This window comes from Protopterus annectens, chromosome 4.part0, assembly GCF_019279795.1.
Source record: "Protopterus annectens isolate FY-2018-M chromosome 4.part0, PAN1.0, whole genome shotgun sequence".
Classification (NCBI taxonomy): Eukaryota; Metazoa; Chordata; order Ceratodontiformes; family Protopteridae; genus Protopterus; species Protopterus annectens.
In genome coordinates, this window is record NC_056733.1 from 827,236,607 (window position 1) to 827,308,695 (window position 72,089).

Consider the following 72,089-nt stretch of genomic DNA (forward strand, 5'->3'; position numbering starts at 1 on the left):
AGTTAGTGTTTCTGCTATAAAATTTGAAATACAAGTTTTAAATTAAATCCAAACATTTGTAATCATTGTAGAAGTAAAGAAGAAAATAGTCTGCACACTGACAGGTTTGAACAGTGTTTAAGGTTATGGAAATTGGGGAGGGATACCAAGTAATGGGACGCTGGAATGGCTGAGGGGGGGGCACTCCAGTGAGTCCCCGATCCATTCTTCTGCCGAGGGCCCCATTTGACCATGATCTGGCTCTGTATCAGGGGCAAACAAAGAGAGATACAGGGTTTAAGAATAGTACAAGAACAAAGAAGGAGTGTGGGAAAGTTCTTATACATTTAACCTCTGTTACTGAAAGGCCTGGAACTGCTTTAAACCAATCACAATTTCTGAACTAGTCTAATTTACATTCCACACACGAGAGAGAAACCAGGGTTTAATACCAATGGCTAGACCACTTAAATGGCAAAATGTGATGCAGCTATTTACTAGAATTACTAATGTAGGCTAAAGGAGCTTAGCTAAACAGCTACAGACTGTTAAATGAGCTTAAAAACAGATAACTAAGAAATGAAAAATATTCACTTATCTCTGTTATTGAATGGCTTGAAACCATCCAGATTTAGATTTATCTGGACAACAATTAATGATAAAACGTTGAACCTTGCACATTACTTGCACAGGCATGTGGGGATATCAAAATTAGGCATTGTCATTTTCAGACAGCCAAGACAAAAGAGAATGTGGTCACATTAGAATGAAGAGACCTCATCAGAATTTTTTGTTGGAAAAAAACAATGGATACAGAAGTTGCAGTTTAATGTTTTCATGTCCTATTTCAAATATTTTTGGGAGGAAGTGTTGAAGTGCTAAAAGCAGGAAAGAAGGTAACTTGACTAAGGTATGAGCAGCAAAAAACACTTTACTTATCAGCTGCATTTTCTGTATCTGTACATATTACTGCCAGGGGAATGTCAACCTTAGCCTTAATGTATACAGATTTGTTTCTCTGAGTATATCTTACAGGCAGAAATCTACTGGCTATCATTGACCAGTACTGGCGGAAGTGAATATATCATTGTGATGAACAGGCAATTAATCCCACACATTGCCATCAAATTACTATGTAATAGTCAAGTAATTTGTAGTGCTGACCACCAAATAATATGCAGAAGGTCATTGGCATTAAGATCATCTGGTAAATTTTGAATTGCTGCCTAGGGTAATAAGCAACTCCTACCACATCCAGATAATCTTTACACTAACCAGCTGTCGAGCAGAAGAATTATCACCAGCTCTATACAATCTCACTAGCCTTACTCCCACCTCTGTGCTTTCAGTGGTATCTTATGTGTAGTAACTGTGAACTTATCAAAGATTATTTCTGAATGTAAGCACAAAAAGACATAATGTTTTCAGTGCCTACACACTTTTCCTTTTTTGTGGTAACAATGCCACCAGCCAGAACACTCCAACACACCACAGGCAGCTTAGGGTAAACAGTATCGGAACAATAACTTGAGATCAGCTGTTTAAAGGGTGGATGCCGTCAGCTAAGTTCACTCCAGTTCAATACACATGCATTTAAGCTAGTTCACAAGCCACCCCACATAAACTTTTGAAATGGAATAATAAAACTGTTTACTTGAAATAAATAACATTGAGTAATATCCTTTGTAAAATTAAATATAAAACACTTATAAATGTGCACAAAGGAAACACAAAATGCATGTTAAGACAAATTACATGTAAAAAAATCAACTATAAGTGCATCTATACATTTGCACAAAGGGCATGCATTTATAGAGGGTTTAATATCAAAATCTGGAAATCCACAATCTTGACACCCATAATCCCGAGACCATAATATCTAAAGACGAAAATACTGAAATCCACAGTATCGAAAACCTGCAGGACCCATGTTAGCATTTGTTCCATGGTCCACACCCTTTCAGCACCCATATTAGCACTCATTCCTGGGTTCACAGTGGTAAGGGGATTTGGTATTTGAGGTTTTTAGACATTGTGGTCTTCAGCATTTTTGTCTTTTGGATATTATGGTCTCAGCATTGTGAGTTTCAAGACTGCGCTAGTAAAGAGTGTATGGTAAATGTACATTGCTGCCTCAGGTAATAGCCAAAATCTTCTATGCTTCTAAATAAATTTTACAGTGACCAGCTGAAAACTAGAGTTATAATCACTGGCTCCTCAGAATTTCCCCCACCTTGCTGAAAGCTCATTGCCTTCCAGTGCTATCTTACCAACAGTAATTGGAGAATTGCCCAAAATTATATCTATGCATGCTAGCACAAACACACACACACACACACACACACACACACACACACACACACACACACACACACACACACACACATACATATATATGTTCAAAAGTTTACTACGCTCATGACGACAAGGGCCTTTTTAAGCTTAGCCATGTATTCCAAATCTGACAAGTTCTCGTACCCTTGATAAGTGTAAGCCTTACAAGCAGGGGACTGAGAGATGAACCATTTACAGGCTGCCAGTGTCCATTAGAAATATAGGTGCCAAACCAGGGATGAATTACATGTTCCCCAGCCAATTGTCCAAGTTACACTTGAACTGGATTAGGGAGGAACTCTTCTTCACATGGATGGGGAGCCTTTTCCAGAGAAGGGGTAGTCTCTGGGATGCATGCCTGTCTCTCCAGCAGGTCCTATTTATATCACAGGCAAGAATTAAGTCTTTAGAACAGGTAATTCTGGTGCTGATTGTTTTGTGGATATGCAGGAGATCCATCAGGGTAGGGTCTGACAGTGCCTTGTATTGCAGGCATAGATCTCCCCTCAAGAGTCTGTAGGAGACAGAATACAGGGATATCGCCTTGAGACAGTCTGCATAAGACATGTTACTTATGCCCTGTATTCTTTTAGTGATGAACCTCTGTGGACATTCCAATTGTTGGATATGCCTGGTTAAGTACATACCAAAGGGTAGGGTGCATTCTACTTAATAATAGGTCTGATGAATTCTGAATACAGTGGAACAATGACCTCCTTGCACCTAGGTGTCATATCTTTCTTTATAAGTTGCACCACATAGAATGATTTCCTCACTACTGTGAAACACGTGATGGTCAAAGGCCAGAATACTGTCTATGTGTGTGCCCGGGTCCCTGACTGTTGAGTCAACTGTTAGGTGTATGCTGTCAATATAATAGTTACCAGGGATGAATGACTTCCCAAAGAGTACTGTTATGCATTTCTTGGCATTTAGTTTTAGTTCATGACTCTGGCACCAGTTGTTTGTGTCAGCCCTTCCTGGAGAACATTTGTGTCAGTGTTAATTCAATGATTCCTGGAGAACTCCTACTTTGTAATCATCTGCAAATTTAGTCAGCCAGAGGCCATTGACATTGGCCTTGACCTAAGAAAAGTAAATGCCAAAAAGGAGCAGTTTAGGACCAATCCCTGAGGAACTTCAATTTTGACTGGCCTCTTTGTAGTGGTGGACTCCCCATTTCTAACTTCCTGGTTCCTGTCTGTGAGCTGGCTATCCACTGGATGACATAACTGTTTGTACCTAACCTCCTAAGTTTGTCAACAGTGCCCGCGTAGGGGATTGTGTCAAATGCCTTGGCCAGGTCAAGGTATGCAGTGTGAACCATTTTATCCTCATCCATTGCTTTGGTGACTTTCTCAAAGAAGTCCACCGGGTTGAGTAGGCATGACCTGCCCTTGATGAAACCAAACTGGGTTGGGTCCAGAGTCTGGAGGTTTCCTATGTCATTACTGATCATATCCATCAATATTCTTTCCATGGCTTTACATATGAGACTAGTGAAACTTATGGGTCTCTAGTTTCCATGGTCTGTAGATGGTCCACCTTTGTGCAGAGGGATGACTGTTGCTGTTCTCCAGTCATGAGATATGAAACCTGTTTGGAGGCTACAGTTAAATAGAAATTTCAGAAGGCCTGATAGGTCATATTTCATGCTATTTAGAAGGCACCCTGGGATATTTTCTTGGCCCATTGATGCAATGTTCATGGCCTTAGAGAGAGCATTGAGGGACTTGTTCCCTAGGGGTGGCAGAAGGAGTTATATTTGATGGTATTTCCTGAGGGAAGGGGGATGGGGAAAGAAGGATAAAGTTGGAGTTGAATTTGTCAGTCAGTAGGTTTGCTTTATCTTCTGGCTCAGTATAGGTGACTCAATTTACTATGAGCTCTGCACACAATTGTGTATTGTATTTGAGGTTACAGACATAGTTAAAGACTGCCTTGTGGTTGTCCTTGGCCTTTGAGGCCAAATTTACCTCATATTTGGTTTTGGTAGACTTTATATGTCGTCTGAGTTATTTGTTTAGTTTGACAGTGCTTTATCCTTTTGGGTGCTGCAGCTCCTAATTTTTGCCATGATGTTCTTCCTTCTGTTGTACAGCATATTGATGCTGTGATTTCACCAGGGTGGCTTTTTTTTCCAGTTAGTTCTATACTTCTTTCTGGTGGGTAAAGCTGCCTCTATGCAGCTACTAACATGCTTTATGGTGTTTCTGTGAACAGTTCTGTGTAGAATGCGGTATTCTCAGAGTTTATGGGGGCCTGAAATTTTGCCAGGTTATCATTTAATAATACAAAGTTAGACTTTAAGTAGTTCCTGAATATTCCAGGGTTAACTGGGGTTCCAGAATTTATTTTACTTCAAATACATTACACTATGGGATGTGCAGCACTCAACCATATTAACGAGGACCAGATCCCGTATGGTTGCACCACTTGTTAGTGTATTGACAATCTGGTCCAGGGAGCTTGTGTTACAAAATCCAAGAATTTCTGTGGCTGTACATTTGGTTTCACACATGATTCCCAGTTAATAGTGGGCAATTAAAGTCACCCATGAATATGGTATTGGGTTGGAGGGTGAGTGCTTCTAATAAGTTTGTATACATAGTACGCATTTCCTGGGTCATAGAGGAGAACCTATAACTTACAAGGAAGTGATACTGCATTTTGCCTATGGTAATGTGAATGTGGAGAAGCTCAAGTGCATTGTCCTGTTTGACCAACTTTGAAGAATAATTATTTTGATGTAAATTGAGCCCACCTTTTGTCCCTGTCCGTGTAGTAGCTGGTTTAACTGTGTGGAAGGCATTATAACCGTGCACTGCTGGTGTGCTGTCCTTGGCTTTAAACCATGTCTCAATGACCGCACAGACATCAGCATTCTGTGGGTGAAGAAAGCTTCTTGGGAGTGGAGTTCCTTGTTTAGACTCCTAGCATTGAGCAGTAACACATTTAGATTTTCTTGGTTTGGATTTGCTATGTTGGAAGCACTTTCAGTTTGGCATTGCCTAAAAAAGCCACTACAGGGGAGGGCAATGTTTTAGCTAATATTTGAAAACCTAGAATGGAGAGATGCAGACCATCCCTGGCAAAGCAGTGTAGTCTGCTGACCATCTCCTTCCAGGATGACAAATATTGCACTCCCTTATAATGATCCCAGAAACTCAGCCAATTATTAAAGTCAGTCATCTTTTGTTCATATTGTGGCATCATCCTTGGAGAAGGTAAAATGCTGCTCAGTGCTAGGCTCATACCAGCCTGGGACACATATTCTGAGAGCTCCACAATGTATGTCTGTCTTATAATCTAGGGAGGTACATCTCAGGTCATTTACACCCACATGGAGTCATACTGGTACTTGTGGTCCAATGACCTGAGTACATGCATAATGTGGCGGATCCTGGTTCCTGATAAGCAACTGACCGTGACTTTCCCCTTACTCAGCCTAGTGAGTGGGGCATCAGTGTGCCTCACAGTGGAGTCTCCAATGATGAGAATGTTCAATTCTGTGCTGGCTTGCCTTATGGGCTTAGAAGTAGAGGCTCCATGAGATGTGGCTATATGTGTTGATGTGGGTGTTGTTTTGAAACAGTCTGTTCGGGAATGCTGGGGGTATTTGTTATGTGTACTTCATCTAGGAGATCTTTGGGGTTTAGGTAGGTTACATTTAAGTGCCTCAGCATATGTCTGTCTGCGTCTGCTTTGAATTGTGGGTAATGGGTGCAGCGTGTGTACTACTGACAACCTTATTGACATTAGGAGCGCTTTTATTTAAGAGCTTTGCCTCCAGTGACGTTGTGCAAATACATTTCTCAACATACCATATCAGTTTGCTTAATAATTAACTGGTTGACAGTAAACATGAGGCAATTTCTACATTGCCTCAGGATGCCCATGTCCATCAAGCTGGTAACAGAGATGGTGGGAAAGTTCATATCCATGGCAACAGACCCTTTTTATCGATTAGACAGTTGGAGTAGGGATATAAAGTAACATCAGGAGTATCAGGTTTGCAACTATGGGGGCAGTGTTTGTCACTGCAAACTAGTTGTCCTGTGTGCAACTAGATACTGGTAAAATTTAAATGGTGCTTTTACAGGAAAAATGTCAACTCAGGGTGTCTGTGGCTATACAGGGCACTGCCAAACACATGAGGGGAAAGTAATAACTAGAACCTGATGATTTATGGATAAAGTATTTAGGACGATATTCTGAAGTTAGAAGCAAAGCAATCATACTTAACTGAAAAGAAAGAATTAGCTTGTCAAGAAAGATGAAAAGAGGGGAGTCACCTGAATGGCTACAGCCTGACTACTACTAGTGCTGGTGTGTTGGTCTCACTACAGCTTCTGCTGGGATGTCATGCTCCTTTTGTTTCCTATCTCACCAGAAGCAAGATGGCAACACTAATCCCAAGATGAGAAACCCGTCACAGCCTGTTTGGTGATCCACAGTCTTGTCCCAAATGATGCAAGGGTCTTTAGACTTGTAGCCTTTTCCTGAAAGATGCCTTGAATATCAACCAGACCAGTCAGGAAGGTCATGCAAATACATTCACTTTCCAACCAGAAAGAGTCAGGAATATATGCACTCTGCTCCTTCTCTCACCAGGAGCAAAATATAAACATAAATTCCAAACTGGCATGTATGAAACAGTTATTAGGCTTTCTGGTGATCAGCGGTCCCCAGGAAATATTGTTCCCATGCTCCTTGTCTCACCAGGAACAAAACAGAAGCACTAATCCAAGATGACTACTGAGTGGCAGAATGTGAAATTTCCAGTAATTGGTGGTCTTGGATTAGATGTTTCAGATTTTAAAGGTAAGATGGAAAATGGTTTAATCTCCTAAGAGGTGCAGTGTGCACTAAACAGTTCGATATGAAAGAGGGGGTAACTTAAACTTTAGCTATCTAAGTGGGGAGACACTCATTTTAAAAAAGAGAAAATAGATTTGAAGGGGGGCACTTTGTATTTTGGTTCTATGAAATACAGTGGGATGGCCAATAAATTTAAACAGTTGAAGGGGAGTGCTTAATCACAACAGCCAATGAAAGAGGAGAGGGAAGGAGATATGTGGTCAAATTAACATAAGGGGCAGGCAACTAGAAAAAAAAAACAGTTGAGTTTAAAAATGGAAGAGCACCAAGGTGGGGAAAAACTTAAATGCTGTGCTACTCACAAGAGATATAGCTGCGGTCTCTTTCCTAGTTTAAATATGCAACTAAAACAGAATACAAATAAAACACAGTGTAAAGAAAATGAATCACAATATACAAAATAGAAGAAGGCAATAAAGCAACACAAAATACAAGAAAACAAAAACAAACTAACCTTTTCTTCATAGCAAGTTGTGGCAGAGTCTGAGTGAGCTTTTCTAGTAAAGTCTTAGAATGTTTTATGTTGCCCCTTAAATAAAAGGTTTAGTTCCTAGCTGCACCCTCAGTTTGCAAGTAATTAACCTTAACTGACCTGTTCTAATTTCTGTGCGACTCACAAGAGACACAGCTGTGGTCTCTTTTCTAGTTCAAATATGCAACTAAAACATAGTGTAAAGAAAATGAATCGCAATATACAGAATAAAAGAAGGCAAGAAAGCTACACAATGTACAAGAAAGCAAAAACAAACTAACCTGTGGCAGAGCCTGGGTGAGCTTTTCTAGTGCACACAAATGCAGAGTTTTCCAGAGGGTGTTAATATCATTCCAGTACCAGCACCCCCCCCCCCTTCCCTGCTGGTAAGGCTGCTGCTAGCCAGATGATTCTAGCACATCAAAAAATACAATTGCAATGTAATAACTAGATTATTTTAAAGATAAATACCACTATGGTAGTAGTAGCTTGAGCAGTAACTCTTTGAAAGGTGGAGGCCAAAGGTTGAATTATTAAGCAGTTCAATGAACATTTCCTTAACCCAGTTCATAGATCTTCAGCCACAAGTTTTGAAACATCATGAATTATAAAAGAAATTATAAACTTGCATTTATTTTGAATATCATTTAAGTATTTTAACAGACAGACGGCATATACAAGAAATCTAGCTAACATCTTACCAGGATGCATAATTGTCCATAGCTGCAGATTTACTTAATTTATATCACTGACTTGGAAGCCCAAAGAAAAGTTATACAGTTTTATAGGCAATGGAACTTCTAGTAAGAGATTTGCCAGGAATATAGTTCACTATGCATAGCAGAGACTAAAATGATTAACAGGCTATCTCTCTCATTCTCTCACTCGCTGCTTAAAATAATCCCATGCAGTATTTCATGATTTTCCTGAATCTGAATGTAAGATTTCCTGATTCCACTGTTGTATATTTCTGGGAGGATTAAGATATGGTAATGCAGTCTCTTGACCTGAAATACCATTTCAAAGAAAACTAAGCTTTAAGAGCTATGAAGCCAGATTCACTTTCTTTTATTTTACTAACCCTCTTTCTTATTCAATGAAAACAGTTGCATATTCTATTTAGTGTACATTCTATGTTCAGCAAGATTTACTGGAACTTTTTAGCATAGCCTATTACGAAAAAAAAAATCACATTTAACTTGTGATTTCAACAAATTTCTCCTGTTTTCCTGAAAGACATTTACAAACTTCTCTCAGCCTGTCACATTTCTTCTGTGAAATCAATTATGTCTACTTTAGGTTAATACCACTTCTGTGTAATTCTGTATGTTAAAATGGAAATAAAGGAATCATTGTCTGTCTTCAGGACTGACACAAGCCTATACAGTGAAACCAGAGCCCCATTTATACTTGGCTTTAGTATAACCAAAATTAGTGCCATCTTCTCTGAAGCCAGAGGCACGTTCCAACCAAGACTGGGTTCATGACAAATAGATGGAACAAAAGGGAATACAATAGGACTTCATACTCCTCGACTGGGAAACTTAACTCTTGCTATCTCTGTAGATCTCCATGGAAAAGTCATATAGGCATAGTGCCTCAACTGTACCTGCCTTTAGCTGAGATTGCAGCCCCTCCACTGTGACTGGATGCATAACTGATTCCAAATGTCATGCTGCAAGCACCAGGAGCATCAGACCACCAAGGGAGTGGGCTGTTTGAGCTGTACAGCTCTAAAAGTTTTGGAAAGTGTAAATAGTCCATCAGTATTGCAAAGAATATACAGAATCTCTGATCAGCCAAGCAGTTGTAACTCTTTGACTGGGTTCACCATACATATATACATATGTACATACATACTGGGAGTGAGTAAAAGAACTGATTCTTCAGGAATATAGCCAATTACCTGTTAGCACAAGAGCATATATTGAGTATATAATTCACAAAACCTAAAGGGCAAGCCTGGCTTTTTGTTCCACAGTTTGATTAATTGTGGTTCTAGTTTGCTCCACTGATGGCCGTAAATCAGTCATTCTAGTCTGTTCTCTGCTTGCAACACATAAATATACTAGTCCTGTACTAACTTCAGCTCCATGCAGAGCATCCTTTGTTTTTAGATGCATGCAAATTATGCATCTTGAGTAACCAGTATGAGAGTGTTGTTTACTGTACACATATACTCATATATGTGTACGTATATTTAATGCATTTAGCTGGATCAACAATACCCAATTTGCAAATGTTTTGCTATACATGTTTCAGAAACAATCCACCAGACCACTCATACTATATAATTAATAATGCATAATTAGATTCAAGCGGTACAATGTGGGAGTTAACTGTACAGTGTCTGCAAAGTATAATGCTTTTGCAGTGACTCTAGAACAGAGTGCTGGGTAACAACAAGGAGTAATGACAGTTGTAATGTTTAATGAACTGCTCAGAGAGAGAGGGGCTGAGACCGGACTACTTTAATGTCAATATCTCAGAGACTGGGGGTGGGGTATGCTGTGACTAAGGTATTAACATTCCTGAAGGATTTTTCCAAGCCAGGTTAGGCTCACTGACTCCTATGAATGAGGGATCTTAAATAAAGATGGTTCACTGGGTGTCCAGTATTTAGATTTTATTGATGTTTTCATATCAAACATATATGAGGTCTTAGTGAAGATCCTGGAAGTTGTGCGTGCAAGTTCAAAGATAGTAGAGGAGATTATCTGTTTAAATTGGAGAGTAGAGGGCAATAATGAAGGGACCACTTCAGCACTAAGGAAGTGATGAGTACGGCTTCTCAACATTCATTGCTGGTTTTAAAATTTGGTGGTTGTATTGCTCCCAGCTTTTGCCTCACGTGGAATAGGAAATAAAAATGACTGATGAAGAGTTCTCAATTCCTTTACTCAACAAAGAACAAAAGTAATTGCAACCTTCAAAATGGTAAGACTGTTACAGCAAATATGGGAGAATGTATGCAACAAATGAGGCAGTGATATCTCAAGGTTATTCCCCTTACATCAAGAAACAGCAACCACAGGGTCAATACGTTTAGTTAGCTGGGGTATGGGAGAATTTTTAAATGATACTCCTAATTCTTGTACATAATTCATAACATGTCAGGTTTCCATCAACATGCATTTTCTAAACAATAAGAAGCATGAAACTTCAATGTCTGGCATTACTGACTGACTGTAACTAAAAAATATCAAGCAAAATCCGGAACGTTCTGCAAAATCAGGGACAGTTGAAATGTATGGCTGGCTTGTTAATTTTAGCCTGTTGTCCTGCTCACTGCACTAGCTAAGCTTCCAGATTTTGTTTACTCTGTTATGTTGTGTTATGATTCTATTCCTATTTCCCTTGTCCAGACGTCACAAGTTCATGGACTAGCCTGCCATCTTATTTGGGCTCACTAGTACTGCACCAGCTTACTCAGCAGTTTTAACTTACGATCTAAAATGGATCTACCACTTGTTTGTTTTCTTCAGCTTCTAAACACCGCAGTCTCTGTCCTGATTCTGCTTCAATCTCCAAAACCCACAGTCTCTCCGCTGATTCTATTTCAAAATGTTTGGCCAACAGTTCAAGTCTCTTTAACTCCAGATGGATTTTTAAGTCCTCTGAGGCAAAGTTGAACTGTCCATTTTCTGAGAGTTGTACATCCCCAAGGCCAATCTCATTGTCCTCCTTGTTACTGGTCTGAGATGCAGCTGTAGTTAAGGCTGCAATAATTTCTCCTTTAGTCAGGTTGGCATGCCCCAGTCCTTTTGCTTGGCACATCTCAGCCAGCTGGTTCCGTGTCAGCTTGCCATAATCCTCTGCTGACATCCTTACCTGCTCTCCCTGACTAACTAAACTAACAAAAAATAAATAAAACTATTGTGAGATGAAACTCTAAATGTTCACTGTGTGGCTGCTTGAGAGTACAAACCCCTTCTTTAGTGACCAGTGTTTACAGGCTACAGGAGTTCAATATCTACACCACTGAATCCCAGTAATTGATGTGGTGATCCCACCACTGTCAGCCAATATGTGACACTCCACCACTGGACCAGTAATCAAGGAGCATCAATCCTCACCACTGGCACCAGTAGGGGACATTCACTGTGAGGATAAGTACACACACAGTATTTTCCAATGTAGCTCTCTGCATCAAATGCAATTTCCCTTAAGAGCACACAGAGACCACAGTCAGTCTGGGGCTGGTTTCTCTCTCTTTCTCCAGATCCCTGATAAGAGTCCCCACTGGCACAGCTATAGAGTTTAAATCGCAGCTGAGTGGCCAAGCTAAGACACCAGCACCCTCTCTGTCCAACCAGTGCTTTGTGTCCCTGTCCAAGTAGCTGACACACTCTTTTGGGTTTGATTTACACACACACATGCACACACACACACACACACACACACACACACACACACACACACACACACACATGGGAAAGGCTGGCACAGGTTTACTAGCTATGCCCCCTTTTGCCCACACTATAAGGTAGTTATCACTGCCACTAGCCAACTCCTTATCAGCTACTTTAATGCCCTTAACAAAGAGTGTCCAATCTTACTGTGTAATATTAAAATTAATACAAATGGTAGTTTGACCAACAGCCAGGCTATTAGGAGGGGCCCACACAGTGTCATCAAATAAATATGTAAGTACTCTCAAAACTTAAATATCTCTACACAGAGCAGCCACAGTGAAAGGTTTAAATATATTTAATAATAAATAAAAGCACAAGAAAATACTCAGTATATAATCACAGTGACATCACAGTTCAAAAGTACAGGAACTATTTAAAATAACATTGCAGGACAGTCTCAAATAAATAAAGAAAAATATCTAAACTAAGCTTCACTATATTCCTGATTTATATCTAAGAGAATTATACTATTCCCTAGTAACTTACTTCATCAGAGCAAGGCAGATGTGTGGTGATTGGTTCTTGTTGTCAGGTCCAAGATAAAATGCAGAATGCACTGTTTCTCTCAGAGAGTTCTCAAATTAATATCTCAAATATTACTGCTGGGATAGCTTGCAGAATGACATCATTATTGTCGTCTGACTGTATCACAGGTGAAACCCCCACTGCTGGAAGCTGGCAATATTTAGTATCTACCTGTGAAAATACATAGATCTCAGATCTTTGGCAGATGCTGGAAGTCCTAAAACAATTGCATTCCTTCATATCTTCAAAGGTAGTAATTAGTTCACTCCAAAGACCATACAGAAAGCTTCTCAGCACAGACTCTGTCTGTAGCTGCAATGAAAACTGAAAGATACCATATTTTATTGTGTAGCTGTAAAGTAAGTTAATTTCAGCTATTTTTATAAAGTTAACCTCCTGTATTCTAGTTTCCACTGTTAAAATATATACATTTAAACAGTTGCAATAGTACATGTACATTTCTGTTCTATTCCATTAGGGCATATTGTGGTTACATTTCAAACAGCACTTTTTAAAAACCTTTTCAACACACACTTCTGTACCAGCAGTTTGATATACACATAACATACAGTTCTAATACATTTGTAACACAAGCATCTTGCATAAATCATGTTGATATTCACAAATGACATATAATTATTTACAAAATTCCACACAGCTGTGCTGGCAGTATCCTCCTTTGTCACAGGCTCATTCATCTCAAGCACTGTTTCTTAAGGGTCATTTGAAAACTAGCTTGAGTCTTCGAGGGGGAAAGAAGTATGACAAAGGGGATAATGCCAGCACAGCTTTCTGGAACTTTGTAAATAATTATATGTCATTTGTGAATATCAACATGATTTATATAAGATGCTTTTGTTACAAATGTATTAGACCTGCATGTCATGTATATATCAAACTGGTCTATACAGACATGTGTTAAAAATGTATTTTATAAAGTGCATGTGCTTAAAATGTAACCACAGTGTGCCCTGCTGGAAGAGAACAGAAATGTACATGAACTATTGTAACTGTTTAAATTTATATATTTTAACACTGGAAACTAGAATACAGGAGGGTAACTTCAGAAAAATAGCTGACATTAAATTACTTTATAGGCTAGGCTGGATACATAATGTCTGCACTAGGGAGCTTCTCTATTGTCTTTAGGGTGGACTAATTACTAGTCTTGAAATGTGGAGGAATGTAATTGTTTTTTTGACTTCTAGCATCTGCCAAAGATCTGAGCAGAAGCCTCTGTCTATGTATTTTCACAGGTAGATGCTAAATACTGCCAGCTCCCAGCAGTGGGAGTTTCATCTGGGGACTAGAGTCAGATGACAAGAACTGATGTCATTCTGCAAACTATTCCAACAGTAATATATGCAATAGTAATTTGACAACTCTCTAAGAGAGACAGGGCATTCTGTATTCTGTCATGGACCTGACAAGAACCAATCACCACAACACATGCCTTGCTCTGATGAAGTAAGTTACTAGGGAATAGTATAAGTCTGTTAGATACAGTCAGGAATATAGCAAACCTTAGTTTAGATATTTTTCTTTCTTTATTTGAGACTGTCCTGCAATGTTGTTTTAAATATTTCCTATAATTTTGAACTCTGATGTCACTATGAATATATACTGTGTATGTTCAAGTTCTTTTATTATTAAATATATTTAAACCTTTAATTGTGGATGATCTCTGTAGAGATATTTAAGTTCTGAGAGTACTTGCATACTTATTTGGTGACATTGTGTGGGCCACTCCTAATAGCCTTACTGTTGGTCAAACTACCATTTGTATTAATATTAATATTATACAGTAAGATTGGACACCCACTGTTAAGGGCCTTAAGGAGTTGGCTGGTGCCAGTGATAACTACCTTATAGTCTGGCGAAAAAGGGGGCTAGGTAGTAAATCTGTGTCAGCCTTTCCCAGGTGTCTGTGTGTGTGTGTGTGTGTGTGTGTACACATATATATATATATATATATATATATATATATATACACACACACACACATACAATATATATATATATATATATATATATATATATATATATATATATATATATATATATACGTGTGTGTATATGTGTGTATGTATATATATATATATATATATATATATATATATATATATATATATATATATATATATATATATATATCTATATATCTATATATATATTGTATGTATATGTATGTTATGTGTGTATGTATGTATGTGTATATATATATATATATATATATATATATATATATATATATATATATATATATATATAAATCAATCCTCAAATAGTGTGTGTATGTCAGCTACTTGGGCAAAGACACAAAGCACTTTTTGGACAGAGAGGATGCTGGAGGACTTGGCTTGGCCACTCAGCTGAGATCTGACCTCTACAGCTGTGCCAGTGGGGAGTCTTGTTGGGTGGTCTCTGTGTGGTCTTAAGGGAAATTGCACTTGATGCAGAAAGCTGCAGCTGGAAATACTGCATGTCTACTTGTCATTCTCCCAGTGTACGTCCCCCACTGTTGCCAGTGTTGAGGATTGAGGCTCCCTGATTACTGGTTGGCAGTGGAGGGTCGTCACAGTCCTATAAATTAAATATCAGTCTTCATGGCTGAGTGGACACATTCCAGTCTGGCCACAGGCTTAAGCTAATTGGTCCAGACTGAAAACATTGTAACCATGGCTGGTAAAACTGGAGTATATAACCAGAAGAATAGATTCAAGGATGCTGAGGTAATCCGCCACTATAAAGTACAGGTTGACAGTATTTGACATACTCTGCCCATTACTAGAGATAATAGTGTAAGAGGACATTAGACATATGCAGGAGTTCAGAAGAATGCTGCAGTGGGATCTGGACTTGAATTGCAAGAGATGGTGGGGGGGGGTCTTAGATGTAAATACTGAAGGAGAAAAAGAAATGCTCAAAAGTTACATGAGCACACAAAATTCCTGGAATTAAGTGGAAAATATTTAGACAGCAGGGGATATGGGCAGGAGGTGGTAGGTGGACACTACAGGGAACATGAGCAGCAGGTGGCGAGAGGGCATTTCAAAACAGATGTGAGTTTTTCTTTTTCAGAAATGGATTTTTGGGAACATGGAATGATATTCCTATGATGGCTGTCAGCAAATGGATTAAAAAGGGCATGAGACACATGAACAAGAGCGGAAGGGTAAAGGTGTGGGTGCATAATGGGTTAGCTGTAGCAGAGCAAGGTCTTCTCCATTTTCTTTCACGTTATGTGCTTACATGGTCTACTTATAAAAGGCACTTCATTCAGTGCAGTAAAATAGCTGATTAGGTGGTTACTGAACAAATACAATGAAGTCTCACAGTGCTGTACAGCTCAGTTTAATCCTACAAAACCTGTAACACTGCTGGTTCTCCAGTGCTGTCCAAACATGAAATGTTTGTGTATAATACAAGTATGGCAAGATACAATGAACTGTGAAGCAAATCTACCTTTCCTTTATTTGTGGGGAAGTGACACTTGCAATCTGTTGGTCTTGTTTGCTACGCTTTGTAAAAAATGCATATTTCTTTCTGAAACTGCTTTTGTGTTCTGAAATAAAACATGAGGAGTCAGGCCTGCTGCTCATAGTATGCAATGGTAACCATTATTTGTAAATTCCACTCCACCATCCACTCTTGGCCCTAATTATTATATGCATTCTCACTTGTAAAGCTGCCAAGTGAGTTATTTAAAACTGTGGCTGAGGAGGGGTCAGGCAGGCAAAAATTATAAAGTAAAGAGCTGAGGATGAAAACATATGCTTTGGAATCAGTGCTAGCTAGGTCTGGCTCTATTCTGGAAACATTTCCCTTAAACAGACTGAATTCATGTTGAAATTAATTATGAAAGAAACTAACTAGGTTTGGAATAAAAGATTGTTGCGGCATGGTTTAAAAACTGTGAAAATATGTTGCTTGCTTGAAGATTTCTATGTATTTTATGAAATTGGAGACTGGAAAGCATTTTAGCAAATGTCTGTGTTCATTTTTCCATGTTCAGCACATAATATTAGAATCTTTCTTTAATTTGTGTTCCATATTTGGTGTGTGATAAATGAACTAATTTCCTGTCAGAAGAACTAACCTAACCGGCTGTAGATATTCCTTGATAGAAGAACCATTTCTTTATATGCTGAGCCGTAGAGGACAAATGTTGACATATTGTGGCCTTCTGATGCCTCCCTGTGGCAAAACATCATTATAACTGTTAAGTAATTTTCAGCAATAAAGTTGTGCACTTTACCCTACTCTCATGCATTGTAGAGTTATAAAGCTCTGGCTGCAGGAAGTAAGACATATGCCACAGCCATGTGGCCTGCTTGACACACAAAACTTACCCAAACTGCTAACCCCACTAGTAAGTCCCATGATGCATTCTTCTAACATAGTTTCAATTCTTTCATGCAGTGAATGTTTCAAATGCACTAGATGGCCTCAGGCTGCTGCACAGTGAATCCAGTGAATTTTGACACTTTGTTGAAATCATTCACCTTTCCTGTCTGTTTTGTTCCTCCTATGTCCTGTCTTAACTTCTGAAGATGATTTGTTTCCTGTTTTTCTTCCAGTCTTACCTGTGTTTTGCATGAGCTTTGAACTGTCAGCAGTTACATTTTCATTAAAAAAGTCACCCTCAATGAGCATTCTAAGTGATTTGTGTAGCTGTCACTCACAAGAACCATGTGTTTTATTTATCCTAATTTCAATGTTTGCACTAAACAGTGTCATAGCAATACTATGACAAATGATTTCATCTCAGAAAAGCCTGCAGGAGCCTCTTCCTGCTCTTCCTTTCATGCAGGTCACTCCTCTTTTGAAAACCAGAAATTTAAATCTGCTGAGCACCCCATGAGAAGCCTAAAACACTCATGCCCCTCATATGTTAAGATCAAGAAAATAATGTTATTAATAGAGAAAAAAGGGAACCTAAACTTCAACTCCTCATTTTATTGGTCGCTGAGTGTTTCCTAGCTTTAGTGGAGGTTTTTCACCCACTGGAGCCTGTGTTTTTATCAGATAAGGTCACACTACCCCTACAGCAAGCCCTTCTCTGGTTCCCATTCGGCTTCTCCTAGCTCTAATCAGGAAGACTCCTATACTTCTAGAAACAGATTATGACAGACTGACATCTGACATAAAATAGCTTGTGGCCCAGACTTGTTTTGAAAAGCCAGAACATGATTCCCCCTTCCTCCTGACATAAGTGCACAGGCATGCTCTCCCATACTGGTACACCAGATGTCAGTGTAGCTTATGTTGATTCAACAGGTGTGCGTCCATTGAATCCTTCAGATCCAAATTAATTTCCCCAGAGACTGCTACACTTGACATCTGCCTTAGAAACATTCTCTGGGCAGTCATCTATTTCTCAGGCACCTGTATTTTTTAGGCTATGAATATATTTTCAACAAGGTTTTGGTCCATACCCAGAGTAATTCCTCTCCCACAAAACCTGAGAGAGATGAGTCTTAATCTCGCTGGCCAGAAGCTCAGACCAGTCTTTTGTTCCACAATGCCCACCTCCTAGCATACCCTGGAACTTGCTCATCAGCTACTTTCACCTCCCTCCTTAGATTTTTATCTCATTTCCTTGGTCACTAATCCCCCTTCTCTTGAATCACAAGAACAATACAAGAGGACCTCAGACATCTTAGTGTAAGTCTGCTTCTGGACCAAAGACTAGAATACAGCCCTGCTAAATCCAAAACTTTCTTTTCAGTTGCATTTAGTATTAGAATATGTGTGAGAAAAATAATTTCCCTTCCATCCTACCCGATGCCCTCAGGTTTAAAGAAGTTGATGCACACAACGAAAATTGATCATCTGATGTTATCTGCTGTCAAAGGTGGCTGTGGCAAATACACAGAATGGCAGAGCAGTCTCCCTTTATGGTTCCACCTTTGGTGGATTCATTTCAAGATGCAGTGAATTATGCTTGGATGCCCCCAGATACCATGGCTGCTATTCCAGGAAGGTAAACCAAATTTTCTGTTTCCTCAAAAATTGTTCCTCTTTAGGCACAGACTCCCAATTGTGTGTTATTTACTTGCAGCAGTCTTAAAGAGAATCCCATCTCCTCCGTCACCTGACATATTCAGCACACTGACCAGGAGTAAAAGGACTGAATGGGTTTGGAAAGTGTGTTCACCTCCTTCATGTGGTCTCAAGGTTCTTAACTATCTCACTTAGATGCTATATTTCCATAGTGACATCTTAGATGAACTATAAACTGTACGCAGGAAGATTCTTGATAGTGTCCTTAAGGTCACTGTTAAGACCCAGGGCTCCATTGCTTGTACAACTGGCAACCTCTTACTCCAATCATATATGACTCAGTAGACGAGTACATCTGGGTGGCAGGATTCAACACAGGCATATATTAGCACTTCTGCCACTGCCTTACCCATTTCCTGAGGATGTTAATGTGTCATTTATAAATCTGACATTTAACAGGACCTTGTTTTTAGTGCTGAGATTGATGGAAAAAAAAGCGTGAACTCTTACTGTTGTGAGTTTAAAGTTTTACTGCCCACAACAGCCCTAGTATGCAGAGGAGACAGTGAAGACCTAGGGCCTGCAGACACTCATACAACCATCACCAAGACTACCCTTGGCTGCAGGCAAATATAGTACCAACAAGACTCCCCTGGGCTGCAGGCATGCATAGCCATAACAACAAGACTCCCCTGGGCTGCAGGCATGCATAGCCCCAACAACAAGACTCCCTGGGCTGTAGGCATGCATAACCCCAACAACAAGACTCCCCTGGGCTGCAGGCATGCATAGCCCCAACAACAAGACTCCTCTGGGCTGCAGGCATGCATAGCCCCAACAACAAGACTCCCCTGGGCTGCAGGCATGCATAGCCCCAACAACAAGACTCCCCTGGGCTGCAGGCATGCATAGCCCCAACAGCAAGACTCCCCTGGGCTGCAGGCATGCATAGCCCCAACAGCAAGACTCCCCTGGGCTGCAGGCATGCATAGCCCCAACAGCAAGACTCCCCTGGGCTGCGGGCATGCATAGCCCCAACAGCAAGACTCCCCTGGGCTGCGGGCATGCATAGCCCCAACAGCAAGACTCCCCTGGGCTGCGGGCATGCATAGCCCCAACAGCAAGACTCCCCTGGGCTGCGGGCATGCATAGCCCCAACAACAAGACTCCCCTGGGCTGCAGGCATGCATAGCCCCAACAACAAGACTCCCTTGGGCTGCAGGCATGCATAGCCCCAACAGCAAGACTCCCCTGGGCTGCAGGCATGCATAGCCCCAACAGCAAGACTCCCCTGGGCTGCAGGCATGCATAGCCCCAACAACAAGACTCCCCTGGGCTGCAGGCATGCATAGCCCCAACAACAAGACTCCCCTGGGCTGCAGGCATGCATAGCCCCAACAACAAGACTCCCCTGGGCTGCAGGCATGCATAGCCCCAACAACAAGATTCCCCTGGGCTGCAGGCATGCATAGCCCCAACAACAAGATTCCCCTGGGCTGCAGGCACCCGCAGCCCCAACAACAAGATTCCCCTGGGCTGCAGGCACCCACAGCCCCAACAAGACTCCCCTAGGCTTTAGGCAGTCACAGCCCCAACAACAAGCCCCCGTCCCACAGCTACCTTCTGGTGCTTGACAGGGATATTTGCTCAGAGGCCACTGTGCTTGGTATTTTCATTGAAACAGCAGACAGACTCAGAGTGGTTAGCAGCCATTGCAATTTTCACTTTCACCTACTTGAGGGAGATATTCCATCCATGTCTGACTTTGGTTCACTGTCACTACAAAGACATGGGCAAGGACCGTGATAGCCAAAAGCTATTCTGTAAAATTCTCTTCCTCTCCTCCCAGCCCATCTCTTCATTTACCAATTTTTTTCTCCTGTACATAAGATACAGGTAAGTAAGGAGATGCAGATGCTTCTCATGAAGAGTTATCCAAAATGTCCCACAAGACCAACAAATCTTATGCATTTTTCCAGATTCCATTTACTGAATCAAATACACAGGCTGCAAGGCCTATTCTAGAGTTAAATTACTTCATAATTATTATCCACAAAAAGCCGTCTCATAAGGTAACAATTCAGTTTATCCTCCCTTTACTATCCAGAACTCATAACAGAATGGAGGACAGCAACAGTCATCCCTCTGCATAAGAGGGGACCATCAACTGACCCAGGAAACTACTGACCTGTAAGTCTGACTAGCCTCATATGCAAGGCTATGGAAAGGATAATCATGGACCTATTTAACGATGACATAAGAAATCTCCAGACTCTAGACACAACCCAATTTGGCTTTGTCAAGGGCAGGTCCTGCCTGCTGAATCTGGTAGACTTTTTTGATACGTCACATGGATATTATAGATAAACTCATAAAATTAGACATAAACCTTTACGTCACCAGATCGCTAGCCAAATGCTTGCAGATTGGACACATGTTGTTAGAGTGAGGGAATCCACAGCCAACAAGAGGCCAGTCACCAGTGGAGGACCACAGGGCTCAGTGCTGGGCCTCCTCCTATTTAGGATATACGTCTCAGATACCTTTGGATAACCAAGTCTGCTGTTGACTTCAAGTTGGGGGCAATCATTGACTCCCCAAATGATGTTGATATCCTACAGAAAGGTCTCACATAGACTAATGATTGGTGTCAGTGCCATGGCCTCAAACTAAATAAGTGCATTGTAATACCCTTTGGGAAATCAAACACCCCTACAAATTACAACGTAGATAGCACCCACCTAAGAGTGGACTCAGTGGTGAGAGATCTGGGTACTCCGTTAGATAGTAATGCAAACTTTAATCACCATGTATCCATGGTTGTGAGAAAATCTTTCTTTGTGGCTTAGCTTATCAGTAAGGGCATGGCATCCAGATCTAAGGATGTCATACTACCATTATACTTGGCCCTCATCAGATCAGTAATCAAGTACAAGGTGCCCTTTGGCATGTGCCTTGACAGGCACCTGCAACAGCTGGAGTATCCTCAGAGGTTTCTCACCAAAAAAATACAGGCTATAACCAACATGTCATATGTGGACCAATTAAAAGCCCTCACTGTATTCAGGTTCCTACCAATTACTGAGGGATGACATGTACCAGACCTACAAGGCAGTCTCTGACCCAGCCCTGATAGAAATATTGCATATTCACAGAACTAACTGTACGAGGGTTACCTCCTCCAAACATCTAAACCTAATCTCGGACATGAATAAATCAAGATGGAGAAACAGATGTGTGTCTCAGAGATTTCTCCTCCTCCTCTTGAACAGGCTTCCTATTCATGTGAAGTAAAGCCCTTCCCTGACCATCTCAAGTGCAATCTGGACCGATGGATGAGAAATCAGAACTTCACTCCTGCGTTGGCACCCATGTCCCTTATAGACAGAGGTAGTCTGTAAAAATAGTTAAAATCCTTCTTGCTGATCATTCCCATAGGGATAGAAAAATTGGGTAAAATCTGGGTAAAATTAGTTTTTGAGGCATTAGCCTGGTAATCTCCTATTAACCTATGAGACGGAATGTGCTCTTTTGATCTTTAGGACACTTGTCTGCATATAAATATAAGAAAGCAAACAAGACGATTCCTACACTTTTGAAGAGGGACCAGTTATTACTATTTTAGGATTCTACTATTGTCCTTATCTGTGATTCAAGGGTGCTCAGAAGACGCAATTGCAGCAGCCACATATGTGGCTGTAAGGGATAAAATTTGTTTCTCTGTTGAGATGACTGGCTTCTAGCAGCCTACAGCATATCCAGTCTCATCTAGTGTGTGCAGTCTGTGCTATGCATCTTTTACTCTGTAGGAATTAATGTAAACCTTAGAAAGTCCCATCTGGTTCCCACACAGCTTGACTTCTCAGATATCAAGACTTGCTCAATATTTTTAATTCTTGACAGAATGCCCCTCAATAATTCATCTCATGTGCACACATTCTCCTGACAACCTTTGCCTCAGAGTTCTTGGCATAATAGTGACCTTGATTTTGATGGTGCTATATGACAGGTACCATATTAGAGTCCTGCAGGGAACCCACAGACTTCACTGGTCACAGGACTCAGTCAGATGGATGTACCTATCAAGATTTCTTTCTTTATGCAAGATGCATGTAAGATGGTGGATTTTACTTACTAATCTGGGGACAGGAAAATTATATTGGTTTAGAGATATAAACCTCTTTTGCAATATTAATAAAATAGTTTAGAGGGACAGCTATATCTCACAGAGGATACCACTGCTGTGGAACAGGCTCCCTATCCACATAAAACAAATTTAATCCCTGTTCATATTCAAGCATAACTTGGATCCATGGTTGGGAAACAGAAAATTTAGCCCTGAACTGCCCCCTGTACTACTAATGGACAGTTGCAGCTCCTAGATGCTTTATCCCATGCATGTGTCCCCTCCAATTATCTATGGCATGATTCCATTTATTCTCATTGGGGGTAATATATATTTAATGACCGTGGGATTGGTAAGTCCAGTCTGTAAACAAATTGCATAGGTTAATTCAAGTACAAAAAAGGAAACCGACTAGGCTTAAAATGTCCCTCAAGGGCAGCTAGGGTAGTACTTACCTATGAACCTATGTGTTCTGATGCCATCTATGGCCAGAGTTTGGATGCTTTATCTCTGGTAAGGGGAGGACACGTTTTGGGCCACACTGCAGGTCCAGTTGAAAAGTGAAACTTCACATTAGTGGTCTACAGATGACAGCAGTTCTATCATCTGTGCAGAGGATAACAGTCAACCTCCAAAAGTAACCAAATTATGTGTGCATTACACATTCTTGAGGAAGTAATAGAGAATACTGCATCAATGGGCCCTGACAATATCCCTGGATGCATCTTAAATAGCATGAAGCAAGATTCAGCCACACCACTAACATCATTGTTCAATCTCAGCCTCCATAGATGTTTTGTACCAAGTGAATGGAGAACAGCTACAGTCATTCCCCTACATAAGGGAGGACCTTCCACAGACCCAGGCAATTACAGACCCATAAGTCTGACCAGCCTCATATGCAAAGCCACGGAAAGACTTATCATGTAATTAATCAATCAGGACATAAGGAACCTCCAAACTCTACACCCGTCTCAGTTTGGATTCATCAGGGTCAAGTTATGCTTACTCATCCTGGTGGATTTTTTAAAAAGGCCACCAAAGTAATGGATGAAGGCAAAAGAGAACACACTGCATACCTCAATGTAAGAATAATAGTATTCTGTTTTTATCTAGTATATTCACTGTCTTTTCAAAACTGTTGCTATCATGATTATTAGCTTGAATAAGAAGCTGTAAGAATAATATGAAATATAAAGGGTTAATTTAGAAATAGTATAAAATGCTGAAAATTAGAAAGTAGTAAGTGTGCTGGCAAACATATATAGCTTAATTAGATATTGGCATCCATGCATAAAGGAGTGTGTTATTGAGAAACAGAGTTTTGTAAAAATAGCCGTGCAGATGGTAGTTGGAAAGACATCAATAAAGTAAAGAAATATAACATCAAGCAAAATAAAGCTGGAGCACTGATAACGCTGGAACACCAACTTTCAGATAATGCAAGACTGACTTTCCCAGGACCACCAGACTTCAGAAAACCAAGGGCAATCATAAATTAAGAGAACAAAGAAAAGTTGTTACATCAGACTGAGTAAAAAAATATCAGATTTTGGTATAAATATAAGTGTGTATAAACAAGCTTTAGGAATTTGCCAGAGAACTGACAGTATCTGTATAGCATGCTTGTAGATCCAAAAGAAGAATGTAATAGTAGACTCGTATTAACTGAAACAGCTTGTCTCGGTGTACTCATTGTACTTAGTACAATACAGTAATAAAGGTAGTTGGTCACAGTAAATAGTTAATATACTATGGTATGCATGTGTACTAATGCAAGTAACAGCAAGAAACCAACAGAAAGCAGCATATAATTTTGACTCAACCTGGCCAAAACGTTTAACACAGTTAACTAATCAGACATAATAGAAAAGCTAAATAAACTGGGAATAAACCCTTGTGTCATCTGCTGAATTGACAACAGGCTCACAGATAGGACACAGATAATCAAATTGGGGAAGAGAACATTTACCAGTGAAGTCCCCATAGAGTTCTATGCTGGGACCTCTCCTGTTTGGCATCTACTTTTCTAAAGTAAAAGCCAATACTAAAGGGCTATGGCTGACTAAGGTTGCAGATGACTGTAAGCTATGAGCAGTAATTAAATCCCAAAATGACTTAGCCATCCTGCAGGAAGGTTTGTCTCAAATAAATAACTGGTATCAAAATCATGGTCTGAAACTAAATGCCAAAAAATGCATTATTGTATCCTTTGGGAAGTCATCTACCCCAGGTAACTACCACATTGACAATAACACTCTAAGAGTTGACCTAGTTGTTTGGGATTTGGGAACTTATGTGGAGAGTGACCTAACTTTTGACCAACATGTGTCTATTGTTGTAAGAATGTCTTTCTATATTGCACACCTTATAAACAAAGAGATTGTTTCTAGATCTTGGGATGTCATTGTCCATCTTTATTCAGCCTTCATTAGGCCAGTCATTGAATATAATGTCCCTTTGGCATGTATCTGTCCAGACCCATGCAACAACTGGAATGCCCATAGAGATATCTAACTAAAAGGATACAAGGCATAGACAACTTGTCTTACATGGACCAACTCAAAGCTTTGTTACTATTTTCGGTATCCTACAGACTGCTAAGAGGTGACCTGTGTCTGCCATACAAGGCATCCTCCAACCCATTACTGATGGATTTACTGCACATCAGCAGTTAAATGGCATCAGAAATATTCAGTCTAGGGATCTAAACCTGTTCTGCAACATCAACAGAATGGTTTGGAGGGCTGGATATGTTTAGCAGAGGATACCACTGCCATAGCACAGACTCCCCATCCACATAAAACAAAGTTTATCCCTGTCCATTTTCAAGTGCAACTTAGACCTATGGTTAGGAAACTGAAAACTTCTCCCAACACTGTCCCCTGTACTTCTAATGGACAGATGCAGCTCCTAAATGGTTAATTCCATGCATGAGTCCCCTTAAATTATCTATAGTATGACTCAGTTATTTTTATTAGGGGTAATACATAATTGCCAACCATTGAATGGGTAAGGCCAGTCTATAACCAAATGGGATAGGTTATTTTGAGCACAAAAAGGGAAATTGGCTAGGCTTAAAATTACCCACAAAGGCAGCTAGCCTTGCACTTACCTATGAACCTATAAGTCAACTCTGCCTCAGTGCAGTGGCTAAGCAGATATATTATGATGCCCCTGAGTGATCTTTGTGCCCTTCAGTAACCAAAATGGTATCCAAGAAGGGGAGTCAACCACTCTGAAATATATTTGCCTCCCATTTGAATTCAAATATCAGAACTCATCTCCCTTGTTCTTCCAGTGAGAAAGACGCTGTTACACAGATACCGGTCCTAAGCCTAGCCATATGCCTTCCCTCTGGGCCAGTTACATTACAACATCAAAATGCATGAGCTCTAAATATGATAGCATTAAAAAGTGAGACTTCACATTAGTGGCCTAGAGATGACAGCAGTTGTATCATCTGTGCAGAGAATAGCAGTGAACCTTCAAGAGTGACCACATTTTGTGTGTATTCCACATTCTTGAGGAAGTAATACAAAATAGTGCATCAATGGATCCTGACAATATCCCTGAATGCATCTTAAATAGCTTGTGCCATAAACATTCTGTGTAGGTTTTATGTTAAGGTTTAGAAAAAAAAATTAAAAGAAATGAGAAGATACATTATGAATGTGAATGTGTAATTAATTGTTTGTGTTTGTGTCTTTCGGCTTTTCCCAGTTAGGGGTCACCACAGCGGAACTCCGGTCCGCTAATGATTAGCAGTAGATTTTTAAGTGCTGGCTTGCCGGGCCTAACATGCAATCTTCAACGAAGGAACACCCATTTACGCATATCGCCACACAGAAGATGCCCTAACTGAGAATCAAACGGGCAACGTCTAACTGTGAGGTGACAACTTAATGAAAGATGTAAATAAAGCAACCCATACTCTATTTTCAGTAAGTGCCATAGGATATTTTATATCCCTCTGAGTTACCACCAACAAAGGCAGATGGGACCTTGGTGTAATATCTTGTGCAAAGGATGATGTAAACAGGTGTACAAACCCCCCATTATGCTGCATTGCAGTATGAGTACTGGAAAACTAATCAAAGTACCTTCTGTTGCAATAGAGCCTATAACCTTTTAAGCTTCCAGCACCAAAGTTAAGTATAATACTTGTTGAGCCACTGACACTACTAAGTTCAAATTTTTTCAATACTTAAAAAAAAAAAAAAAAAAAAAAAAAAAACGGTGTTGGTGTTGGGGCAAAATGCCAATCAAAATGCAGACTCTAATATAAATGTATAAACCTTGGTATCAACCCAGTTATCAAGATGTTTTTTTAAACCGATGTAATGATTCAGACTGTCTAATTAATAGAAGGAGTTTATCCTACATACGTACCATAAAATGTGATGGAGATTTTGCTCTAGCAATAGGTCTACATCTTTCAGTTTTAAATGAATAGTTACATCCCTAGTAATTTGAACAGAATCTGTAAACTCAATGTTTTGTAAAAATTAACATTGCCCATATTCAAGGGCAGCTTGGATCTATGGATGGGAAGAAGAAAATTCACTCCTGACTGCCCCCTGTACTACTAAAATGAAAAGAAAAAGAAAATTTATTTGCACTGGCATATGTTATATGTACTATTAGAACTGTACAGCGTAGTAGTGCACAGAGAATGTGCACCCCACTGCCAGGAGAAGCATTCCTGCATCCTGCTATATTCCCCTTATGCTTCTCCAGTGCTGTAAGGCAAAGTAGGAAGAACTTAGTACAGCTCAGAATCTAGAAAATTCAAATCAAAATATGTGTTATTTATTGAAATGTAATTACCAGTAAAGTTCAACTAGGTAGGAGCCCATTTTTAGAGGAGTCCCTAGGAGAAAAGCTCCAAAGTAATACAAAACATTTTAAGAAAAATAATTTTACAGTCTTTAAAAAATAATACAACTACAGTTTAAATAATTATACCAGACTAGACATAATATGAAAACATTGGTTAAGAATAGATAGGAATTATATGACAATGCTTTAATATTTAGAGAAATGTTAGCCAGTTTATAGAAAAATTAAAGGAAGTTAGTATAACACAATCAGGAATTGCAATATGAAGTGTGAGAAAAGCAGACTTATGGTGTATTTGGTGAGAAAGCCAGGGAAGAGAAATTGATAGAATTATGGAAGTGAGTGAAGAAGGGAGAGTAAGGAGGTGTAAAGTATGAATAGGTATTTGTCCACAATTAGGAATATAATTTACCCTGGTGTTGAGCAAGAACAGAGCCAGCTTTTTGCTAGGAATTCTTTCAGAACAGTTTTGAAGGATGGGAGGAAGGGTACTGACCCGAAGGATAGAGATAAGGAGCTCCAGGCCTTAGTAATGTGGTATAAGTACAGACAATGCCTTGCATAGTTAATAGGTTTGTGGAAAGATGAGAGTTTTTGCTCATTGGATCATGATGGCCAACTGAAAACATAGTTATATAGAACGTTATTATGCTGGATAATTTTATAGGTGGTAAGAAGCTGTATATGTTAGTTGATGGAGTAGTTCTTACCAATGTAGGCTTTTTAGTGCTATACAGTGGTGGGTTCTAAAGGGATTATTTGCTGCAAATTTAGCAACTTTGTTGTAGCATTGTTCATGTTTTGATTTTTGTGATGCCTGAAGGTTAGTAGGGATGGGATTGCCATAAAGAAGTGTGTGGAGGGGTAACCATTTGAAATGTCAGGACCCGCTACAGCGAGTCCCAAAATATGGAGACTGAATGGCCGAAAGATCAAACTTACATATACTAACTCCAAGATGCCATTTCTATTCCCATATTCCCTTTTCGCTGAGGTATGGTGATCTCAGAGTTTGTGTGTGTGTGTGTGTGTGTGTGTGTGTGTGTGTGTGTGTGTGTGTGTGTGTGTGTGTGTGTGTGTGTGTGTGTGTGTGTGTGTGTCTGTGTGTCTGTGTGTGTGTGTCTGTGTGTGTGTGTGTGTGTGTGTGTCTGTGTGTGTGTGTGTCTGTGTGTGTGTGTGTCTGTGTGTGTGTGTGTGTGTGTGTGTGTGTGTGTGTGTGTGTGTGTATATATATATATATATATATATATATATATATATATGTATATATATATATATATATATATATATCTGTATATCTGTATATGGGGGGGGGGGTACCTGAGGGCTTGACACCTAGCAAAAAGAAAGTTTTAAGGAGAAGAGCGATCTTCAAAATTCGCTCTTCTCCAGTGTTTTCAGTCTTTTTTTTTTTCTTTTTCTTTCTGCTTTTTGGCACTAAGCATACCAAGTGCCGACATTTCATGGGAAGTCATGGGGAGGAGATGAGTAGTGGTAAGTGTAGCTTCAGTTGTGTTGGTGTGAACGTTTTTGGCTCTGTAAAGGATCCCTAGTTTTTGATGAGGAGGGGACCAAGGATAGAGCCTTGTGGGACACCAGTGGTGACTGGCAGATATGGAGAGAGGGTGGAGTGCCATTTTCTTGATTAATACCTATTGGATAAATAGATTTTGAACCATAGAAGGGTGGGCTAAGAGAGAGAGAGAGAGACCTAATGAGAATGTTTGAAGTAGAAGTTTTCTGTGACAAACTGTCAAAGGCTTTAGACAAGTCTAGAAACAAGGAGGAGACTAGATGTTAAGTTGTCAATCTCGCCTTCATTCTTGCTTGATGGGTTCGGAGCCGATCCTTGGCTCTGACTCGGCACTTTGCTAAGCTCGAGAGTCACTTTTACCAGCTCGAGGCAGCCCCATATCCCATGATGCAAGGCGGTAAGTACCCAGATCTCGTTTGCCGCTTCGCTGATGAGGTCCTCCTTTTGCCAGCTCCTGGTAAGTGTTTTATATAAAACTATCTTAGCCCCTTTTTTCATTTTAAACTTTATATTTAACGTTTTTAGTTTATATTAAGCCCTTTTCTGACTAAAATTGCCCTCACTCCTTAATTTTTTTAGTCAGGCCTTCTCCCCTCCCATCCCCCCCCCCTTGTTAGGGTGTGTGTGTGTGTGTGTGTGTGTGAGAGGTTAGTTCTCAATATTTTTTTTGGGATAACTTGTTCTTTGGGACTGTGTTGTGAGTGTTTCTGCACTATGTCCAAAGAAAGGGTCTCAGGCTTTAAGAAGTGTGACTCGTGCTGTCAGAAGATGTCTCTGACAGACGGTCACACTTCTTGCTTATACTGCCTGGGACCTCTCCACCTGCAGGACTCCTGTGCGATTTGTCATTCCTTTAGCCAGAGAGTCCTGCAGGAGAGGAGAAATAAATTGATTTTAAGGGGTCTTCTTAAACCGGAGGGCTCTCCGCCTAAGTCGGCTCCGAGCAAGACTTCTAAGTCTTCCAAGGCCCAGGCTTCTGTGTCTAAGCCTGCGGCCTCGGTTCCGACTCTTTCTGAGTCGAGATCGGCTCCGGCTGGAGCCGATCCTGGTTTGCATAAACCTTCGGCACCGATGGCTATCGGTGCCGATACTGGTTCAGTCACATCGGTGTCGGCTCCAGCTGGCTCCGACCACCATGTGGCTCAGGCTTCGGTGTCGGCGCCGATCGGCTCCGACACCCTTACCTTTATGTCTGTATCGGCTCCGGCCGGAGCCGATGCATCGAGACCTTCTGTCGGTGCCAAAAAGTCCTCGACTCCGACTGCATCTATGGTTTCGTCGGCTCCGATGGTTCCTTCGAGGAAGAGGTCCAGGTCCCCTTCCTTGGAACCGATACTCTCGGCTCCGGCCTCACCTCTCCTCTCGGAACAGAGCCATCGGAGCCGATCATCCAGGTCATCCAGGCTTTCTGACCATGATTTAGAGAGGGTGGTCAGTAGATTATTGAAATCACAGGCACTGGCCCAGATGCTACATAGTCCATCTCAACAGACGACTATTAGTCCACACCCTCTTGTAGTTCCTCCTTCGACTCTATCTCAGAGTTTGGAGCTGGAGTCTTCGGGAATAGTTTCTGCTATGGCTGAGGGGCAGATACCTCCCCCTTCTGCTCCCTCAGCATCTACTCTTATCTCCTCTTCGAGACCTTCCTTAGAGGGATTCGGTGGTCGGGCTTCCCTGGTCTCCTCCGAGGGGGTGAGTGGCATCAGACCCTTGTCCGACCCCACTCTTCCCCTTGGAGCCTCGGCCTTGGTGAGCTCAGCTCCGACAATCTGCCTCGGAGCCTTCTCTTTCAGTGGGCCCTGGAGTTCCGGTTTCTTCAGAACGGGTTCTCTCGGACCTCCCTGGGAGGGGAGCCTTCGAGGTGATGAAGAGTTTGCTGGCCACTGGACTCAGCCAGCAGTCTGTTCCCTTAGCTCCTCCCTCTACGGTGCCTGTCGATATCTCTGCCATCTCTCTTGCTCCCGGACCCAGAGATCCTCCGCCTCAGGTTTCCCCACTGGGAAGAACCCCCTCTTCCGAGGATTCTCCTGATCAGTCAGGGGATCCTCCGTGCAAGAGGATTTGTAAGAGGAAACACATAGACCCCTCTGAGTCTATCACTTCAGATACCGACTTAGATGAGTCGGAGGGATCCCCAAGATCCCCCTCTGAGGATGTCTCCTTTTCAGACATCCTAGAACTCCTTAAACAGAGGGGAAACTGGCCCTCCAATAATCCCTCTGAGGATGAGTCGGTATACCTAGAGGCGTTTGGATCTCGGCCCTCCACCTCCTGGGTGTCTCCGCCTTTTGACCCCCTTATGGAGGTTATTGCTTGAAAGGCTTGGGCTGCTCCTGACTCTGTAGAGCCAGTTCCTAGGAGGCCGTCTAAATTTATTACTGCCCCTTCGGATAAGCAATTCCTTACGAAAGGTGTCCCTGCTGATGCCATGGTGGTGGCGGCTGCCACTAAGAAGGAACTTGCAGATCCTTCCGTACCTGTCCATCCTCCTAATAAGGACTCTAGGACCATGGATAGGTATGGTAAGCGGATGTTCTCTTCAGCGACCTTTGCTATGCGCTCGCTGAACTACTTATGTCACTTCACCAGACTCCAAAGGGACATCCTTAAGGAGCTAGGTGAAGTAGTACAGGATCCCACAGCTGCAGGGGCTCAAGAAAAATTGCTTCGCAGCTAGGAACCCTTAATTCTATTGCTAACTCCTCCATGCGACTGATATCATATGCAGCAGATGGAGCGAGTAGGGCCGCAGGTACAGGTGTGGCTCTTAGACGCCAAGCCTGGATGCGGCTCTGTAATTTTGCAGATCCCTTTAAGGCGTCCTTCACAAACTCTCCCTTTGATGGGTCAGCTTTGTTTGGCCCTCAAGTGAAGGATACATTGACCAGGTGTGAGCAGGACGGCAAGACTCTTTCTGCCGTAGGGGTCCGTTTTTCCACCCCTTCTAGACCTTACCCTAAAGGACAGAAGGGTGGCAAAATGTGGTTCCGCAAATCCCAAGGAGTCATGCCGGATACACGTGGTCAGTTTACCCCTAGAGGCAGAGGGGGTAACAATAACAGACGCCGCTCTAGAGGCAGAGGGGGTCCACAAAACCAGGGAAGCAGAGAGTCTCTCTCTGACAAGCCCTTTCAGCATCCCTGAGATGTTGCCCGACTGTCCATCCTTGGAGGCAGTCGGGGGAAGACTATCGCTGTACCCAGAAGCCTGGAGTTCCCTCACTCAAGACAGATGGGTACAGTCGATCATATCCGAGGGTTACAAAATTCCTTTCGAGGAAAGTCCCTTCTCTCACTCAAATTCCCTTCCAGATGTACCACCCGGTCTAAGGGAAATTGCAGAGTTAGAAGTATTAAAACTTCTACAAAAAAGAGCCATTCAGCCAGTTACAACAGACCATTCAGAGCCCGGAATCTACTCAAGATTCTTTTTGGTCCCCAAAAAGACAGGAGACTGGAGACCAATATTGGATCTCAGCAGACTCAACAAGTCTGTGAGAAAGACAAGATTTCGAATGGTCACACTTCAGTCAATTCTGCCCTTCCTAGAGAAGGACAACTGGATGTGCTCAATAGATCTTCAGGATGCGTACTACCACATAAAAATTCACAGACGCTCCAGAAGGTTTCTCCGCTTTTAGCTGGGGTCCAGTCATTTCCAATTCAGAGCCCTGCCCTTTGGTCTCACTACAGCCCCCAGAGTGTTCACCAAATGTATGGCAGTGGTCACGGCTCACCTGAGACGTCAAGGATTCCAGGTGTTTCCGTATCTCGACGACTGGCTCCTTTCAGCCACCACCAGGCATTAACTTCTTCAAGCCAGGGATTACACTATAAATCTTTGCACTCAATTGGGAATTTCGATCAACTACGAAAAATCCTCCTTATTGCCCTGCCAGTCTATTACTTTCATAGGCGCAAACTTAAACACTGTTCGGATGTCAGCAACCCTCACAGACCAAAGAATCTCAGATATACAAAGTCACGTGAGGATCATCCTAGCCAGCAAGAAAGTACAAGCCAGAATGGTTCTAAAGGCGTTGGGCCCCATGGCTGCGGCCATTACCTTTCTTCCCCTGGCCCGCTTCTATATGCGCCTGCTTCAGTGGATGTTGTTCACTCAGTGGTCTTACCAACAACTTCCGATGTGTCACCAAATACTGGTGACACAAATTTGCAGGAATCATCTTTCATGGTGGATTACTTCTCCCCAGATTCACCAAGGCAGACCCTTTGTACCCCCAGCCCCGGTAGCCACTGTCACTACTGACACCTCCCTGATCGGGTGGGGGGGTCATTATCAGGGCAGGATGGTTCATGGGACGTGGCAACCGTTCGAATACCACCTGCACATAAATGTCCTAGAGATGAGAGCAGTGCTTTTAACGTTGCAAGCCCCCAACGACGTTCTTCCCTTGGGAACAATTGCAGTTCACACAGACAACATGTCTGTAGTATGGTATATCAACAAACAGGGCAGAACCAAGTCCTACCCCTTGTGTCGAGAAGCTCTCAGACTTTGGCAATGGGCGATCTCCTCTCATTGGTTTCTGGTAGCAACGCATATCCCTGGGAAAACCAACATTTTAGCGGACAGATTGAGCAGAGCTATTCTCATGCCTCACGAGTGGTCTCTCAAACAATCTATAGTGGAGGAGATTTTTCTAGAATGGGGCCGCCCATGTTGCGATCTTTTTGCTACTCCCCAAAACAGAAAATGCCCAGACTTCTTCTCTCTCTTCCCACTGCCAGGCCATCCCCCCAGAGACGCTCTAACCCAGGATTGGCCCCAGGGACTTCTTTATGCCTTTCCTCCTTTTCCGCTGATTCCACAAGTACTCCAGAAAGCCACCGTTTTGAGAGCCAAAATGATTCTCATTGCTCCCTATTGGCCTCGACAGATTTGGTTTCCGTTCCTCCATCGTCACCTTTTGGTGCAGCCGTGGCATCTGGACCCAGTGCCAGACCTTCTGATTCACCAATCAGGTCAGCTACACCGGTCTATCCCTTCTCTCAACCTCACAGCATGGTTGCTCCACTTCCTTCCTTAGCCAGGTTTCCTATGATCTCTAATCCTGTTAGAGACATCATAGTAGCTTCCCTAAAATCCTCCACTAGGAGGATTTATACTAGCAAATGGAAACGCTTTCCTTGTTGGGCAAAAGCTAAAAATATTGATCCCTTTACTGCTCCAGTACAAGCAGTTTTGGATTTCTTAGCGGAAATCTTTCATGCGGGCTCCTCTTCTTCCACGGTCAAAGTTCAGTTGGCTGCTATCTCTAACTTTCATGTTGGGTTCGCAGATCACAACATTATGTCCCACAGGCTTTGTAGAGCCTTCTTAAAAGGAATTTTTCTCCTGAAACCTCCAATCAGGAGTCCTCCTCCTCAATGGGACCTAAATTTAGTGCTGACATCCTTGATTCTTTCTCCCTTCGAGCCAGCTGTTTCATGTTCCCTGAAATTTCTTTCATGGAAAACTTTATTCCTGGTTGCTATTACTTCGGCTAGGAGGGTATCTGAACTTCATGCTCTCTGTTCGCCCCCCCTATTTAGTCTTCCACAAAGACAGAGTATCATTGAGAACTAATCCGACCTTTTTGCCTAAGGTCGCCTCAAAGAGTAATTTGACTCAGGCTATTGATCTTCCTGTATTTTTCCCAAACTACTCAAACAGATCGGAACAAAAGTTACATTATCTTGATGTTCACCGCCAACTCAGATATTATTTGGACAGAACAAAACAATTCAGGAAATCCGATCAGCTCTTTGTTTCTTATGCTGATAACAAAAAAGGCCTTCCTGTCTCAAAAGTGACCTTATCTAGACGGCTTTCTTCTGTCATCTCTGAAATTTATCAGCTCAGGGGAAAACAGCTGTGCTCGAAACCTAAAGCGCATTCAACCAGAAGCTTAGCCACTTCCACAGCTTTTCAAGCTAGGCTTCCATTAGACACTATTTGTGCAGCAGCCACTTGGGCCACTCCTCATACCTTTGTTTCTCATTACAAATTGGATTTGGCCTCCAGGGACAGAGCCAGTTTTGGCTCTACAGTTCTCAAGAGTCTGTTCCATTGAGCCACCCAGGATAGAGGTGCTAGGGACACGGTCCCATCAAGCAAGAATGAAGGCAAGATTGACAACTTAACATTGAGAAGTTATGTACCTACCATAACGTTCCATGTTAGTTGTCTTCTCTCGCCTTCTTTCTTGCGACCCTCCCTCCTTCCCCCTGGCCTGGACAGACCTTTCTCTCTACATGGAAGAATGCTTCTTAAGACCATACAGTACTGGTCCTCCAAAACCATCCTTCAGGCTTTTTCTCTCCTTCTTTCTTCCTTTTGGGAAGTTTTTTATGCTAGGTGTTATTGCCTATAGACAACAAACAAGATCTGGGTACTTACCGCCTTGCATCATGGGATATGGGGCTGCCTCGAGCTGGTAAAAGTGACTCTCGAGCTTAGCAAAGTGCCGAGTCGGAGCTGAGGATCGGCTCCGAACCCATCAGGCAAGAAAGAAGGCGAGAGAAGACAACTAACATGGAACGTTATGGTAGGTACATAACTTCTCATTTGCTGTTATCTCTAGCTTTATTGACAGTATCTGTATAGGTTAGAAGTACAGTTTTAGTACTATGGGAAGGATGGAAGCCATGTTGTGTGGGGAACAGGAGTTCTTCCTACAAGAGATAAATTTGCAATTGTTTTTGAATACATTTTTCAAGTATTTTGGAGAGGGGTTGATAAGATTGCTATGGATCTAAAGTTAGTAATGTCTGTTGAATTTCCTCCTTTGTGCAGAGGGATAATGTGTGACTTTTTCCAGAGAGTAGGAATGTGGGATACCTGGACTAACCTATTAATAAGGATTGAGAAAGGATAGGCAATGCTATCGGCTGCTATTTTAAAGTACTAGCTTGGGACATCATAAGCTGAAGTAGAGCATGGTTCAAATTTTTTTCAGTAGTTTTATATAGGATGTTGGCACAGGTTTGAAGGTGAAAGTGGATGTAGTGATATGTGGCTGTTGGGCAGGGTTAGGATTAGATGTTGGGGAATCATTGGTTAATGATGCAATACTATCTGTGAAATTGAATATATATGAATTGCATTGCAGTTTCAAGTGATGAGTAATTGGGAGAAGGGTTAGAGTTGAATTTTTGGCTGGGATGCAACATTTCTTTGATGGCTGTCCAGTATTTTTTAGGGTTGTGTTTACTAATATTCTGAAAGTTATTGGATTCATGGGTGTGTACTAGGCTTATGGCCCTGGGGCCTTTACAAGCCTAGCCCATAGAAGTGCCCTGGCATTGTGCCACCCGGCATTAGTTCCCAGTGCCTCTATCAAGTAGAGCCACTACAGTGATCCCCGGGATGACCTATCTATTTCCCATCCACTCATCAAGATTCCTCTTGAAGAGGGCTAATGAGGTGCTCTGTTTGACATGTATGGGAAGCCTAGTCCAGAGTGTGGGTAGTCTCGGGGTTATGAACCTGTCCCTCCAGCATGTTCTGTTGATTGTGGTAATGAGGTTGAGGTCTCTGGTGCATGTAGTGTGGAGGGATTTGGATTTCTTTAGATGTAGCATCAGACATGGCTTTGTAAGTCAAGCAGATATCACCTCTTAGTAGATGATATGAAACAGAGAATAGCTGGAGTTTTTTGAGTCTGTCCATGTAGGATGTGTTTAAGATCTAGGATCCTCTTTGTGAGGTACTTTTGTGGCCTTTCCAGCTGTTGCAGGTGTCTAGTGAGGTACATGCCAAATGGGGCATTATACTCGATGATTGGCCTTATGAGGAAAGAGTAGAGAGAGATGATGACCTATTTCTTCCTGGAGGCAAATCCCTTGGTAATGAGATGTGCCACATCAAAGGACTTTCTGACCACAGTGGCAATGTGTTTTTTGTTTTCATTAATTTGCTTTTTAGTATGATTGCAAAGCATACTGATGTTTTCAAGATGTTGTGATGGCTTATATTTTTGCCATTCTTTCCATACTTTTTCTCCATCCTGCATTCCCAAATTGTATTTGTTTTTAGCCTCTTTCTTCTAGGAGGTGCAGTGCTATTTAGGATATTCAGGATAGTTGTATTGAATTCATTTATAGCATCATCTAAGACTAGGATTTTTAGGAATCTCCAGTTAATAGATGATAGGGTAGTAATGAACATTTCTGGGTTTAACTTAGAAGGGGTGTATATTGTTCTATAAACATGTTGTTTAAGTGGATGTGTGAGAGGTCTGGTTGTATAGATTGGAAGATGATGACTAACACAGTCAGACTTGGTACCTGTGGTAGTGCATTTGCTAGGGTCGGATACTAGGATCCAGTCTAATAGGGAGTTTGATGTCTTGCTTTAATATGTGAGGATATTAATTAGCTGTGTGAAACCAAGTAAGTTAACGATAGCTGTAGGGGAGTTAGTGCTTATGTCCAATCAACTGACATTCACATCACCTAGTAGTATTTTTTCTTGTGGAATTGTTATGGATATCTTCCAGTATAGCTGCACAGACACCAGGAAGAATGTAAAGAACAATAATGCATATTTGTTTATATTTTTTTAAGTTCAAGAAAGCGACAATAAGCTCAGCTGAACTGAATTTTGGTAGTGTTTTGCTGTAAGGGGAAATATGGTAGGTGTTGGGAAATATTAAAGCAATTCCACCACCTTTCCTCTTTATACTGTCATTACAGATGATGATATAGCAAGGAGGTATCATTTCAGAGTTGTTTATGCTGGGTTTAAGACAAGTTTTAGTTACAGCAATAATGTCAGGCTTATGTTGGATAATCCAAGCATATATTTCAGGAATTGTATTTCTTATGCTGCTAACATTTATGGCAGCAAAAGTTACATTAGTGGGGTTGGGGGTTGATTGTTGTAAGGTCAGAGTAATGTGTTGAAGATAATTGTCTTGATGTTCATTGTGATAGATGGGGCAGGATTAGAGTGAATGGCTCTTCATAGAAAGATTTTAATATATTGTATTGGAGAATTAACGATAATTGTTTTTTGCAGAGTATTTTTTCCACTCATTTTTGTTTGCATCTGAGTTGAAATGGAGTTATTCAGTCTATATCTGTGAGAGATGTAATTGAGAGGAGTCATTAAATAGGTTTGGTGCAATGTGTGGGGAGGAAGTATGAATCAGTGGTTGGGACAGAGTTGGAGAGAGAGGTTGAGAGCTATTATAGAGTCATGGTAGGACAGGAGATGATCCAGTAGGAGGAGGAGAATAGAGGGTAAGCTGAGGAGTAACATGATTAAGTAAAGGGATCTGTATCAAATACACATAAATGCCCAAGACAAACAACATTTTCGGGATGTATCCCATAACCCAAAGCAACAACCTTTTATACTTAAAGGAATCTAATAAATCAATTAAATAAATTGATTGCTAAACTCCCATTTAAAATTAAGTATACTGATATGTTCACCCAAAAACACTAAAAGCACATACATTAGTGTAAAATCCATAATAAATACATTAAAATATGTAAAAACAGCCATATAAAAATATATATATAATAATGTTCCATCTATGTTATAACTTATTTATATGAAACATATATACAAATTTAAAATAACATGAACTGGTAATACACTTAAATGATGTTGGAGCTGCATAATCAGGTAGTGTCTAATTTGAGAATTATGCCCCCAGACAAGGGTGGTGGTTATTAGATTCCTTTGTTAGGTAAAAAAGGGTGTTGCTTTGGGTTATGGGATACATCTGATGAAGTCTAGCTGTTTGATGAAAACCACTGTTTGTCTTGGGCATTTATGTGCATTTGGTGCTTCTGTGTCTACAATAAACCGTTCTAATTTTGAGTGGAGTAATGTTTTTTCCTCATGCAAGTGCCTACTTTTCCTCTTTTGTGGTTATCGTTTGTTTTGGCACTTTTCTGGTTGCTTTGTAAAGGAATCTGTATGTTATTGTTGGCAGGTAGTAGGGAAGTAGGAATCAAGAAGGAGAAAGACATTGCAAGGAAGAAGGATATTTCATGGTGGTGGAGTCTGAAAGTTGATAGATGATAGTTAGGTAACAAGTATTTTCTATGAAGGGAGTTAGGCTGTCCTTGTATCTTATATATGTATTTTAATGTATACATATTATATAATGTGTGTGTGTGTGTGTGTGTGTATGTATATATATATATATATATATATATATATATATATATATATATATATATATATATGTGTATATATATATATATATGTGTGTGTGTGTATATATATATATATATATATATATATATATATATATATATATATATATGTGTGTGTGTGTGTATGTATGTATGTATGTAGGTGTGTGTGTGTGTGTGTGTGTATAGATTATCTATGCTGATGTAGGAAGAGGTGCCATGCTAACAAGCCCATAACTGTAGTATGCATGGAAAGGGGGGAGTGTCACAGTGCAACCGGGGATGTTAAGTCGGCATCTTTTTGGGTTTGGGGAAGTGTGCATTTTTAATGGGACTTCTACACACAGCTATTCACACATACACATGCACGCACGCTGACATGTAATCCACAGCTGCACATGTCTTGTCATGGGCTCATGAGGGAGACCACGTCAGAACAAAATAGTCAAATACAAAATTTGGAGAACAAGAAATAAAATCCACGGAGGTAATCATCAAAACTCTGTCTTATTTTAAAACTCTGTCTTATAAAAATAAAATGATCTCCCAAGCCTATAAACTAATTTCAGGCATAAAACACCAATCTTCACTCCTCTTCTCCAAATACTGGGAAGATATAAATGCAAGTATTACATCAGACCTGAAATATGAAGCTATCCAAAATTCATTCAAATTAACTATGTTCAAAAACCTAATTTACACACAATTCATGATAAATAATAATTCTTATCTTCCCCAGCTGCTTTAAATAAATTTGGCTGCAAAAAAGCACTTTCCTGTCCTTTTTCCCCTCTAGTTAACACTGATATACTCCACATTTTCTGAAGCTCTAAAACCATCTACAAATTATGGTGTTCCCTCAGATCAAAACTTGAGAAAATGGGCTATCAAAAGTCTACCTTCTCATAGGAAACCACAATACTCCATATAAGTCCAAAATCGCTCAGTGGTATTCATGAGCATATTTTAATCACTCTTTGCACCCTTATCAAATGTTTTATCGCAAAAAAATGGCTTAATATATCCAAAATTTCCTGTGAAAACTTTCAAAACATGGCAATAAAATACATAACCTCCCACAAACTATTTATAAAAAAATACCAAAAGAACTATGTACATTCAAACATTCTGGGGCTACTTGCTAGACTCCATTTTGACCGACTAAATGTAAATAACCCCATAGTAGAATCAAATCTTTTTTCCCATGAAGCCTGACCCCAAAATTTATTCAAACCTTAATTTAATTACAATAAATAAATAAATTTCTATCCCAAAATTCTCTCAACCTACCATTAGTGGCATCCAGATTGTATATAGGTTGTGTGCGTGTGTATATATATATATAGATGTTAAGTTGTCAATCTCGCCTTCATTCTTGCTTGATGGGTTCGGAGCCGATCCCTCGGCTCCGACTCGGCACTTGCTTTAGCTCGAGAACTCCTTTTACCAGCTCGAGGCAGCCCCATATCCCATGATGCAAGGCAGGAAGTACCCAGATCTCGTTTGCCGCTTCGCTTGGGAGGTCTTCTCTTTACCAGCTCCTGGTAAGTTGTTCACATTTGTGATATTTAAGCCCCTTTTTTGAGTTAAAACTAATTTTTAGTCAGTCAATTTTCCCTATCCCATCCCCCCCCTGTTAGGGTGTGTGTGTTGGTGTTTTTTACTAAATACCTCTTGGTATTAATTTAATTTATTTTGACTGTTGTGTGTGTCTGTTGTGTTTAGGCACCATGTCTAAGGAGAGGGTTTCAGGTTTTAAGAAGTGTGACTCGTGCTGTCAGAAGATGTCTCTGACAGACGGTCACACTTCTTGCCTGTACTGTTTGGGCCCTCTTCACCTGCAGGACTCCTGTGCTATTTGTCACTCCTTCAGCCAGAGAGTCCTGCAGGAGAGACGCAATAAGTTGATTCTCAGGGGTCTTCTTAAGCCGGAGGGCTCTCCGGCTAAGTCGGCCCCCCAAAAACAACCCAAACTGCCAAGGCCCAAGCTTCTGTTTCTAAGCCTGCGGCCCCGGCCCCGACCCGTATAGAGTCGAGATCGGCTCCGCTGGAGCCGATTCTGAATCCACAGCTTTCGGCCGATGGCCATCGGTGCCGAATCTGCTTTGACCACTGTGGTGTCGGCTCGATCGGCTCCGACACCCACATGGCACGGCATCGTGTCGGCTCCGATCGGCTCCGACACCCATGTGGCACAGGCATCGGGGTCGGCTCGATCGGCTCCGACACCGTTACCTTGGTAGCTGTATCGGCTCCGGCTGGAGCCGATACATCGAGACGTTCTGCCGGCTCCGAGAAATCGGTGCTGACAGGATCAGTAGTATCGGCTCCGATGGCCCATTCCAGGAAGAGGTCGAGGTCTCCTTCCTTGGAGCCGATACTTTCGGCTCCGGCTTCGCCTCTTCTATCGGAGCGGAGCCATCGGAGCCGATCTTCAAAGTCATCCAGGTTGTCAGATCATGACCTTGAGAGAGTGGTCAGTAGATTGCTCAAGTCACAGGTACTGGCCCAAATGCTACACAGTCCGTCTCAGCAGACGACTGTTGGTCCACACCCCGTTACTGTTCCTCCTTCGACTCTACCCCAGAGTTTGGAGTTGGAGTCTTCGGGCAGGGTTACTGCTACGGCTGGAGGACCGATACCTCCTTCTGTCCCTTCAGCCCCTACTCTTATCTCCTCTTCCTTAGAGGGATTCGTGGTCGGGCTTCCATGGTCTCCTCCGAGGGGGTGAGTGGCATCGGACCCTTGTCCGAGCCCGCTCTTCCCCTTGGAGCCTCGGCCTTGGTGAGCTCGGCTCCGACATCTGCCTCGAGACTTCCTTTCGGTGGCCCTGGAGTTCCTAGCTCTTGGAGCGGGTTCTCTCGGACCTGCCTGGGAGGGGAGCATTCGAGGTGATGAAGAGTGTACTGGCCACTGGTATCAGTCAGCAGTCTCTTCCCGTAGCTCCTCCCTCTATTGTACCTGTTGACATCTCTGCCACTTCTCTTGCTACAGGACCCAGAGATCCTCCGCCTCAGGTTTCCCCATTGGGAATTTCCCCTCTTCCGAGGATTCTCCTGATGTTTCGGGAGATCCTCCTAGGAAGAGGACTTGTAAGAGGAAGCATGTAGACTCCTGAGTCTGTCACTGGATACTGACTTTGATGAGTCAGAGGGATCCCCTAGATCCCCTCTGAGGATGTCTCCTTCTCAGACATCCTAGAACTTCTGAAACAGACGGGAAACTGGCCCACCAACAATCCCTCTGAGGATGAGTGAGTATACGTAGAGGCATTTGGATCTCGGCCCTCCACCTCCTGGGTGTCTCCGCCTTCGACCCCTTATGCAGGTTATTGCACGAAGGCATGGACAGCTCCTGACTCTGTAGAGCCAGTCCCTAGGAGGCCTTCTAAATTTATCACTGCCCCTAGTGACAAACAATTCCTTACCAAAGGTGTCCCTGCTGATGCCATGGTGGTGGCTGCGGCCACCAAAAGGAACTTGCAGATCCTTCCGTGCCCGTCCATCCTCCTAATAAGGACTCTAGGACCATGGATAGGTATGCAAGCGGATGTTTTCCTCAGCGACCTTTGCTATGCTCGCTGAATTATCTTTGTCACTTCACCAGACTCCAGAGAGATATCCTCAAGGAGCTGGGAGAAGTAGTTCAGGATCCTACAGCTGCAGGGGCCCAAGAAAAGATTGCTTCGCAGCTAGGAACCCTCAATTCCATTGCTAACTCCTCCATGCGGCTAATATCTTATGCTGCGGATGGAGCGAGTAGAGCCGCAGGCACAGGTGTGGCTCTTAGACGCCAAGCCTGGATGCGGCTATGTGATTTTGCGGATCCCTTTAAGGCGTCCTTCACAAATTCTCCCTTTGATGGGTCAGCTTTGTTTGGCCCTCAGGTGAAGGAGACCTTGACCAGGTGTGAGCAGGACGGCAAGACTCTTTCTGCTGTTGGAGTCCGTTTTTCCACCCCTTCTAGGCCTTATCCCAAAGGACAGAAGGGTGGGAAGATGTGGTTCCGTAAATCCCAAGGAGTCACGCCGGATTCACGTGGTCAGTTTACCCCTAGAGGCAGAGGGGTAACAACAACAGACGCTCTAGAGGCAGAGGGGGTCCTAAGAACCAGGGCAACAGGGAGTCTCTTCCTGAGAAGCCTTTTCAGCATCCCTGAGGTGTTGCCCGGCTGTCCCTCCTTGGAGGCAGTCGGGAAGATTATCACTGTACCCAGAAGCCTCGCCTTGCCTCACCCAAGAGAGATGGGTACAGTCCATCATATCCAAGGGGTACATAATTCTTTTCGGGGAAAGTCCCTTCCCTCAAGTTCCCTTCCAGATGTACCACCCGGTCTAAGGGACATTGCAGAGTTAGAAATCGCAAAACTACTGCAAAAAAGAGCCATTCAGCCAGTTACAATAGACCATTCAGAGCCCGGAATCTACTCAAGGTTCTTTTGGTCCCCAAAAGACGGGAGACTGGAGACCAATATTGGATCTCAGCAGACTCAACAAGTCTGTGAGGAAGACAAGATTCCGAATGGTCACTCTTCAGTCAATTCTGCCCTTCTTACAGAAGGACAACTGGGTGTGCTCAATAGATCTTCAGGATGCGTACTATCACATCAAAATTCACAGACGCTCCAGGAGATTTCTCCGCTTTCGGCTGGGGTCCAGTCATTTCCAGTTCAGAGCCCTGCCCTTTGGTCTCACTACAGCCCCCAGAGTGTTTACCAAATGCATGGCAGTGGTCACGGCTCACCTGAGACGTCAAGGATTCCAGGTGTTTCCGTATCTCGACGACTGGCTCCTGTCAGCCACCACCAGGCATCAGCTTATACAAGCCAGGGATTACACAATAGACCTTTGTTCTCATTTGGGCATCTCAGTCAACTTGAAAAGTCATCCTTATCGCCCTGCCAGTCTATTACCTTCATAGGCGCAAACTTAAACACTGTTCGGATGTCAGCTACCCTTACAGAACAAAGAGTTTCAGACATTCAGACTCATGTCAGGATCATTCTGGCCAGCAAGAAAGTACAGGCCAGAATGGTTCTAAAGGTATTAGGTCTCATGGCTGCGGCCATTACTCTTCTTCCCTGGCTCGATTCTACATGCGCCTCCTTCAGTGGATGCTGTTCACACAGTGGTCATACCAGCAACTCCCAATGCGTCACCAGATTCTGGTGACACAAACATGCAAAGAACATCTTGCTTGGTGGATCACATCGTCTCAGGTTCACCAAGGCAGGTGCTTTGTACCTCCGTCCCCGATAGCCACTGTCACCACGGATGCCTCCCTGATCGGGTGGGGGTCATTATCAGGGCAGGATGGTTCATGGGACGTGGCAACCGTTCGGTACCATCTGCACATAAATGTCCTGGAGATGAGAGCAGTGCTTTTAACGTTGCAAGCCCTCAACGACTTTCTTCCCGTAGGGACAATTGCAGTCCATACAGACAACATGTCTGTAGTTTGGTATATCAACAAACAGGGCGGAACCAAGTCCTACCCCTTGTGTCGAGAAGCGCTCAGACTATGGCAATGGGCGATCTCCTCTCATCGGTTTCTGGTAGCAACGCATATCCCTGGGAAAACCAACATTATAGCGGACAGATTGAGCAGAGCTATTCTCATGCCTCATGAGTGGTCTCTCAAGCAATCCATAGCGGAAGAGATTTTTCTGGAATGGGGTCGTCCTTGTTGCGATCTTTTTGCTACTCCCCAAAACAGCAAATGTCCAGACTTCTTCAGCCTCTTCCCTCTATCAGGCCATCCCCCCAGAGACGCTCTAACCCAGGATTGGCCCCAGGGACTTCTTTATGCCTTCCCCCCATTTCCTCTCATCCCTCAGGTGATCCAGAAAGCTACCGTGTTGAGAGCCAAATTGATTCTCATTGCCCCTTACTGGCCTCGACAAGTTTGGTTTCCGTTCCTCCATCATCACCTTTTGGTGCAGCCGTGGCATCTGGACCCAGTGCCAGATCTACTGATTCACCAATCCGGTCAGCTGCACCGGTCAATTCCTTCTCTCAACCTCACAGCATGGTTGCTCCACTTCCTTCCCTAGCCAGGCTTCCTTTGATCTCTAACCCAGTTAGAGATATCATAGTAGCTTCACTAAAATCCTCTACCAGGAGGATTTACACAAGCAAATGGAAACGTTTCTCTTATTGGGCTAAGGCCCAAAATATTGATCCTTTTACTGCCCCTGTTCAGGCAGTTCTGGACTTCTTAGCAGAGATTTTTCATGCAGGCTCCTCTTCTTCCACAGTCAGAGTTCAGTTAGCTGCTATTTCTAATTTTCATGTTGGGATAGCAGATCATAATATTATGTCCCATAGGCTCTGCAGGGCCTTCTTGAAAGGAATTTTCCTACTAAAGCCTCCAATCAGGAATCCTCCTCCTCAGTGGGATCTAAATTTAGAGCTGACATCCTTGATTCTTCCCCCCTTCGAGCCAGCTGTTTCTTGTTCCCTGAAATATCTTTCTTGGAAAACTTTATTCCTAGTGGCTATTACATCTGCCAGGAGGGTGTCTGAACTTCATGCTCTTTCGGTTCGACCCCCCTATTTGACTTTTCACAAAGACAGAGTATCTTTGAGAACTAATCCATCATTTTTACCTAAGGTCGCTTCAAAAAACAATCTGAATCAATCCATTGATCTCCCTGTATTTTTTCCTAACTATTCAGATAGAGCTGAACAAAAGCTACATTATCTGGACGTCCACCGTCAGCTTAGATATTATTTGGACAGAACAAAAAAATTTAGGAAATCTGATCAACTTTTTGTTTCCTATGCGGATAATAAAAAAGGCCTTCCTGTTTCTAAAGTGACTTTGTCCAGATGGCTTTCTTCGATCATCACTGAAATTTACGATCAGGGAAAACAGCTGTGCTCAAAACCTAAAGCACATTCAACTAGGAGTTTAGCTACTTCTACAGCTTTTCAAGCTAGACTGCCTTTGGACACTATTTGTGCAGCGGCCACTTGGGCCACTCCTCACACTTTTGTTTCCCATTACAAATTGGACTTGGCCTCCAGGGACAGAGCCAGTTTTGGCTCTACAGTCCTCAAGAGTTTGTTCCATTGAGCCACCCAGGATAGAGGTGCTAGGGACCCGGTCCCATCAAGCAAGAATGAAGGCGAGATTGACAACTTAACATTAAGAAGTTATGTACCTACCATAACGTTCCATGTTAGTTGTCTTCTCGCCTTCTTTCTTGCCACCCTCCCTCCTTCCCCCTGGCCTGGACAGACCTTGTATAAGAAACTATTATGCTAAAGACCATTCAAACCTGGTCCTTTTTCCATCTGTAAGTTTCTTCTTCCTTTGGGAAGTATTTTTATACTTGGTGTTATTGCCCTTTTGTCAACAAACGAGATCTGGGTACTTCCTGCCTTGCATCATGGGATATGGGGCTGCCTCGAGCTGGTAAAAGGAGTTCTCGAGCTAAAGCAAGTGCCGAGTCGGAGCGGAGGGATCGGCTCCGAACCCATCAAGCAAGAAAGAAGGCGAGAGAAGACAACTAACATGGAACGTTATGGTAGGTACATAACTTCTTATTTTGACACATCCATACTCTTATTAACCCTTGATTTCCGTAGATTCCTTACATTAAACATCCCTCTCTTCTTACTAACACTAACAATATATTACTACAAATAAGAAACTCTACCTAGTAAGGATCTATGATTACTTTTACAACTGGATGTTTTTGTCAAGATTGTTTTTTTTTCTGTAACTTTTTCTAGATAAGATGACTATGCATTTTTCTTTTCTTTTGGCCTTTCATTACGTTATATCTTGGATTTGAAAAACAAAAAGCAATAAAAATAAAATTGGAAAAAAACAATGTGTGTGCAATCAACTCAGAGAAATGGACAGCATTGTAGAATGCCTCCATAGTGGTGCTTCTATCCCCTGCACTCCTTGAGAACCATACATGCTCCTTCACATGCTGTATCTTATTGTTGAGGAACTGGTGGTGGGATAAGTGAGGCTGATGACTTCTAAATTCCTAGCATGTCACCTGTCAGTTGTTGAAAGGTGCCTTGTAGCTAGGATGATTAAAACTACACATACCTTGGAATTCAGTGGGATGAGCTGTCTTCATACCGCCTTTTATCTTGCATATTGATGACACAATTTAATAAGCTTCCCTATGCTATCCGTATTCGCACACTAATACTCCATGATGTACTGGTCAGCTATGTGGTGGTAAAGGAGGTGCTAATGGCACTATCTGCATTGGCATGGGAGATCATGATATATCTCATGACCACTGGCACCAAGAGTGGCCACTAACACTTGCTGTTCTGCTACAGCATTTCTCTGGCATTTTTTGGCTCCCACCAGATGATCATCAGCTTTTCGTATGCCCTGTCCTCATTCAACATGTTTTTCTATGGCCTTTCCTAATTCAGCAGGCTAACTGCAACCCATTTTCAGCCTGGAAAGGTGATCTGTATGTCCTGGTGCAATGTGGTACTGCTGCTGATGAGTGTTCTCCTCTTAAGAACCTGTACCCTGCTTGCACTCATCATGTAACTGGTAAAAGCATTCAATGGGTTACACTGGTGTTTCATTCAAGTCTCCATGTATGACTTGGGCAATACTGCTATTCAGTCCTGTCCTCCACCAGGGTTCAGCCATGAGGGTGTATCTGCACATGAACCCAACCTCAGGACTGGTTCATCCATCCACCCTGCCTACACCATTAAGCACCAAACCTGCTATTCAAACTTAACTCACTTGAGGTGCAGTCATGGATTTATCTCTCTACACCATTGTCACAGGATGGTACTCTGTTATACAGCTGCTGCTATCGCTCACATTCTAGCATCCTGTACACTGGCAATTACGACTGTTCAGAATAGATGTTTGTCATTGCACAGTGCACCTGCTTTATACATTTCTGAAATATTTCTGCTATCTTTAATGCCATTATTTGCATATTTGGAGTCCTTTATTTACATGTTGAACCTCATTTCCCTATCATCATGCAGACATCTGCATACCCAGCATGCTACACTATCTTTCCCCTAATGCGACTGTGCCTACTGTTGTCTGTGAATTGCCTCCTCCTGCATATTGCTGCTCTTCATGCTATTTTTGTGCAGTACATTGTGCTGTCTATGAATACCAAACTCTGTATGGGATATCCATATAAACATATTAACAAGTTCTTTTGATTTCTAATTGAACAACTAATTTAGCAGATACAGAAAGTGGTATAGTTTGGACTGCAATTCAGAAGTAAACACCAGAGATTTATACATATTCATGAACACATTATTATAAGGGCTTCCATTGGAGTGGTAGTTATCATTCACTGCCTCATCACTCATACCTGATATCTTCAGGACATTAAAAGCAAACCCACTTTTTTTTTTACAATTTCTCCATAATGGCACTATCCACCCTCATCCTTCCCATCTGCTCCATAGACCCATTTACTCCCCTTTGGTGAAAACCCAATGGCCTAGTCTTTTACAGGGGTGAGAGTTGAGCTAGCTGGGAGCAATCATCCTTGAGCTTAGGGAGAACGGAACTCTAACATCCATCTGCCCATATGCGAACGTGCTCAAGAGGTTGGTGTGCAGTGTGCTGTGTGATGTCTGCACCTCTGAGTGTGACATAATCAAAGTTCTGCTCCTCTTGTAAGCTGTACCATCATGTAAGCCCCAGTATCTACTGCCATTTCAGCCACGGACACTGTATAAACCCACAGTCCCCACCCTTCCCTGAGAAGGAACAAGCAGGCTAAGCCTCATCATTCTTCTCTTCCCCCATGCCAGCTCCAGCAGGTGCTCAAGCCACTAATCAAATTTGCGTCACTTGGGTCATAGCCAGGTCTTTGTCTCTGTATACCAATGAAGCTGGCTTACAAGCAAAACTTGACAAAATAGGCATATGGCACATTTAAAAAACAATTATCTCTTACATTTGAAAAAAATGTTGTTTTATATACAAATCCAAATTCCAAACCTGCTACAGTCAAGGTAAGAAACTGTGGTGAGTTTGTGAATGCTCTCGGATCATATGCAGTTCTACTGAATAGCCATGCTGGCAGAATGCTAGATACAAACTGTGCAAATACTATGTAGCCAACATACCTTAAAAATGATTCCAAAGCACTCCAGTGGTACACATACATCTTGACTTTCCAGATTTTTGCCTCTTATTTCTGGCCTGTTCCTCATAAAAATCTGTGGTTTTCTGGCAAATCATTGAGGATTGAGGTAATTAAATAATACTAAATAATGACAGACATTTGAGTCACAGACTTCTTATTGTTCAGAAAATATATAATGATGACAAATCTGCCATTTTATCAGCTTTCTAAGTTTATAGGAGCAATATTTAAAATCTGTCCCTAGTTTTGGGCCTTTGTTTCCCCATTATTTCTGTCTGTGTCCAGATTTTTTGTGCTGTGAGGTTGAGAGGTATGGTGGTATATAACACAATGAATAGGCAAAAGTAAGGATTGGTGGAGAACACAAGACGTATATGCATTCATAAGGAAAATGCCTTCATTTCTTGCAAATACATTATATTAAATGAATGTGTTGATGGCTGCAGTGAAACAGCCTGCTGCAGGGGAGGGTGAAGTCAGGTGGTGAAGGCTTCAGCACTGCAACACTAGTAGTTAGTGGTGGGCAGAGAATAGGCAGGGAACTGCTCATGCTGCATGTGATATATAGGTTCATAGGTTGGTACTAGGCTAGGACCTATACAAGCCTAGCCATAACAATTCCCTGGCTATTTCTTCCCACACTATTTACTTCCCTGGACCCCTGTCTAGCTGGGTGACTGACATGATCCCCGGGGTGAATTTCCTTGCTCCCATCCAATCGTCAGGGTTCCTTTTGAAGAGGGCCAAAGAGGTGCTCTGCTTGACATGTATGGGCAGTCTATTCCAAAGTCTGGGGAGTCCCTGGGTCAGGAACCTGTCCCTCCAGCATGTTTTGTTTATTGTGATGACAAGGTTTAGATCCCTGGAGTGTGTGGCTCTGAGGGATTGGGATTTCTTTAAGTGTAGCATGTCCAACAGCTCTGGGTTTGACATGGCCTTGTATGTTAAGCAGAGATCGCCTCTGAGTAGACGATATGCAACAGAGTATAGCTGGAGTTTTTAAGGCGGTCAGTGTACAGCATCTGTTTTAGGCCTGTGATTCTTTTAGTGAGGTATTTCTGCGGTCTTTCCAGTTGTTGCAGATGTCTTGAGAGGTACATACCAAACGGGGTATTGTAGTCTATAATGGGTCTAATGAGGGATGAGTACAGTGGGACAATGACCTCCTTTTTTCCGGATGAAAAGCCCTTAGTGATAAGGTGTGCCACATAGAAGGATTTCCTGACTGTTGTGGCAATGTGGTTATCAAAGGTGAGACCACTGTCTACCTGTGTAAATGTATATATAGCACACATGATGATATGCACCCTGGGGGAGCTCCATCCCCATTAAGACTAATGTATACCCATTACTGGGTAAACTGGCCCTTGAACAGAGCAGTGCCTTATGCATGACACAGGAGGAGTATCCCAGACTGCTTCCTTCTGCATCCAAGAAAAATTCCTTGCCTTTATGAGTGATAAAGCTGGGAGCTATATGAAATATTTGTCAGCCCCAGCTGAAGGCCATGCAATCATGGAAGGGGTCTGTGGGACAGTATGGTTCCACAAGAGTACTTGAAACAATTGACTGCACCCTTGAGGCCATATAAGCACCAAACAAGGGATGTTGAGGCATACATTAAATTGCAAAGACACACATTTATTAAATAACCAGTATATATGTCACTCAGACTGCATTATTGGATATGTACCAGCATAGTATCAGGTAGTGTACATGATGCATATATTTGGCAGATACATGGACTACACCACCATTTTTCAGACTGATGTATACCAAACAGAAACTGAGTGGGTGAACACTTAGCAATCCTAAAGGAATATCTGAAAGTTAATGTGACACCCCTGCACTTGCCCAGTAATCAAGGAGCCTCAATCCTCAGTACTGGCAACAGTGAGGGACATACACAATACAGTACAATTTCCCTTAAGAGCACACAGAGATCACAGACAGTCTGTGCCTGGTTTCTCCCTCTTTCTCCAGATCTCCAATAAGACTCTCCACTGGCACTATAGACTTGAGTCCTTAGCCAGGGTTCATAGGTTCATAGGTTCATAGGTTCATACTAGGCTATCTGCCCGAGGGCATTTACAAGCCTAGCCCATAGTTTTGTGGCTTACGCCACCCCTTTAGTATGGGGAACTATACCCATTATTTTGCTGTGCCTCTGTTGAGCAGTGACACTGAGGTAATCCCTGGGGTATATCTGCGATCTCCCATCCATTGGTCAAGATTTCTCTTGAACAAGACCAGCGAGGTGCTCTGCCTCACATATACCGGGATTTTATTCCACAGCATAGGGAGTCTTTGGGTGATGAATCTATCCCTCCAGCATGTCCTATTAATAGCCGTGTCGAGGTTTAAGTCTCCGCCCTTGTGGCTCTGATGGATCTAGATTTTTGAGGTGAAGCATATTCATCAAATCTGGGTTTGACATGGCCTTGTATGTTAGGCAAAGGTCACCTCTGAGCAAGCGTGGCGACTGAATAGAGCTGGAGTTCTTTCAGTCGGGCAGCATAGGACAGATGTTTGAGACCCTTTATCCTTTTGGTGAGGAACTTTGTGGCCTCTCCAGCTGCTGCAAGTGTCGGGTCAGATACATTCCGAATGGGGCATTGTACTCAATCATTGGTCTGATGAGTGATGAGTATAGGAGACTATGACCTCCCTTGATCTAGATGAGAATCCCTTCATGATAAGGTGGGCAATGTAGAAGGTCTTCCTAACTACTTTAGCTACATGGGTGTCGAATGACAGACTACTATCAACCTGGGTCCCCAGGTCCCTGATAACTTCTTCTGTACTCAGTGGATTGCCACCTATTTGGTAGCTAGGGTAACCTTGTTTTTCCCGAAGGGTATGACTATGCATTTTTTGGCATTTAACTTTAGGCCATGGCTCTGGCACCAGTTATCCGTTTCTGTGAGACCCTTCTGAAGGATATCTGTGTCAGATGTGTTTTCTACTATGGTGCCCAGTTTGCAGTCATCTGCAAACTTTGTCAGCCATAACCCTCCTGTGTTTGCTTGTACTTCGGAAAAGTAGATGCCAAACAAGAGTGGGCCCAGGACTGAGCCCTGTGGTACACCACTTGTGACAGGCTTTTGAGTCTGACATGGCGCCAGCAACTCTGACCCTGTGGGTTCTGTCACTCAGCCAGTTTGCAACCCATCTTGTGATGTATGGGTTAACATTTAAGCTGATGAGTTTTTCAATGATACTCGAGTGGGGTATTGTATCAAAGGCCTTCGCCAGATCAAGGTAGGCTGTATGGACTGCCTTTCCCTCATCAATGGCTTTGGTGACTGTTTTGAAAAAGTCAACCAAGTTTAGAAGGCATGATCTGCCTTTGACAAAGCCAAACTGGGATGGATCCAAAGTCTGCAAATTCCCTATGTCTTTATTTATGAGGTCCATTATGATCCTCTCCATGGCTTTGCAGATAAGGCTTGTCAAGCTAATGGGCCGGTAATTTCCAGGGTCGGTGGAGGCACCGCCTTTGTGAAGTGGGACCACAGTTGCAGTCGCCACTCCTGGAGTGCGTATCCAGAGGTAAGACTATGATTAAACAGCTGTCCTAGCTGTGGGTTTAATTCCTCGTTGAGTTCGTGGAGCACACAGCCGGGACACCATCAGGTCCCATGGATGCTGTGTTTTTGCTTTGGAGAGAGCAGTTCTCACTTGGGCGTTGGAGATGTTTGGGGGCTGCAATCGCTTGGTATAGATATCTCTCCTTTGGGGAGGGGAGAAGTTTGCACTGAACCTGTCAGCCAGTATGTTGGCAATGTCTGTAGGATCAGTAATCTTCACATCATTTTGAACTAGTTCTGAGCATATCTGGGAGTTTCCTCCCAGGTTTCTAACATAGCTAAAGAAGGCCTTATGATTGTCTTTTGAGTCTTTAGCTATTTTTCTCTCAAAATTTGCTTTGGATGATTTTATGAGAGCTCTTAGTTTTTTACTTATAGTGATCAAGGGTGTCTTACCTTTTAAGGATTTTGCTCTATCTTGTAGTAGCTTCCTCCTTTTGTTGTAGAGTTTGTTTATGGCTGAGGTCCACCAGAGTGGACGCTTGCCTTTGGTACAAAGAGTCTTTGTTTTGCTTGGGATTGCCTTATCCATGCAGTCCTGCAGGTGCTGGTAGAAGGCATTTGTAAGTGATTCAGCGGCTTGAGTACTGTTTTCCGTCGGCTCGGGGGCCTTAAAGGAGACCACACTAGTCTTTAGAAGTGTGAAGTCGGCTTCGAGAAGTTCTTTACTGTGGTCTTTTTATTTCAGGTGGGGTGGGATGAGGACCTCCAGCAAGATTAGTTGTGATCTGATCTCACCAGTGAGGGGTATACTTCGGTGTTGAACATTGTGCTCCCATGTTCGTGATGATGAGATCAAGTATGTTTTCTCCTCTTGTGGGGATGGTGACTAGTTGTTCCATGGCATTTGAGTTTATGAATTCCAGGAACTTTTGGGCTAGGGTGTTTGGGCTTGAGTAGTGTTCCCAGTCTATATTAGGGTAATTGAAGTCACCTAGTATGATGGTGTTTGGTGATACATTTATCCCCTCTAGTGTTTTCAGGAAGGCCATGTGAGGTTCCTGAGTTTGTGAGGTGGCCTGTAACATGCTACAATTTGCAGAGCAGTCTTGCCTATGGTTAATTGCACCTGGATGGTCTCCGATGCATCGTGCGTTGCCACCAGTCTTGAGGTCTGGGTGTCTTTGATGAATATGGATACCCCCCTCCTTTCTTGGTATTGTCCGGATTTTGGGGCCGGAACGCATGATAAGAGGTGAAACCTGATAGTGCTGGGGTGCTCTCAGGAGCCTTGAACCAGGTTTCTGTCACTGCACAGACATCGATGTTCTCCATACTGAGAAGGGCCTCGAGTGCGTGCATTTTGAGATTTAGACTTCTGGCATTGAGTAGCATTACCCTTAGTTTTTTTCCTTTTTTGTGTTCTAGGGTGGTAGGTTTAGAATTTGAGCCTTGCCTAAAAAGGCACTATGGGGTGGCAAGAGCCTTTGCCAATATCCGAATCCCAGGGTGACAGGTGCAAGCCGTCCCTTGCAGCGTGGCTTGTCCAGCATGTCATCCCAGGCAGACAGACATTGGATCCCCTTTGAATGACACCAGAGTTTAAGCCAATTGTTAAAGCTGATCATCTTATCTCTGTATTGTGGCATCATTCTTGGTGAAGGTAGGATACTGCTCAAGGCCAAGTCCTCCCAACACTCTCTCTGTCCAACCAGTGCTTTGTGTCCCTGCCCAAATAGTTCACACACACACACACACACACACACACACACACACACACACACACACACACACACACACACACACTTTGAGATTTGATTTACACACAAACACATACCTGGGAAAGGCTGGCACAAGTTTACTAGCTATGTCCCTTTCTGCGCAGACCATAAGATAGATATCACTGCCACCAGAACCCCTTATCAGCTACTTTAAGGCCCTTCCCAAGGGGTGACCAATCTTACTGTGTAATGTTGCTATTATTGAAATGATAAGTGTGACCAAGAGCAAGGCTATTTAGGAGTAGCCTGTACAGTGTCACCAAATACATATGCAAGTACTCTCAGAACTTAAATATGTCTCACAAATATCAGCCACAAAAATAGGTTTAAATATATTTAATAATAAATAATAAACGAACAAGACAATACTCAATCAGCACAGTAACTACAGAGTTCAGAATCACAGGAAATATTTTAAAACAATATTGCAGGACAGCCTCAGATAAATACAGAACACATGTAAATTAATTTCTACTATATTCCTATCTACATCTAGAAGATACTACACTCTAAATAAGTTACTTACAGAGCAAGGCAAATGCAGATGAGTGGATGTTCTTGCTAGGTCCAAGACAAAACACAAAGTGCACACAGTTTCTCTCTGAGAGAGTTCTTAAATTAATATCTGATGCCCCTGCACTGGTGCAGTAATTAAGGAGCTTTCATCCTCACCACTCACAGGGACATACACAATGGGAGAATAACAAGTACACACACAGTAAAGCACAATTTCCCTTAAGTGTACACAGAGATCACAGTCAGTCTGGGGCTAGTTTCTCCCTCTTTCTCCAGATCCTCAATAAGACTCTCCACTGGCACTATAGACTTGAGTCCTTAGCCAGGGCTCAAGCCAAGTCCTGCCAACACACTCTCTGTCCAACCAGTGCCTTGTGTCCCTGCCCAAGTAGCTGACACACACACACACACACACACACACACACACACACACACACTTTGAGATTTGATTTATACATAAACACACACCTGGCAAAGGCTGGCACTGGTTTGCTAGCTATAATCCCTTCTTCCAAGACCATAAGGTAGTTATCACTGCCATCAGAACCCCTTAGCAGCTACTTTAAGGCCCTTCCCAAAAAGTGACCAGTCCTACTGTGCAATGTTACTATTATCCAAATGGTAAGTGTGACCAAGAGCAAGGCTGTTTAGGGGTGGCCTGTATAGTGTCACCAAATACATATGCAAGAGGTTAAATATGTCTCACAAATATTAGCCACAAAGATATGTGTAAATATATTTAATAATGATTAGGTATTGTCTCATTCTTTTATTATTTAACACAGTAACTACAGAGTTCAGAATCACAGGAAGTATTTTAAAACATTGCAGGACAGTAAATACAGAACATCTAAATTAATCTTTACTATATTTCTATCTATATCTAAAATATATTATGCCCTAAATAACTTACTTACAGAGCAAGGCAAATGCAGATGAGAGGAATTCTTGCTAGGTCCAAGACAAAACACAAAGTGCACACAGTCTCTCTCTCAGAGAGTTCTTAAATTACTGTCAAACATTGCTGCTGGGTCAGCTTGGATGACATCACTCTTTGTCACCTGCCTTCAGTTCCCAGGCTAACAGAAACTAACATCTCTGTGTTAAAAATACATATCTCTCAGTTGTTTGCAGTACTTGAAAATCATAAAACAGTAAAACTCTTTTACGTTTGAAACATAGTATTTCTCTTTCAAGACAATAGAAAAACCTCTAGCTCTAGACATGCTGTCTCCTTGCTGCATTAACTAACTTTTATAGCACATCATAAAGCACTTAATTTGAACTTATTTTCTTGAAGTTTTGTAAGTTAATCTTCTATGTTCCAGCAGGGTATGCTGTGGTTACATTCTTGAAGCTAAGTATATAACATACAGTTCTGTATAAATCAGATCAATATTCACAAATGACAGAATTATTTACAAAATTCCAGATAGCTGGGCTGGCAGTGTCAATGTGAGTACCATTCATTTCTGAATATAAAGAAATTATTACACCATAATACTAATAGGTTAATAATTGTGCTGTGTTGAAGTAGCAAAACCTGTGAGAGTCCCACAATTATGAAAAATGATAAAGGAAATGAACAAGAAATATAAAAACACAGCAAAATACTTTTAAAGTGTTTTTTTGTAGGGACAAACATCCCTACAACCTATAATAAGATATACTGGTGGCTATACTCTTTAGATTCCTGCTACCTATATATGGTAACTCTAATATCATCATAGCTCAGGATAAGAAAAATATTCTAAGGTACTACAGTGCCAGCATGTATAACCTCCTTTTTTGCACGATTAGTCTCACTGTTCCAAGAATCCCATTTGTGTGCTTTACTATTTCGAATAGTTGCTGTGTATAATTGCAGGTGAACAATGACTGAATCAATGTCTAGCCATAGTTGTACAGAATAAAGTCAACATGCAATGGCTGATGAGTCCTCTAATGATGCATACAAACAAAGGATAATGGTGATAGCTACACCTCTCAACTATCCCTATTTTGGAGAAACATTCCTATTTAAGGCCTGATTTACCCCCTGTACAGTATGTCTCCATTTTTAGGCTTATTTTATTCATCCATGCAATTTTCTGAATCCCCTTCATCACCTATGATTTTTGAAGCTATCTAATACACAGACAACCTCACTGCATGACCAACATTCTAGTGATAACCAATAATTTAAAGAAATTATTAGTCTCGCTCTTTAATAATGTGATTATATTTTTCCATCATTTTATCACATTCTGTTTTTTAATGTGTTTCTGATTAGTATCCCACATTTCTAGTGGAAGCTGGTAGAGTTATCTGTTGTTTGGTATTCAAATTTATGCTAATTAGATGACCAGATTTTTAGCTTGATGTTCCTATTTTTCAAAGTCATTTGTTCCTATTTTCAGTGTCTGCAAGTTGAGAGGTATGGTGATAGAGTGTGTCTGGTTTGCTGAAGTCTCTGTTTGGGTGCTTGGGTACATCTGAGGTGCCCTCTAATATGCACTCAAAGAAACACTTTGTCTGATTACCATATGTGTCATGTTGCATAGTATGATTACATCAAAAAATTGTAATCTTCCTATCCAGGATGTTGAAAAGCAATTATCACAATCCCAGGCACATGAACAAGAATGTCACCGGGAGAAAGAATATAGCATTGAAGAAGACCCTGAATATGAGAGTCACAAGATCAAGGAAAATAACAGAGCCCTGTATACCTGGCACAAGCAGCATTTCTAGAACAAAATGGGTGCCATGACATGCTAGCCTTACACATAAGTACGCAGAATAACACAGACATATGGTTTCCCATTAATTTGTCAGGTCTAGTTTTGAAAGTAGATAAAGTGGTACTTTGATATGTAAAGGGAGTTTATTTCAAAGGCAGGGAAGATCATGGAGTGGTGGCTGAGGTATTTGGCTTGACTGTTAGACAAACCATTGTTTTTGTGAAAGTGAAGGATTTTGAAAAGAGTAAGAACTTTCAGTGCTTGAAAGACTAAACATGGATTGTCACACAGGACTTTGTATGAGACAGAGTAGGGGGATAGGGCTTTTAGTGTTTTGGGGTAGTTTAGATTGTGTTGTCTAGAAATGTTATTGGTCAGAAACCTTTGGAGTGCAAATTAATCCAAGCACCTTGTGTGAGAAAAGAGCCCACAGCTTTCCAATTTCCCTGGCATTGGAAGCAAGTCTGCTACCTGTTGAGTGATTTATTTTCTCATGCATACATCATGAGTTTTATCATGATGGGACAGCTACAGAACATGCTAACCAGCATTTGCCCCACTCACCTACTACATACATGTTATACAGTGCATGGAGTTCTGCAATTATGCTGTGAAATAAGGAAAAACACAAGCTTGTTAAGCACTTTTCTGATGTGAGAAAGGTGCTGCATTAGCATTTGTTAAGCATCTCTAAGCACTACTAAGCTCTAATCTCACACTAGAGCATAACAGTAGCTACTGCTAGTCACCAAACAGCAGCATAAGTTTTAACAGCTTTAAAATTGTTACATACTTTCTCTGTCAAACTTTTAAACAACAAAAAAAGAGAGTGACAGAGCCAAATAGCTAACAGCTTATAAAGTTGCTAGTTTATCAGAGGGACTCTTGCCCACTGTCTGTGTAGCACCACTTAGTGTTTTACATATTTCAAAGCCAAAAGCACTTTTGACATTTTCACTTTTCTCTGTGACTGTTGGTAAATGGAAGAGATAAAATTCAATGCACCACAAAGAATTATGATTGGGTCTCTCTGATCATAACTCTTATTATCTGTTCTCAACATAGATGTTAAAATTCATCTCTTGAACTTCACTTCATTCTGCTTTCAAGATGAATTTCTTGACATCCATGTCTGAAATACACAATGAGGTGCTTTTGATCAGAGAAGCAGTCATTATCCTCTCTATGGGACACATCATCAATGTAGCACTGATGGTACAATTAGCATAGAACCCAGACCTTAAACATAGCTGAAGGATTTATCCATGGTAAACATTACCAATGTAAAAATAACCAATCAGAACAAAATAAGGATCGTGCTGCTAAATGCTAGGAGCTTAAACCAAAACTGCACTCCCTGGAAGCAATTCTATCACTAGAAGATGTAGATGTCTGTGCAATCATAAAAACCTGGTTCAAGGCCTCAGAGAGTACCCTGGCCTTGCAAAGCTACAATACCTTCTACACCTTTAGACTGCAAAATGAACATGTGAAAACCAAAGGAGGTGTGTTTCCATCTATATTGGAGACAAATTCACCTCTGGTCTAGTTAGACTGGACAACTCCATGGAATTAATCCAGGTCCAAGTTACAGTGGTTAAGACCCCCATTCAAGTCATAGCCAGTTATAGATCCCCCTCCATGGGTCACAACACCCACAAAGCCTATGTGACCAAACTGGAGACAATCCAAATTTTACTGAACATACTGGTTATGGGGGATTTCAATTATCCCACCATCAACTGGGAAATCTATCCTAGCCCTAACTCGCTAGTGCAAAAGTTTATTGTCTTTGTTAATTCCAATGCCCTGGAATAAATTGTCCATACCCCAACAAGGGGAACAAACATTTTGGATCTGGTCCTCACCAACATGTCAAACAGATGCACTGCCACAACTGTCAGACTCTCATTAGTTAAAACTGACCACAAATCAAACACCTTTGAGCTGACACTAACACCAGAACTCACAAAGGGTGAAATCAGACTAAAACACTTCACTAAGGCATACTATGCATTCCTAGGTGAAGGTATAAATGGAGTCCAAGGCCCACCCCAAGCTGGAAGTGGTAACTATGCTGAAGCTCACACTATAGCTCTGTACAATCAATTACATAAGTGTATAAACTCGCCCATACCAGAAAGAATCAAAGCCAGAGCCCAAGTAAAAACAAGCTGCCATGGCAGACATCAAGCATCAACAAACTTTACAATAAATCCAAAAAGTTGCAGTCCAAGAAAACAAAGGCAAGGCCCCAACAATGGAAAAGCACCCTCCTCAGCCTCAATAGTCAAATAAGACAACTTGTCAAATCCTCCAAGGGCTCATTTGAGAGGAAATTAGCAAGTACAGCCAAGAATAACCATAAGGCCTTTTACAGCTACATATGTACTAAAGGGTAGGACCCAAGCATGTGCCAAACTAGTGGCCAACAGTATCACACACACTCGCCCCACAGAAATGTTCACTCCCTTATTCCCTCCTAACTTACAACAAACCTTCCTCTAAACCCCCCACCACCACCCTACATATCTGAAGAGAAGGTCTTCAAAGCCTTATCCAAGGCAAAAGACACAATCTCTATGGGACCAGATGACATCAAATGCTGTTTTCCTAAACAGACTTAAACATGAACTACCATCACCACTAAGTACCCTTTTCAATCATAGCCTACCCACAGGCTTTGTTCTTGTTGAATGGAGAACAGCAACAGATATTACCCTTCACGAAGGTCAAAAGTGGCCTAGCAACAGGGAATTACAGACCCATAAGCCTAACCAGCCTCATCTATAAGGCCATGGAAAGTATCATTATGGACTTCATAAATAAAGACATAGGTGACCTCTAAACCCTGGATTCTACCCAATTCTGCTTTATGAAGGGCTGATCGTGCCTGTAAAATCTGGTGAATTTCTTTTAAAATGTGGCCAAGGCCATTGATGAGGGCAAATCTATGCACACAGCATACCTCGACCTGGCAATGGCTTTTGACACAATCCCACATTCAGGCATTACCGATAAACTTAGCAAACTGGATGTAAACCCCTTTGTTGTAAGAAGGGTTGCCAACTGGCTAACAAACCAGACACACGCTATCAAAGTGGGTGACTCCACATCAACCAGAAGACCTGTTAGCGTTGGAATACCACAGGGGTTACTGCTGGAGCCCCTACTGTTTGGTATATACTTTTCAGAAGTTCAAATCAAAACTAAGGGGTTGTGGTTAACAAAGTTTGCAGATGACTGCAATCTAGGTGCAATCATTAAATCCCCAAATGATGTCCACATATTCCAGGAGGGTCTCACACAGACCGACAACTGGTGTATTAGTCATGGTCTCAAACTGAATGCAAAGAAATGCATCATCATTCCCTTTATCACATACAATGTCCCCTCACACTATCAAATCAGCAACAATATCCTAAGTACCCATGAAGTGGTAAGGAACCTGGGATCACAAGTTAACTGTGACTTTATCTTCGACCACTATGTGTCTACTGTAGTAAGGAAAGTTTTCTATGTAGCACACTTGACTAGTAAAGGCATCATCTTGAGACAAAAAGAAGTTATAACCCTTATACTCGGCACTTATCCAGCCCATAACTGAGTATAACACCCCATTTGGCATGTACTGTACTAAGCACCCGCAGCAACTAGAGAGACCTCAGAGGTATCTAACAAACAAGGTCAAGGGGCTCCAGCATGTACCTTACACAGACCAACTAAAGTCCCTATCACTATACTCTATATCATATAGACTTCTTAGCAGAGACTTATGCCTGGCCTACAGTGCAATCCAAGACCCAAACCTAATGAACTTGCTGCATACCCATAAATCAAATGGGACTAGGGCTACACTTTCCAGGGACCTAAATATGGCCTGCAACTTAAATAGGATATGGTGGAGGGACAGATTTATCTCCCAGAGACTGCTGCATCTTTGGAACAGACTACCAATTCATGTGAAACCGAGAACCTCTATGACACTGTTCAAGAGGAACCTGGACAAGTGGTTAGGGCACCATAAATTCTTACTGAGTATAGAGCCCACAACCCTTCTGGACATGGGCAGTCATCACTAAATGGAATCTTGGGTATTGACTAGCATTTGTATGGTATTACATTGGGATGAAACGGCTAGGCTTAAAATTACCTCCAGATCGATAGCCTAGTAATAGGTTCCTAAGTGTGTAATAGGCTAATGGCCCTGGAGCCTTTACAAGCCTAACCCATAGAAGTTCCCTGGCAGTGTGCATCCCAACATCAGTTCCCAGTGTCTCTATCAAGTAGAGCCTCTGGACTGATCCCCGGGGTGAACTTTCCATTTCCCTTCCACTCATCAAGACTTCTCTTGAAGAGGGACAGTGAGGTGCTCTGCTTGACATGTATGGGAAGTCTATTCCAGAGCATGGGCAGTCTGGGTTATTAACCTGTCCCTCCAGCATGTTCTGTTAATTGTGATAATGAGGTTGAGGTCTCTGGAGCATGCGGTGTGGAGGGACTGGGATTTCTTTAGATGTAGCATTTCTAACAGAGCTGGGTCAGACATGGCTTTGTAAGTCGAACAGAGATCGCCTCTTAGTAGACGATATGAGACAGAGAATAGCTGGAGTTTTTTGAGTCTGTCCATGTAGAACATGTGTTTAAGGCTTAGAATCCTCTTTGTGAGGTACTTTTGTGGCCTTTCCAGCTGTTGCATGTGTCTAGTGAGGTACATGCCAAATGGGGCATTATACTCTATGACTGGCCTAATGAGGGAAGAGTAGAGAGAGATGATGACCTCTTTCTTCCTGGATGCAAAACCACAGTGGCAATGTGGTGGTTGAAGGAGAGGTTTCTGTCAACCTGTGTCCCTAGATATCTTATAACGCCTTCAGTGTTCAGTGGGATCCCATCGATGTGGTAATTAGTGGGAATTGAGTCTCTCCCAAAGGGGATGATGACGCATTTTTTGGCTTTAAGCTTAAAGCCATGGTTTTGACACCAGTCATTGATCTCAGTGAGGCCTAATCTCCTATGATCCAATGATTGTGAAAGACTGAGCCCATTTACTGACCAGGAATGAGCAGAGGCCCAACTAGGCTCGTATGGTCTCCCAAAAAGTTCTCCACACTGCACAGGAGTGCTAATTGTAGTACTCAGAATATATGTGATGTCAGTAAACATATGAATGTTATCTACAGGTAAGTCACATGTTAATATGGTGTGACTGAGTTTACCAGAGGATGTAAAGGATACAATGCAAAAAATATATACAGTTCCATCTGAGATCTGATGTACCTCTGCTATGAAACATCATGGTGACAACACACACCTGTGCCATGCTTGCTGTGTGCAGTATTTGTCAATATTTGTATGTATATGTTAGAAATAGCACATGTCAAGGATGTTAGTTGGCGTGTACATGACCCATGGCATCACTTCAAAGTACTGCCTCTCAGCTCCATTATACAGTGCAATGAGTATAATTATTGTGATGGCCCATCTCTGGGCCAGTAATCAAGGAGCCTAAATCCTCACCACTGACACTAGAGAGGGATGTTCATTTGGAACAAAAATGGATACACTCAGTATTTCCAGATGCAGCTCTCTGCATCAAGCACAATTTCCCTGAAGAGCACACAGGGAACACCCTCAGTCTGGGGTCTGGATTTATCTCTCCCTTTCTCTACCCTAAGAGTGGTTAACAATTTTTTGAGATGGAAATCAATTTACAGGTTAGCATGGTGGTGATTGATTTATTAATGATGTCAATTATTGTAGGAAACTGGATTGATTGTGTAATTTGTTATCTGATGAAGTCTCTCTTTCATGAGACGAAAGTGCCCTCGGCTGCTGTGTTGGACTACATTTTACTGGATTTCTATTTTTTCAGCATTGGCTTTTGTTATTCCTAAAGCAGACTGCTCTGAGATTTCAGTCTTATCTAGTATTAAAACATAAATTTTGCCCTGGATTACAGAATGACATCACATACATCTGGTCATCTGACTTTTGGTTCCCATACTACCTCCTTTCCTAGCAATTGACCCAGAATCTTGCACATATGTGTCAATAATACACACACATAGAGCTTTGCTAAGATCTGTTACAGCTTTTGGAAGTCATAAAACAATAAAACACTTCCACTATTCCTACAGGAGTTAATAAACCATTCTCTGGCACAGACATTTCATCTCTGTCTGCAATCAGAACTGTAAGATAAATCTTTATGGCCTAAATTAAGTAATTTAATTTCATACTCTTTTTATAAAGTTAGCTGTAGCTGAGCTTAAGCTCTTTTCTTCCAGTATTCTCTATTACAGTATTAATTTCAATAGTTTTCATACAGTCTGACATACAAGTATATTTCTTTTTTTTTTTTGTCAAGTAGGACACACTGTTGGTACATTTTTAACACAAGCAGCTTTACAAATACAGTACATTTTTCAATACAAGCAACTGTACAAATCAGTTTGGTATACAAATGACATATAATTCTTTACAAAATTCCAGCTAGCTGTGCTGGCATATGTTATACATCCACTGCCCTGCTTCTCCTGTCATAGCTGGCAATACCTCACATCATCACACTTGTCATTATATGTAAGGCTGATAGCCTTCCAGAATGGACCATGATGATCAATCATAATAACTAGTCAATGGACTATAAAAGAACAGAAGTGTGAAAAAGTCAAATGATGTGTGTAACTCATCTTCAACATGGTTCCCATGTGTTTCATCATCCCTAGCAGGAACATCCACAGCAGCTATGGACTGTTCTACCTGTCCAGCATGCTCATACTGTTTTACAAATTAATGCAACCGTCTACATCCCCTTAATGTGCCTCTTCACCTGGCAGCTATACAGGATATGGCCCAACTAGTGCTCTGTCAGCCACAATTAAGCAGCCTTATATGTGCCACCAATAACTGTGACTTTTGGGGTCTATATTATCAGATCGAATGTTTAGGTAATCGAACACCTGAACATTGAACTGGTAATATTGAAAGCAAAAAAAAACACGAATGCCCAATTTAACGCAAGGAAAGAATTCCCTTGGCCATTATCCAGATTTTGCCATTTTGTGTACTGTAGAGTGATCTCAGAGTTGATATATTTTGTTAGGGGCGGTGTGGGGGGGCACAGCCCCCCACTTCATTTGGGTTTAAAGTTGTTGTTTTTTTTTGTGGCTAACAGAAGTCTTTGCCTATGCCGTTTGCAGTTTTTAGTTTCAATATTACCAGTTCGATCTTTAGGTGTTCAATAACCTAAACATTTGATCTGGTAATAAAGACACTGACTTTTGTACCACTAAATGTGGCTTGTGTCTCCATTACATCATCCATTCAGAATACATGGACAAATCAGATTCAGGGACAGTGGCCATATTATTACCCAATGTGTTTGCCATCATGTCAAAATTTTTAGGTGGGTCACTTATGGCAGCAGTGTCACAATGTCTGGTAACATCTGCTGGGAATGCATCCCATCTATCACTCGCAAAAAAAAAAAAATACTGAAACATATATGTATTCAGAGCAAAACAGCCTGGAAAATATAATTCTGAAAGCCATGCAAGGAAACAACTCTGCAGCAAGCATGTGCTGTATGCCTTAAGGACCTGTGATTAAATGCAGAAAGCACTTTGGCTATTCCTAAACAATGACAGCTACGTACTACAGCTATCTCTACACATGCTAGCATGCATGATGCATAAACTGCAACAGCACTTTATGATGACTACACACCTTGATACCGACATCCTGATGTGTGATATTCTACACAGGTGAATTATTACTAACAGTCATATAGATGCCTGTCATGTTGTGCCTACTTTAAATTTAAAAAATCATGCACAAGAGAAGAGTATTTACCAGGTTGTGCAGTTAGAACCCCAACATCTTTACCACCATGCAAGTAAAGTCAATGAGAGGTTAGGTGGTTATCCCACTTAGTGGTACATTTAACAGCTTCACTGCCTCATATATACTGAACTGCTGCTATGAACGTGCATGGCATACCCTGCATATTGTATCCTCCCACATCTGGTCCCTTTGCTGCTTGACACCATCCTTGTCCATTAGAACCAGGCTATGCTGCCTTACTGTCTCAGTAAGGATGGCATTCTCCTCAGGTATGAAATCATCATGTTGCAGCCTCTGGCTAAGTGCATTTATCCCAAAAGATCATTTTAATGGATTTTGTATACACAAGCTGCTGCATATAACAAGACGTAGGAACTATAGTCCAGCAGAAACATATGATGTGAGTGCGACTTCTCATAGATGTTAAAATCATCCCATTGTATTGCAGACATAAAAAATCTACATTTTATATAATGTAACTGTTTTTTTCTCCTTGTTGCATCTGCCCACTATTGGCCATGTCCCAAAGCTCTTGTTTGTTTTTCCACTGCAGCTATTCCCTCAACTGTCTGACATGCTCTTTCAAGCTAGGAGAGTTTGTATGGAGGGCATTCTGAGAGTAATCAGCTGGGTGAAGGGGGGTGGAAAAGACATGAGGGCATCATGTTATGGTATCATCCTGACAACTGCAGATGGATTTTTGTATGCAAGGGAAAGGGAATCCTAACTGGGCAGAGAACAGTTGCACAGTGCCAGATCCAGCCTGTCCACACACTTATTGCCAAGCAAACGGTGCCTCACCTTGCAATCACAGCATCATCCTGTAGCCATCAGGGGGAGTACCATGATGATGTAAACAACAGACACCCACACCTACCCTCTCAAAATAGGCAAGATGAAGCATGTAACTCACTCCCATTTCTCACATCCTGGTCAGTAATTAAACAAGGGGCCCCTGTGTCATAATCAGGGCTCCATATCTCTGTTCTATAGTGACAGACTGTATAAAGTAATGCTTGCATATAACTATATTCAGAAATGAAATACTGCATTGACAGATGATGACAGTCTCACATATTTTGCAGTCTACGTATGGAAAGCGTAATATACTGAACTATGGCCCTTTCATGAGTAAATTATACATTGGTCCTGAATAAATCAGAAAGAATAAACATGTCGAAAAATACTAACTCCAGGATTGCACTACAGTGGGGAAAAGGGCATATACCTTTTAGATGCCTTACACTACTCTACACAGTGGCATATATACTAAGTTCAGTTCAGTGAAATGAGATTCAGTGAAATGAGTTTTTAGTAATTTGTGTTTTCAGCAAAGTGGTCAGGGTGAAATGAAATTCAGTGAAATGAGAATCAACTAAACAAAGTAAACCCACTAGGCTATCAGCCCAAGGGCCTAAGTTAGCCTAGCCAACAAGGTTCCCTGGCTTACGCCACCCAAGAAAGTTAATTTCCTGTGCCTCTATCGAGCAGAGCCACAGAAGTGATCCTCGGGTGTATATTCTATTTCCCATCCACTCATCAAGATTTTTCTTGAAGAGTGCTAATGAGGAACTTTGCTTGACATAGATGGGTAGCTTGTTCCAGAGTATAGGAAGTCTCTGGGACCGGAATCTATCCCTCCAGCATGTTCTGTTTATTGTGGTGACAAGTTTTAGGTCCCTAGAGCATGTAACTCGAAGGGGCTGGGATTTCTTTAGGTGTAGCATGGGTTTAACATAGCTTTATATGTTAGGCAGAGATCTCCTCAGAGTAGGCGATATGCTACAGAGTAAAGCTGGAGTTTTTTTTGAGACAGTCAGTGTAGGGCATGTGTTTGAGGCCAGTAATCCTCTTTGTCAGGTACTTCTGTGGCCTTTCCAGTTGCTGCAGATGTCTTGTGTGGTACATTCCAAAAGGAGAATTGTACTCTATAATGGGTCTAATGAGTGCCGAGTAGAGGGGAACAATAACCTCATTTTTCCTGGATGAGAACCTTTTGTGATGAGGTGTGCCATATAGAAGGCTTTCCTGACTACTGTGGCGATGTGATTATCAAAGGAGAGACTATAGTTCACTTGGGTCCCAACGTCTCTTATCACACATTCGGCATTAAGTAGACTGCCGTTTATATGGTAGTTCATGGGTACAGAGTTTTTACCAAAGGGGATGACAATGCAGTTTTTGGCATTGAGCTTGAGGCCATGCCCCTGACACCAGGCATCTGTCTCAGTGAGGCCCTTCTGTAGAATGTCCACATTTGGGGACTCGACTATGGCTCCTAGTTTGCAGTCATCTGCGAACTTCATTAGTCAGAGGCTTTTTGTGTTAGCCTGTACGTCAGAGAAGTAGATACCAAACAGAAGAGGTCCCAGGACTGAACCCTGTGGTACTCCACTTGTCACTGGTTTGAAGTCAGATTTGGAGTCTGCAACTTTTACAGTGTGGGTTCTGTCAGTGAGCCAGTTGGCAACCCATCTTGTGACGTAGGGATGTATGCCTAGTTTAGTGAGTTTAGCTATAATTCCAGAATGGGGGATGGTGTTGAAAGCTTTGGCGAGGTCAAGATAGGCTGTGTGAACCACGTACGGCTTTGGTGACTGCCTCAAAGAAGTCAATCCAGTTCAATAGGCATGATCTGCCTTTTAAAAACCTGAACTGGGCGTGGACCAGAATTTGGAGGTTACCAATGTCTTTGTTTATGAGTTCCATGATGATACTTCCATGGTCTTTCAGACCAGGCTTGTCAGGCTTATAGGGGGATAGTTCCCAGGATCAGTGGTGGCTCCCCCTTTGTGGAGTGGGATAACTGTTGCTGTGCGCAATTCAGTAGGCACAAAGCCTAATGTGAGACTACGATTAAACATGGTGCTTAGGTGGGGAACCAGTTCGTTCTGAAGTTCATGTAAAATGCAGCCTGGGATGTTGTCCAGTCCCATGGATGCTGGAGTTTTGGTTTTAGAGAGTGCAGCTTTTACCCTCATAGATATGATTACAGGGACTCTGCATTCTTCCTGTATAGATATGGGCCCTTTAGAGGGTGAGGGGGGGGGGGAGTAGAGTTAGCACTGAACCTATCTGCCAGGATGTTGGCAATGTCAGTTGGCTCTGTAATTTTCGTGCCATTGTCCTGTAACTCGGAGCAGATCTGGGTGTTGCCATTGAGATTCTTGACATAGCTATAGAATGCTTTGTGGTTGCCCTTATAATCAGTGGTGATTTTGTTTTTGTAGCTAGCTTTGGAGGATCTTATAAGGGATTTCAGCTTCTTACTGAGGCTGACCAGGGAGTTCCTCCACTCATGGGATTTTGCTCCCTTTTGCAACAGTTTCTTCCTTCTGTTGTAGAGTTTGTTTATGGCAGGGGATCACCAGATTGGCTTCCTTTTTTTGGAGGATAGCATCTTGGTTCTGTTTGGGATAGCACGATCCATGCACTCGTGTAAGTGCTTATAGAGTGCATTTGTATAAGATTCAGCAGTCGTAACTGTATTGACCATCTGCATGGGTGTCATGAAGTTCACCACTTCTATCTTAAGCATGAAGTTGGCTTTGGAGATATTTTTTTACCATGGTTTCCTTAATGGTGGGTGGGGGTGGGATGCAGATATCTAGGGTGATTAGCTTATGGTCAGATCTGACCAACAAGGAGTTGACTTTAGGTGTGGAACACCGGTCACTCATGTTGGTAATGACTAGGTCTAGGATATTGTTGCCCCTGGTGGGGGTGTGGATAAGTTGATCCTGGGCATTGGAATTTATGAATTCCAGAAAGCGTTGAGTGAAGCAGTTGGTACATGAGTAGTTTTCCCAGTTAATGGTGGGGTAGTTGAAATTGCCCATTATTAGGGTGTTTGGTTGAACCCTAATATTTTCCAGTATATCAAGAAGCGAGGAGTGGGAATCCTAGGACATGGTGGGGAATCTGTAGCAAGCTACAGTCTGGATTGCAGTTTTGCCCAGAGTTAGTTGCACTTAGATAACCTCAGATGCATTATGCTGGGCAACTAGCCTTAAGGTGTGGATATCCTTAATGAATATGGACACACCTCTGCCTTTGGTGTTCTGGTCCAAGTTAGATGGCCAAAAAGTGTGGTATGAGTTATAGCCTGGTAATGCAGGGGTGCTCTCTAGAGCCTTGAACCAGGTCTTAGTCACTGCACAGATATCGATGTTCTCCATTTTAAGGAGTGCCTCGATTGAGTGCATTTTGAGATTTAGACTTCTAGCATTGAGTAGCATTACCCCAGTTTTTGCTTGACTGTTCCTGTTACGGTGGTGAATTTGTCATTTGAACCTTGCCTAAAAAAGGTACTATAGGGGTGGCAAGACCCTTAGCCAGTATCCGGAATACCAGGAGCAACAGGTGCAGGCCATCTCTGACAAAGCATCGTGGTCTGTCGACCATGTCGTCCCAGGCAGACAGATACTGGATCCCCTTAGAATGACACCAGAAGCTTAGCCAACTGTTGAAGTCAATCATTTTGTCCTTGTACTGTGCCATCATTCTGGGCAATGGCAGGATGCTACTCAGGGCTAGGGTCATACCTGCCTGGGCTACAAGATCAGAGCGCTCTTCCATGTCTCTTTTCGTGTAGTCCAGTGAGGTACACCTCAGGTCGTTCACACCAACATGGACAATGACAGAGTCATATTAGTACTTGTGGAGTGACCTGAGTGAGTGGGTTATGTGGCGGATCCTGACACTTGACAGGCAGCTGACAGTAACCTTCTCCTTGTTTAGCCTGGTGAGTGGGACATCAGGTGTGCCTGACATAGAGTCACCTATGACTAGTGTGTTGGATACGTTGTTTTGCCTTATGGGCTATGGTTTATTGGCACACTGAGTCTGTGGGCTATGTGTCATTTGGGTTGTGTTGGGAGGTGGAGATTTCTTGCATTTCTGCCTTGGAGGTCTCTATTTCTTGAGCAGATTATTATTGAGAGCCTCTGTGAATGTTTTTGGGTTTCTGTGTGTGGATTTTGGTGGTGTAGGTTTAGTGAGACTATGTGATGAGTGTGGTGTGATGCAAGTGTTTACCTTCTCCTCTTGACTGTCAAGTTCAGTCTTGGTTTGAGAGAGCTTTACCTCCAGTTTGGCTAGATAAGTGCATCTCTCACAGGTTGTGGTCTTGGGTGGTAGGAGGTGAGGGTTGTCTGTGTACATGAGGCAATTGTTACATTGCCTCAAGATGCCCAGATTAATCAGATAGACCGGAGAGAATACTGGGAGCTGACACTTGGACATGCCTGAATAAAAACTACTTTCCTCTAGACAAGTGAGAAAATTGAGTATAAGAGTTGTTTTTCTCTAAGCAAGTTAGGAAAGGGAAAGTAAGTACAAAAACTGTTTTCCGCTAGGTAAAGAGGAAGGTTGAGTGCTGTAGTAACTTGTAGCTTATTTAGTGCTATCAAGTTCTGAACATGAAAAAGCCAATTCAAGTGCTAAAACTAAGAATCTGTAACTGGATCTTGTGGTAGATAGGCTACCTAGTGCTTACCACTACCACTGATAAGCTAGAATGCTTCCCTCCCAAAAAGAAAAATGTATATATAGATTATATACATGTGTGTGTGTGTGTGTGTGTGTGTGTGTGTGTGTGTGTGTGTGTGTGTGTGTGTGTATATATATATATATATATATATATATATGTGTGTGTGTGTGTATCTGTATATATATATATATATATATATATATATATATATATATATATATATATATATACATATATGTGTGTGTGTGTTTGTATATAATATATATATATATATATATATATATAATATGTATGTATGTGTGTGTGTGTGTATATATATATATATATATATATATATATATATATATATATATATATATATATATATATATATATATATATATATATATATATATATCTATATATCTATATATATATATCTATATATCTATATATATATCAAGAAATCCGAAGTTCCCCAAAAAAGTATGTATAAACCAGTCCCTTAGCAAAAAATAGGAAGGAGAAAGAAAGTCTGTGTAGAAGACGCTGTTATATGGCTTACCAGCAAGCTACGTTTCCGTCACACTTCAAAACATAAAGGAACCTTCAATTACTTGCTCAAACAGCAAAACAACATCTTTACAACAAAGCACAAAATTATATCCCTATTACAGGTTTTGAACACACAAAAAGATGTGGTCAATGCCCGCAATGCCAATATATTGATGAATCTCACTACTATAGACATCCTGAGACAGGTCATATGTGGGTATTGAAATATGATAGCACATGTGCAACCAAGAATGTGGTCTATCTGGCTCA